Source organism: Eublepharis macularius, chromosome 2 (assembly GCF_028583425.1).
Source record: "Eublepharis macularius isolate TG4126 chromosome 2, MPM_Emac_v1.0, whole genome shotgun sequence".
NCBI lineage: Eukaryota > Metazoa > Chordata > Lepidosauria > Squamata > Eublepharidae > Eublepharis > Eublepharis macularius.
Window position 1 is genome coordinate 207,011,202 of NC_072791.1, and position 72,089 is coordinate 207,083,290.

The following is a 72,089-nucleotide window of genomic DNA, read 5'->3' on the forward strand; positions in this document are numbered from 1 at the left end:
TGGAACTGAATTTTTCGAGTGTGAAACAAAAAAATCTGCTTCCAAATGATAGCTAAAGTGCATTGAAAGTGCATTATCCAACGTGTGCGGAATCAGCCTTAGTCTACAGAATCACCATTATCTACATGCTTGTTCACATTCTCAATGAACTCCAAAAAGTTGGTGAGGCATCCCTTCCCTTTGCAGAAGCCATGCTGATTTGCCCTCTGCAGGTTTTGTCTAAGGCAAATTAGTAGAAACTGTAATCAAAGCTAGAATTATTCAGCACATAGAGAAACAGACATTAGGCTAAGTGGCCTGTAGTTTCCAGGTTGCCCTCGACCCCTTTGCAAAAATTGGCGTAATATTTGCTACTCTCTAGTCCTCCAGTACAGTATGGCTGATTTTAGTGATGTTAAATACACTAGTTAGTAGGTCAACAATTTCACATTGAAGCTGTCTATGAATTCTTGGGTGTATGCCATGAGGACCTGGAGATTTACTGGTTTTTAATTTCCCCGGTAGGTCTAGAATTTCATCCCTTATGGCGTCAATTTGACAAAGTTCTTCAGACTCTCTTCCTGAAAATATTTGCCTTGACCTAGGCACGTGCCCTGCATTTTCCATAGTGAATGCAGATGCCAAGAATTCTTTTAGCTACTCTGCTTACTTATTCCTTGGTTCTACAAACGCCCAACTGCCTCTCTGGCTGGTTTCCTGCTCCAAATATATTTAAAGAAATACTTATTGTTTGTCTTGTTGCTTATAGCAATCTACTTCTCAAATTCTCTTTCTGTGTGCCTAATTACTTACCCTTATTTTGCTAGACCCTGTGCTCCTGGGCAGACTTCCCACTCTTAAAAAGAAGCCTTTCCCGCTTTTAGCCTTTCATGGCTTCCTTGACCTGGGTCATTAACTACCACACAGGCATCCTCTTAGAGCGGCAGTGCCTTTTCTAACTTCTGCAATGCATTCTATCTGGGCTTCGGTTGGTGTGGTTTTAAATAGTTTCCAAGCATCCTCTAAGGATTTGACTATCTTATGTTTGTTTCAGCTTCCTTTTAAGTATTTCCTTCATTTTTTAATGTTCCCCATTTGGATTTTAGGAGTAACTTTCTACTGACATGAATGCATTGTGGTAGCTGCTTTTGGTTGACGAAACATATGTAATGAGCTTTTGCCCGTGTCTGAAACTAAGCTTCCACTAGCCAAAAGAAAGATGTATTTTTTTCTCTTGGAAAGCTTTCAGCAATTAGTTTTCAGACCTGTCAAACTGCTAAGTACTTTGAACCACCTGTTTATCAGTACATTTATTTTATATAGGGTTCGATATTGCTTTGCAGCTCCTTATCAAACACACAGACACCTGTCTAGAGTTTATTTTACTTTATTGAAAATACACCCTAGTTTTTTAATGAAGCAAGTAATTAAAATATAAATGGTTATTAATATAAACAGAACACAGAAAGGCAGTAAGAAATAAGTTTGCTAACATTTCCTAATAAATTCTAAGTTTAACATAATCAAAGTTTCTATGAAATGCATAGGTAAAGATAAATTCTCACCTAAATTCTCTCAAGGGATTTCTTCCATCAGACCTCTGACATTCTATCTGAATTTGCATTTTTTAAGTCATCATATGCAAATATCTAAGAGCTTTTCATGTGATAGCACATACAAATGATAATTGGTCTGATGCTTCATTGAATATTCATAGTTTCTATTGTACAGCCTTCCAATTAGTAAAAAATGACGTTCTACTCAAACTTGCAAAACAAAACTATAAATCTCTGAGAAATGTCAGAAAAAGTTAAGTTGAGAGATCGCTATTGGTTGGATCTCTGATAGAGGAACATTAATCTCGATAGAGTCCACTATTTTAATTAACTGTCAAAAGATTAAAGCACACCTGTTAGAATTACCTAACACTTAGAAAAATTACCTAACACTTAGAAAAAAAAAACAGACGGGGCATGCAAAGTTTGAAAGTTCATCTAGAATACAAGTGCATGGCATAGTATTGCTTGGTATTGATTACTGTCATGTGCTTTTATCTATATTGGTGCAACACACCTACATCTCACACTGGATCTTGAGCCCCATTGAGAAGCAAACCCAAGATCATTTATGATGTCTACAAACCTTGAGCACCTTAATCCAATCAATGTAAAGGTAGTTGAAGTCACTTGGTATTACAACATTATCTGCGTTAGTCACCTTCCTTATTTCTTTCTCCGTCTCAAGGCTTTGATCAGGTAGGCAATAGTACAACTTTTACAACCCAACTTTACAACCCCAACTTTTAAGTAACCCTTACTATCTCCACCCATAACAATTCTGTTACAGTTCATTCCCCTACTGATTTTTAGCTTATTTGATTCTCTCCTCATTGATATCCGAAGTAACACCTCCCACAAAACATCTTCCCTGTTCTGTCTACAGAGATTATACCCAGAAATGACCATATCCCACAGGTTTTCCCCATGCCACCATGTTTCGGAGACACCCGCTGCATATAAATTGTCATGCAGCTCCCTCATCTTGGCTTGGAGGCTTCTAGCACGGGCACAGTAGGCATTTAACACCAGGGGTCATTTCATAGAAAAAGAGCTGGAGGAACTCATTAGCATAACTCAATAGCATATGGCACGCCCCTTGACATCACCAGAAGTGTGTCATTGGTATAACTGATTTGCATATGCCACACCCCCTGACATCACCTATCCTGGCTGTTTGGGACCCAATCTTGGCCATTCAGGGCCGAAATTGGGCCCAAAATGGCAAAAAGGGGCTAAAAGGGGCTGAAAAGGGGCCCAAAATGGTCAGGATTGGGATGCTGCTGAGCAGGAGAGTGATCCACCACCTGTCAGAGGCCCGATCTCGGTCGTTTTGGCCCCAATCCAGGCTGAAACAGGCCCAAAATGGCTGAGAATCAGATGGGGGGGTGACCTGATACGTGACCTGTTTGGGGAACTGGCAGAACTGCGTTCCTGCGCGTTCCCCCTCAAAATGAGCCCTGCTTAACACATTTACCTCTCCTCCAACAATTGCCCTGTTGTCTCCACGCATGGTCCCCCTTTGTCATCCTTAGTCCTAAATTCTACCAATAATACCCTGAGCATTTATGCTACGATGATCCCTTTGAATTGTCACCCCTAACTGGAGGCTTCCCAGCTCCTGTTGACTCCCCACCCCACCCCGAGATCAGTTTAAAAGCTGCTCTGCCACCTTTTTGATACTAAGCGCCAGCAGCCTGGTTCCCCTTTGCTTCAACTGAAGGCAGGTTCGGCTTGTCCTAGGAAGTTTCCCCATGCCTAACAAATCCAAAACCTCCTGGCATCATTTTTTGGAATGAAACACTGGCTCGGGACAGGTCTTTATGTAATAAAATTTTTTGGTATAATTTGCATTGTATATAGGGACATTGTATAGTATTTAACAGTCATGGAACTACAAAATAATTATATGCCCTTACTATATATTTTCACAGAATACTAGTACAGCACCACTTCTGTGAAGTGAAGTGAGTCCACCCAAGTAGATATTAACAAGTGGTTTATATTGGGAGCTATAAATGTTAAGTGCCACTATCTTTTATTTTAACTATATATTTTTGACAGCATTCTACAATTGACTTACACCAATATGTTTATTTCTATTTTTAATTTGATGTTCCATATGTAAACTACCTGGCCTAACCCGACAATATTTTATATTTATGAGCCATAATTTGTGTGTGTGTGTATTAACGAATTAGATCACCAAGGAAGGCCCAGAGGGCTGGAATGTGTTTGGTCTTTGTATGTGTGCAATCAGTTTCGTGACTTGGTCAGTTTTGTGACTCCATATAACTGTTACTAGGTTTCAAGGTATTTAGCTTTGCTCTGTGGTTTTTAATAGTTTATCCACTGTGCAATAAATAATTCTATTTCTTTTATATTTTCTTGGCCGCTCAACTTCGTTGGTTCCTGACTTGTTTATCAGGTTGGGTTTTTTCCCCTCTTGTTTTTGTATCACTTTTTCATCCATGCATCGAAACAACTAATCTGTGTCTGTCTAGCTGGCTGTGTGTATGGGTCCGGTAGCAATTATAAGAAAGCTACCTGTTGAGATCCTGGCCTTCAACTTAGTAATCTAAATTGTTCCTCCAGGCCCACAGAATGACATTTCCATATGTCATTGGTATCGGCATGCACCGTAACTGTTGACTTCTTCCCAACACTGTCTGCTAACCTATCTAGAAAGCACATGATATCCACAACCTTCTCACCAGGCAGGCAAGTTACCAGGCAGTCCTCATGCTTGTCATAGACCCCACTCTGTTCCTAATAATCAAATCACTCAGAGCAGGTCCAGTGACGCCTGACACAGGTTGGGCACTAGTCAGCTTCCCTCAAGTTTTGATGGGAAATGTAGGCATCCTGGTCTTGCAGCCTGGCTCTCTGACTGCTGTCCAATGGACTTTTCAACTGTCACTTGTCCAACATTCCGCCAAGCTGCCTACATTTCCCATCAAAACTTGAGAGAAGCTGGCAAGGGTCCAACCTGTGTCAGGCGTCACTTGTGGTCCCGCTCTCAGTAGCAAAAACCCACCTTCCCCCAGCCCGAGAGATTTATCCTCAGTACGTCATCCATGCAAGAGGTCCCATGTGCTCAGGGCCTAGGGAATGGATGGCCCACAACCTGCTTTCTAAAAGAAAACAGTCTTCAGGAACATGTTCATGGAACTCTCAACATAATTTCAGTTGCTGCCCTTGAGAGGTATTGGTACAAGTGTATATGAGAAGTTGCATTAATGTCTAAACATAAACAATAAATTTACAAATTGGATTTGTTTGCAATGTATTGGAATGATAAATTCAATAAGGAACAACTTCATGTGCTTTTCAAATAGTTATGAATAGATTGTTAAGTATTATTAAACGAGCAATCTACAAGTCAAAAGTTTAAGACATGGCTCCAGCTATCTATAAACTATGAAGTCCCAACACTTCACTCCGAGAAAAAGACGCTTTTAAAGCTGAGGACACCATGGTGCCTGGCAGCAGCAATACTGCCTGGCAGTGAAATACGGTAGTTTTTCTTCCAGGCAGCCTTTTGAAGTGTAGATTTCTAGCTAGGAGCTCTTTGCCATTTGCTGCCAGCATGGGGTGGGGTGGGGGTGGGCAACTTCTGTGCTTCCAGGGAAGAATTCTGTTAGTTTAATGCAGCCTGGATTTCTCCTCTATGGCTTGGTCTTGAGCCTCTTCTATCCTGCACTGAATTTCAGGATAAAATTATGAAGGCACTATGGCTCTTTCCTCCCTTACTTTATATATTCTCAGTGCTTTGCCCCAAACTTTTCTAAGGACATATTAGTTACCATCTGTCTGCATACAATAAAAGGGACAATGCAAGCACTTAGCACAGACCTTAGAAAACCAATGTCAAAAAGAGTCCAGAAGCTGGGTTCAGGCAGCCGGCTCAAGGTTGACTCAGCCTTCCATCCTTCCGAGGACTGTAAAATGAGTACCCAGTTTCCTGGGGGTAAAGTGTAGATGACTGGGGAAGGCAATGGCAAACCACCCCGTAACAAAAAGTCTGCCAAGAAAACGTCGTGATGCGATGCCCCCCCCATGGGTAATGACTTGGTGCTTGCAAAGGGGACTTACCTTTACCTTTTATATTAATAAAGGAATGGTGATGCATTTGGGTATTCAGTTCAACTTTAGAATCATGATTATAAGGTTTAGGGTTTGGAATATCAAACATTTCTAAATCAAATGAATGAAACTTGGTATTTCCATAGAGAATAAGTCAAATTGTTTGATATAAATGAATGTATGATTTATTTGGTTTATGATATATAGAAATATTTGAAATTGAAAAATGGGATAAATTGTTTATCTAAGATGGAAACAAAGACTTACAGTTTGGGCATACAATGTTAAAAATAGTTAAGGATGTACTGCTTAGAATAATGGAGAATATATATTTGTTTTAGATAGAGGAAGCTAATAGAAGTAAGGGAAAGGGGACAAAGGGTTGGAAAGCTGTTGGAAGTCAACAAAAAGGGGGGGAAAGGGAGGGGGTTAGAGATGAAAAAATTGGGGAAAATTGAATGTAAATGTAAAAATAATGGATTCTAACCCAATAAAAAATTTTTCAAAAAAAAAAAAAGAAACTTGGTATTTCCATGACATATTTTAAAGAGAAAAAAAATCCTTCGAGATTATGTTCCAGTTACCCATTATATAAATGAATGTGCTGCGGTTCTTGCATTTCTTGTTGTTATCATTTTTATTTACTTCATTTATACTCCATCTTTCTCCCCAACAAGAACCCAAAGTAGCTTACATTGTTCTTCTCTCCTTGTGAACCCCACAACAACCCTGTGAGGTAGGTTAAGCTGAGAGGGTGTGACTGGCCCAATGTCACCCAACAAGCTTCCACGGCAGAGCGGGAATTCAAACCTGGGTCTCCCAAATCATCGTCCAACACTTTAACCACTACAACACAATGAATCCACCAAAAAAAATGGGAGCCCTAGATTATTAATAAAATCATTTTAATGTAGAATGACCTCTCTTCATAGCAGAAAAGATATACGATTGCATTAAAATTGAGCAATACATTACAGTCTCAAAGAGAAATATTTCTGCTTAATTATTATTGCCCCCAAACGCAGCCCTGCAAGCTGACCTCCATATATAGCGAAGGACAAGGCGCATCCATTGGTAAGGTGAAGAGAACGGGCTGGGTCCCATGGAGCCTTTTCACTGATCGATCCATATCCCTCCGCAGGCGCAGCTGCCTCATCTTCGGCAGCAGCCCGAACGCTCCCCGAAATGCTGCTCCTGGGGGGCTCCTACACATGGAAACGTTTCTGGGCAGCAGAAATGCCTTGCGGGGTGAATGTTATGCATACCGTACATATAAAAGTACACCGACGTTTCTCTCTGGCTTTGATGGCAATTTATTGAAACACGCTTTACTTTCCTATATGATCCCAGAATGAAATTCTTTAAGTAACTATGGCTCTCTCATTTTTTCCCCTCTGATTCCTAGGCCAATTAATAGTATCAAAATACTTAGCGATAGATGTGATGGTTATACATCAGGAAGAACTGGAGTAACAAGAGTACATTCTGTGTGGAATTTACTTTTAATTAGTTCCTGAAGTGGCACACGCCTCCTCCATTCATCAGCGATTTTGTCTTATAGATAGTCTTTTCTGCTTTCAAACTACTTTTCCTCCACAGTGCTTTTACCACAGAAGATTTATTTTCCAAGATCATTATAATGAAACTGCAACGTGCATTATTTTCTCTCATGGACTAGGTTCTGGAACATTGGGTAGTTATTATTCCACATTATTATTCCAAATATCATTAAAGTAACAGTCTTACATATCAAGTCTCCCTCACAGAATGTAAAACATTAAAAGAAAACAAAACCTTCTTTTTCATTGCAATAGCATGTAAAACATCAGATTTTTTAAAAAATGGAACTCTGCAATTATACACAGGCCTTGGTTTTGCTAATTTCTTTGCACGACAAATGCAAGATAAAAACACTGCAGCCCAAAATTGAACCGAGAGCAGCAATTGTAAAAGTTTAAATCAAGTATAAGTATAGGTATATTGAAATTATCATTTGAGGGGCAAGATGTGTTCCAACTATTTCAGTTCTGTCGAAGGCAACTGTTTCTGTCTCTTCATGTTCCCAAAGATTACTTTTTATTTGCCAACTTTTACAAGTTCCAGTAAAGATACCTTTGCTACTAGTCATGAGGAAAGTTTTTTAAGTAGTGTGAATACAACCTTAATAGCAATTTCTTTAAACTTTTGAAGCGTATCTCAATCCTGGATAAACAGTACATTTTCAGAAAAGAAGACATTACAGAGTTAAGCAAACAAGTTTCTTCAACCAACAGATACAATTTCCTTGCTGTTTTGTCAGCGAACTCTCCATTTTACATGGATTATGATGAAGCTTGCTTTCTTCCTGGAACAACATGGGCAAAAGACAAGGACGTTCCAGGCTTTGTGTTGTTTTTAATCAAGTTACAGTCAACAATATATGATGCGCCTTCCGTAGTGCTGCTGTCCTTTTCCCTTCATCATCTTGCATACTGATTAATGTAATCTTCAACTTTATTTCGGAAGTCCTCCTAGATGGGGGGGGGGCGGGGGAGGAACCAAGAATTTTAGATTTCTCGAGTTCTAAACATTCCACATTCTATTTTCAAGAGTATAAGTGTGGTGCTTATTTTTTTTAGTGTCAGGACAAAAGATACTATACAAAAATGGTATTACTCAGTCTCTTTGTACATGTATTATAAAAGAAATTGGGGAAAAAAGCAGGGCTCATTTCAAGGAGAAACGTGCAGGAATGCAGTTCTGGCAGTTCTCCAAAGAGGTCACATGTCAGGTGGCCCTGCCCACCTGACTCTCTGCCATTTTGGGCCCGTTTCAGCCTGGATTAGGGCCGAAACGACCCAGATCGGGCCTCTGATGGGTGGTGGATCGTTCACCCACTCAGCAGCGACCCTATCATTACCATTTTGGGCCCCTTTTCGGCCATTTTCAGCCCCCTTTTGCCATTTTGGGCCCAATTTCGGTCCTGAATGGCCAGGATTGGGTTCAAGCAGCCAGGATAGGTGATGTCAGGGGGTGTATGCAAACCAGTTATGCCAATGACACATTTCCGGTGATGTCAAGGGACGTGGCATATGCTAATGAGTTATGCTAATGAGTTCCTCCAGCTCTTTTTCTACGAAATGACCCCTGGAAAAAAGTAATGTCTAGCATTTCAGAAGTGCCTGTTGGCAATACAAAAGTGAAAGGATAGCATTCCTAGATGAAAATAGTAAAATCAAATAATGTAACTTACTTTACAGAAAACTTATTTTACTTGGATAAAATAACATCAGTTGCTTAAAGTTTAATGTCTTGCTACAATTTAGTATTACAAAAACCCTGTTATGATACATGGTTGAGATACTTAGAATTTGACCATCTCATGTTCAAGGTGTTTAAAGCCCTTCACGTACTGGGACCTGCATACCTGCGGGACTGCCTCTCCCATTACATCCCCTGCAGGGCGTTGCGCTCTACAGACAAACAACTCCTGGTGGTCCCCAGCCCGAAGGACATCCGTCTGGCCCTGGCCTGGTGGAACGCTCTCCCGCTGAAGATCCAGGCCCTGCAGGACCTGTTACAGTTTCACAGGGCCTGTAAACCGGAGCTGTTCCGCTGGGCCTTTGACCGAGGACCAGCAGGTGTCCCTTCTCTTCCACCTAAGACCACCACTTTTTCTGGGACTGCCCTTAGCCATGTGCTATGGCCATATGTATACGGACTCCCGACTGTTTATTTAAGTAGCCTATGGATATGGTGCCTGGACTATTTTAATGACTGTTTTAAGATTATTGCTGATTTTATAGTTTTATGATTAATTTATTGTATTTTATGAATGTTATGAGCCTCCCTGAGCCCATTTGTGGGGAGGGCGGGGCATAAATCAAATAAATAAATAAAATGTGACTGTGTTTGCCTGAATTAAATAACGTAAGGTAAAGTTAGTAAAATCAAATGATGAAACTTCTTCCATTTAGGAACACTGCAGAAGAGGCATTTAAAATAGGACCACTCCTACTACTCCTTCCCTGATTCTGGAAACAGCCACCTGGGGCTTTACAAGCCATGGAAGATGCTGATAATGATTTTTCCTGTTGTTAGTTCTTGGTCCTCAGTTAAGAGAGATGGAGAAGTTAGTCTGACTAGCCCTCACCTAGAATATTGTGTTCAGTATTGGGCACTACAATTTCAGAAGGATACAGACAAGCTGGAATGTGTCCAGAGGAGGGCAATGAAGATGGTGAGGGGCCTGGAGACCAAGTCCTATGAGGAAAGGTTGAAAGAGCTGGGTATGTTTAGTCTGAAGAGGAGACAATTGAGAGGTGATATGATAACCATATTCAAGTACTTGTGTGCTGCCTTCAAGTCATAGCTGACTTATGGTGACCCCTGGGGGGGGGTCATGGCAAGAGACTATCAGAGGTGGTTTGCCATTGCCTGCCTCTGCAACCCTAGTCTTTGTTGGAGGTCTCCCATCCAATTATTAACCAAGGCCGACCCTGCTTAGCTTCTGAGATCAGACAAGATCAGGCTCACCTAGGCTATCCAGGTCAGGGTTCAAGTACTTGAAGGGCTGTCATATAGAGGATGGCACGGAGTTGTTTTCTGCTGCCCCAGAAGGTTGGACCAGAACCGATGGGTTGAAATTAAATCAAAAGAGTTTTCGTCTAAACATTAGGAAGAACTTCCTGACAGAGCAGTCCCTCAGTGGAACAGGCTTCCTCAGGAGGTGGTGGGCTCTCCTTCTTTGGAGGTTTTTAAGCAGAGGCTAGATGGCCATCTGGGAGCCAGTTTGGTGTAGTGGTTAAAAGTGTGGGACTCTAATCTGGAGAACCAGGTTTGATTCCCCACTCCTCCACTTGAAACTAACCTATCTAAAATGTAATATACATTTTGACTTGAGAATATCTGGTAGATAAGTATATATTAAAAACGTATCTGTGTGCAGGCTAATTTGTGAAAAGTGTTAATTGTTAAGCATCCTGGTTCAAGCTCCTGGCGACACGTTCAGTTACAAGCGAGGATAGTTTTTCATAGGAAAAAGAAAAAACAGAGAGGAGGGGATTGGGGTTTTTTTTTAGGCTGACCCTCATTCATTTCACACCTTCCTGGAGAACGTAAGGCAGCTTCAAGAACATTACGTGAAACGTTTTGATAACATCTTTTTTATAGTGACACAGAACGTTTCCTAAATCAGCGACAAAGATTAGGGAAAAAATACAGTATTCTTGTTTAGAAATACTTTTGTTGCTTACCTTGTCACGCAAATGATGTTCTGCAGCTTCAATATTCAAAGGATCATCAAAATTCAAGAGATCCTGAAAGCAAAAACACACAGCCCTATGAATTTTTTAATAGAAGTTTTATTTAAAAAGATAATAGAGAAATGACAGTAGAAAGTACATAGAAACTTATATAAAATACAAAGCCCATTTGAGCTACAACAGAAAAGTATATCCAAAATATATAACAGCGCAACTAGCTTATATCATAGTTCTCTTCCCCTCTCCTTGATTGCTTATACCCAAACTTTAATATCGATAATTTTTAATCAGTCATCTCTTCCACATTTTATCTCTGTATTATGATTACCTTAATTTTTCTTAGTTCTGACTTAAGTCGTCAAATCTTTCCATTTTCCTCGGAATTCCACTATTGGCCTGTTGTGCGCATAGGAAGTTAATTTAGCCCCTGATGCATATTCATACAGCTTGTCTATCCAGTCAGGTTAAGAATCTGTTTTTCATTTCGCTGCATATAATACTCTTACAGCTGTCACCATATACTGGAAGAGATCTATTCGGTAGGATATTTAATAGCATATTTTTCAGGTCTGCCCTATGAATTTTTAAATGAAAGGCTGACTACTAGTATTAAACACAAAATTTGACTAAACACAGGACCAGAAAACGGAACGGCCTGGAAGAAGATGACAGCTAGTCCTGTAAGCCCAAAGGGGCGTTGGGTTTATGTTTTTTGAAAAGCAGTCCCTGAAAGCCACATTTGAAATTTACAAAGCCACAATGAAATTTACAAAGCCATTTACAATGTGAAATGGGAGGACAGTCAGAAATCCCACTGGGTAAGTACATAGCCCTAGGTTACACAAAACAGCTAATTGCCAGCCACTAAGTTTAAATAAAATTCTCATGTATAAACCAATATTACATTATCCAGGTCACCTCAAAGAGCCTGATTTTAGTTCAGCTGGCTCACACAAGTATAACAAGGGCTGGATGATCAGCAAAAAAAAGAAAAAAGAAAAGAATACATAAACATTTGGGATTCAGAGAGCTACTGCAGGTACGCCCAAATTCTATCCACGATGGATCTCTGGACCCCACCCCCTTTGAACAGCAGGCCCCTATCACTGCCATGTCCTGCATCCCATCAATATATTTTCTCGCTCATATTTGTTTGAGCCTTAAGGATAAAATCTAAAGGATCTTGAATGGTATAGCAGGATTTGAGTCCAGTGGCACCTTAGAGACCAACAAGGTTTTCAGGGTGTGTGCTTCCAAGAGTCAGAGCTCCCTTCTTCAGACACAAGTAGGAATGGAACAGAAATTCCAGTTTTATCCGTGGGATAAAGAGCAAATGTTCAAAGGAAAAACAGATACAAGAGTAAAATGCAGTTACTTACAGTAAATAAGGAGTTTAGCCCCCATACAACATCCTGAAAAAGAAAACAAGTGAATTCAGCAAACATTATGTTCACCAAGACCAAATAGAGTTAATGCCAAAATGAAATATATAGCAGATAATATCCGTTAATCGCTTGATGTCATAAATTGTAACAGGAAAAAGAAAAACTAAATCCATTATACTATCAATTGATATAGACAAGGCCTTTGACAAACTAGAGCCTAAATACCTAATCTCACTCTCCAGTCACATGGAATTTGAGGAACGTTTTTTGCACACCATCCAAGCCCTCTATTTGTCTCCAGTAGCCCAAAATCGAATAAACAACCTATCTTGGAAAGACTTCCTGCTGTCACGGGGTACCAGACAAGGCTGTCTGCTCTCGCCGTAGCTTTTTGCCCTTTCTACTGAACCCCTAGCCATAGCTATCCGCAAGAACCCCAAAATCCTTGGTATCAAAGTAAAAGATAAGGAGATGAAACCCAGCCCGTTTGCAGATGATGTAGTATTATATTTGTCTAACCCACTACAAACCATTTCGGCTGTTGACACAGAACTTACCCAATTCTCAGCAATTTCAGGTTTTCAACTTAACCGAACAAAAACAGAAATATTTCCTATACATCTTTCCCTAGTGACTACCTTCCAAATCAAGAAAGCCTACGATTTCAAAAGGGTCTCTATATTCTGGTGTTATTTGGGGATCACGATCCCACTTGATTTAAATGATTTGTTTAAACATAATTTCCTGGACTTGTACCATTCAACACTGTCCCTCTTTAAGTACTGGAACAAGCTACAATTTTCCTGGCCAGAGAAAATGAATTTGGTTAAATGATTTATTCTACCTAAATTTATTTTTTTCTTTAGAACTTTACTAATTCTTCTCCCAAACTCTTTTCTTAAGAAAGTTCAACCATCTTTTAATGATTTTGTATGGAACAACAAAAAACCTAGGATTAGTTTTAACACACTGAGTAAGCCTAAGGGAGGACTAGGTTACAGATCTAAAATTATATCGGGATGCATCACTCCTAGCAAGTCTATTAAAAACCCTAAATCCAATGCCAACTTTAGATTGAATAACCATAAATCAGAGTTTTGTTTATTCAAAAACCTTGCCTGTAATACTTTAGAATAATCCAAAGGAAAGACCAAACTCTGTTCTTGATAACACTTCCCTTTTAATTTCACTTCAAATATGGGAGAATTGGTGTACCAAGCTTGCACCCCCCAATATTACCACTTTCTACTTTCATAGGTCAATCATGGTATGAACCAGGGTTGCAGACGCAAGCTTACAAGTTTTGGAGAAAACTCACTGTACAAGGTAATAGATTTAACCAAGAACATTAAGGTTTTAGATAAGTCTATTTTAGAGGCCAAATTAGGTTCCCAGATCCATTAGTATGAATACTTTCAAATAAGAAACTTGAGTTAACACGTTTAAAGATCATTTGTTGAAACCCTTGACTGACTTTGAAAAAGTCTTATTAACAGTCTCCGATAATAAACCACCATCATATGTGCAGGCTTGGCACAGAGGCCTTGGTTTTACACTCTCTGAAGTTCAATGGCAACAGATCTGGCAATCTAAATTGGCTACTTCCAGATCAATCAATATTAAAATCCAGATGTTTAAATTATTAATGAGATAGGCTCAGCCTGCTCCCACTTGGGGGGGGGGCATTTCATGGCCTCCCCAAGTAGGTGCTCTAATCTCTACCACTGACAGCTGGGGGAGGCTTGTCTTGCCAGGGGTGGCATTTTGCATGCAAAATGCTCCCCAACCCTCTGGGGCCCTTCTCCCACCCTTCCTCCCACCCCCCACCAAGGCTCAGATTGCTCCCACTTGGGGGGGGGCATTTCATGGCCTCCCCAAGTAGGTGCTCTTTTCTCTACCACTGACAGCTGGGGGAGGCTTGTCTTGCCAGGGGTGGCATTTTGCATGCAAAATGCCCCTCAGCCCTCAGGGGCCCTTCTCCCACCCCTCACTTAACATCAGAGAATCACCCCAAAATATTGCTGTCAAAAGCACTTTATTTCCTTAACTGCTTTAGGTTACACAGTAGGAAGGCACAACAGGGCATGAAAGCAGTGTACTACATAAAAATAACACAACTCACTTCACATCAGAGAATCACACAAACACAACTGCTGTCAAAAACGGTGAAGTGGGTTGTATTATTTTGTGTAGTACACTTCTATCATGCCCTTTGGTGCACACCCCTGCTGTGTATCCTAAAGCTGTTCAAGAAATAAAGTGTTTTTGACAGGATACGTGTTTTGTGATTCTCTGATGTTAAGTGAGTTGTGTTATTTTTGTGTAAGATACTGCTGCCATGCCCTTTGGTGTGCCCCCCTGCTGTGTAACCTAAAGCTGTTCAAGAAATAAAGTGTTTTTGACAGGAATCGTGTTTTGTGATTCTCTGATGTTAAGTGAGTTGTGTTAATTTTTCTGTGTGGGGGACTGCTGGTGTAATGTGTCATAATGCTTTGCCTACTTGTACTTTGAAAGGGAGAAAATAATTTTTAAAAAACTTTATTTTGTGTTGTTCGTGTTTTATTCTTTGTTGTGCAGTTGGTTCCCATCATAGGGAACAATGGGGCTGGCTGGCCAGCCATCTCTGTAGGTGGTGGGGAAATTTGAGGGAGGGTGTCTGTGGTTCAGGTGCTCTTTCACAGGGACCAGCTGGCACTCAGAAGTGTGCCCACCATTGTGGCACCCCTGGGCTGTGCAGAATTGCCCAGGGAAAGAGAGTTTAGAAGTTCCCAGCATAGGGAACAAAGGGAGAGGGCTGGCCTTTGCCAGCCTGTTCCTGGGGTTATGGGTGTGGGGCAGGTGGGGGTGGATTTGCGTCTGTGAGGGGCTAATGTGGGGATTTGGGTCTGTGTGTGGCAGCTGGGGGGGAATTGGGTTTGTGTGGGGCTGTAAGGGGTGGACTTTAGGGGCTGAGAGGACCTACTTGGGGAGGCCATGAAATGCCCCCCCAAGTGGGAGCAGGATGAGCCTTGGTGGGGGGTGGGAGGAAGGGTGGGAGAAGGGCCCCAGAGGGCTGGGGGGCATTTTGCATGCAAAATGCCACCCCTGGCAAGACAAGCCTCCCCCAGCTGTCAGTGGTAGAGAAAAGAGCACCTACTTGGGGAGGCCATGAAATGCTTCCCCAAGTGGGAGCAGTCTGAGCCTTGGTGGGGGGTGGGAGGAAGGGTGGGAGAAGGGCCCCAGAGGGTTGGGGGGCATTTTGCATGCAAAATGCCACCCCTGGCAAGACAAGCCTCCCCCAGCTGTCAGTGGCAGAGATTAGAGCACCTACTTGGGGAGGCCATGAAATGGCCCCCCCAAGTGGGAGCAGGCTGAGCCTTGGTGGGGGGTGGGAGGAAGGGTGGGAGAAGGGTCCCTGAGGGTAAGGGGGCATTTTGCATGCAAAATGCCACCCCTGGCAAAGGAAGCCTGCTTCTTCATTTTTTCCCCATAGGAAATAATGAAGAAGATGAGCAGCAGCATGCTAACAATATGCTGCTCCTTCGCTTTCTTATGGGAGGATAGGGGGACCTGCTTTGGGGGGCCATAACTTGGCCCCCCAAAGTCCAATCGGTCTGAAACTTGGGGGTTTTTTAGAGAGGGGTTAGAGGAAGGTCCCCACCAATTTTGGGCTGATTCGGTGGGAAAATGCCTCCCCCAGACGTCCGGGAAGACGGAGGCATTTTCCCATTGAAAAGCTGAAAGAAAGCCGAAAGAAGCCGAAACGTTTCGGCTTTTTTCTTTCGGCTAGCCGAAACGTTTCGGCTTTCTCCTAAACGTTTCGGCTAACCCGAAAGAAAGCCGAAACACTTTTGTTTCGGCTTTCTTTCGGCATTCAGAAAGCCGAAACGCACACCCCTACTCACCACCTCTCCCAGACATGTTTATTAAAGGACTAATGCTCAGGGGAGGCACTTCCCGCACAGCAAGGAGAACAGCTACAAGAAAGGCATATTCACAGAAAACTCCCTGTCATCTTCCCAACACCACACTGAGGGAAACAGAAGTCCCATCAAGGGGAAAGATGGGAAAGGCAAAGCTTGCTTTTGGTCAGCAACAATGCTATCAAACAAACTAGGAGACAGATCAAGACTAGTATCTGAAGAAGTGAGCTGTGACTCATGAAAGCTCATACCCTACCATAAATTCCGTTAAGTCTTATCGGTGCTACTTGAGTCTTGCTCTTTTCTACTGCAACAAACGAGGAAGTGGTGATGGAAGGACTAGAAACGCTCCTCAAGCACTTTAGAGCGTCCCTCCAATTACACAGCCAAAGAAAACATCACATGCCTTCTGGATTACTCTAGAGACCCTGGTAGTGAAATCAGCCATATGCATCAGGGCAAGAAAGACTGAAGAGAAAGGCAAGAGCTGAGAGGAAAGGCAGTGTATAAATATTTTAATAAATAAAAAATTTGATAACAAAATGTTGCTGTGGAAAACAGGATTGCAGTTACCTTTCACTGATGGAACTGCACAAGTGCAGGCCAACCAGAGGAAAATTTCTGGAGCTTCGTTAAGCGTAAGAAAATCACCCCCTTCCCCCACCACTTAACGATTTTCCCCACCCTTTCCCCCCTACGATACTGGCGGGTACAGCACCTCTTCCCCTCAGTCCACCTTAGCTACTGCAGGAGCTCAACAATCTGTGACACAGACTTCACAGTAGGGGAAGCAGAAGGGACGTGTGCCTGCACGGAAGATCACTCAATGAATAACATTTACAGGCTGAGAGCCTGTTTGCATCCACAACGGGGAACGAGTGAACCCTCCCCTATTCTACACTCAGTTTCACAGTGTGGCCACTGATTAAGTGTAGCACTTTTCACTTTTTTATCAGGGTTTTATTAGTATCTGGCTTTGAAGGACAAAAACCTCACTACATACTTTAAACGTATGTATGTCTATGACAAGTTCATCACATGTACGTTCCATCCGTGCAGAAACATTTTAAATGCTAAACAGCACAGACTGAAGACAAAAAAGTGTGAGTTGGCCTTAAGGATGAATGGATTGGGCAACATGTGCAGAAAATACAGCCATAGATATATTACAGAAGGTCTAAGATATCAACTGAATGTATAAACAAGAGAATATGTAAAGCAGAGAATTTTACAAAGTTTAAGAACACACTGAAGTAGTAGTAGTAGTAGTAGTAGTAGTAGTAGTAGTAGTAGTAGTAGTAGTAGTAGTAGTAGTTGTAGTAACAACAACAACAGTGTGCTTATAAACTGCCCTTTTGGACAGATTAGTGCCACACTCAGAGCTGTGAAAATGTCGGTGTTATCATCATCCTGGGCAGAGAGGAGTGGCCTACCCAAGGCCATCTGCAGAGTTCATGGCAGTTGTGGGAGTCGAACTAGCAGAGTGCAGATTCGAATCCCAGCCACTTAACCACTATGCTACAGCAGGACTGAAATTAGAATAATTCAGGACACAAGGACCCAGGCTGAATAAGCCATCTTCAGCATTTTAACCTGAACTGCTAAGTGTTCCATGTTACATATTTTGCCATTCTTTTTACTTGCCTGAAAGCTCTGGAATCTGTATATAACCTTTCAATGGGCATGACAAGAGGGGACATCCCCTAAAATTCAATGTTAAATCACAAGATAATCCAGCTTGCTCCTTCTTGGGCTTCTCCTGCATTTTTTTCCAAGAGGGGAGAGGGAGGAAGGAGGGGAGAGTGAGGGCCGATCAGTAGAGGAGCTCTCCTGTCTGCCTGGCTTCTGTGAGTGACGCTGGTCCAGATGCAATGATGTCCATTGCTTCAGTATGGTTTGGCTAGAATTTGCTGTTTTGACTTGATTCTCTGGTTTGATGTTGGTCCCCTTGTTTCACTTTGGTTCTGTTGGGCTTTTTCTGGGATGAGCTTGCCTTTGGGAATATCCCTTGGCCATGGCAGCCTTGCCCCAGTGTGTTGCTGCAGTGGGAGCCAGTTCTAACTTTTTCTCCATAGGAAACAATGGAGTGTCTGGAGGCACCTTGTTCAGGGGCCCATAGAATTGGACCTCAGGGTCCAATCTTCCTGAAACTTGGGGGAGGAGGGAGGAGGCACCCGGCAAATTTGGTGAAGTTTGCTTGAAAACTGACCCTCCCCCAGCCCCCCAAGATAGATTTTCCCAAAGGGAATAATGGCAGAGTTTACCCAGATTTCACTGATCTGTCCAAACCAGATCAGAGAATCTTTCCCAGATTTTAGGAATCCCAGTTTTTGGGGGGGATCCCCAAATCCTGGATTGCCAAGATTTTGGAGAAGGGGGTACAAACTCCTAAGTAAATATGCTTAGCTTATTTTCATATTCCCAAGGCTTGTATAATGGTTAGACTTATGAAGATTCAGTTTTATGGACGCCATTCTTCATTTTGCAACATCATGTTACAGCATGGAGTTAAACTTTCTCTGGTTGTCAGAGAGTAAAATAACTGATTTCAGTGTACAGCCTTATAAGGATTTTTGGTTTGCAGCAATAAAGAAATTTACCTTTATTTTACATTTAAATATCCATCATCATAGTGCTATAATAACAACTATTGGAATCTTTTGTATTTTTGAAATGTCAGAAACAGTTAATCCAAAACTTTTATTTACTGTTTTTTTTAACGAAACAGCCATGATCCAAAGAACTATGAATACTAATTCAAGCCCGATCAATTTCAGTTTCCATTGATCTCAGAATGATTCAAAGGTGCTGAAATTTGGGCTGAATTGTGTCTGACAGATTTAAATTAAACTATTTTCAGACCTTTTTGATTTATCCAACCTACAACAAATGTTTTATATTTATTTTACATAAACATTTTATATTAGTCTACCTGTAAAGTTCTAGTTGGAGCCCAGCCAGTACCATCAATCGAGTGTTCTCTCAATAAACTGAAAAAGACACGCATACACAAATTATATACTATAATTCATACATGAGACCGAATTTAGAAACCCAGCAGATTTTTGAGACTACTCCCCATGACCTATGGCAATGGAAATTTCTCAGACAAATGTTGGAAAAAAAATACCTAGACATGAAACAGGCAAAGAAGTGCAAATACAGGTTAGCATCTTACAACAAAATCAGTAACATTTCATGAACCTAGATAAAGTTCTGAAGAAATAACTAACATCTTTTAAACTTGCTACACAAATCTCTTCCCTCCCCATGAGCCTTTATATTAATGGAAATAAACTATGGGTTTCGTTTTTAAACATGGTACAAAATTAAATTTAGGCTCCCTACATTTACAATACCAGAGGCTTTAATATTTTTATAAATATAATTGTTACTAAATGCATTGATGTATTTTCCCATACTGCTGATTTTAAACTTGAGTACTACAAATATTTTGTTAAAAAAAATCACTGACACGAGGGGGCAACTGAATGGAGAGAGGGCACCCTTGCCAAAGATGCCTACCAGGTGCCACCTTTTGTCACGTTCACCTGAAAGAAGCGCAGAGAGGAAGGACCCAGAGAACACCTGGGAAAGAAGAATCCTTCTCTCCGTTCACAAATCAAACGTAATTCTCCCTTCCTTCCTACTCTGCACAACAGGAGAGAAGGGAAGATCGTAACAGTTTGGTAACTTTCTCCATTTCCATCTTCAAGAAGCACGAAGGGAGAGTAGAACTGACAGCCAGCATGGCTAGGGACACCAGAGTCAACCGGTGGTCCACTTAATACTTCCCAAGGTTTACACTTTAGAAAGACAGCTAATTATTTAGCTATTGCCAGGCCCTAAGAGTAATAAATGGTTGTATATACTGCACTTCATTATAACGTTGGAGAATATATCTTCATTCTGATTATTTCTTGAGCTGCTGCTGTTCAAGAAATAAATAAACACCATCAGCTGTTCAACTGATCAGTTAGGATCACAACAGAAGGCCCTTCAAAAACCTATCGTGTATAAGTATCACAATATCTAATAGTAAATAGTCCCAGTGCCAGCCACAAAAGCAGCAAAAACACACTCAAGGGACTCCTCTCCGGATATATGGGGAAATATGCTTTTGTAAATTAAAGACCACCCCGCCTCCCCCAAAGCCTAGGTTGAGAAGGACCAGATAGGCTCTAGGAGCACAGAAACTTGACAGCAGTTGAGAATCAATAGAAAGGGAAAATGAGGAAGGCAGAGAAATTAGGCTGGTGAAGATCCTGGAAGTTGACAGATTCCTGGAGGGGAAGATGGTGAGGATTTCAAATCACACACACAGACACTCCGGCACCAGTTCCTTGCAGGACCCTCGCATGTGTTTACAAAGGAACTTTTACAAGTGACATCTAGAGATGCAAAAGCCTGGAAAAAAGACTTTGGGTTTTCCCCTCAAGCCCCTCCCCGCTCTAATGGTAAGTGAAAAGCTTTTTAAGACAAGGTCTTTCTCATTTACAATATGTAGCACGAAAAATATATGAGGATCTTTTCCATTTTTCCAATGGGAAAACTGGGAAATTTGGAGGAACACTGAAAAAATAGGAGCTTTTTAAATCCATGTTAGATGAAGATGATTCCAATGTATCCTGCAGACATGTGCAACATTTTCAAGACGTTTTTGTTTAAATGGAAATAATTTTGGCAACAATGTGCTATAATGTTTTCAATGTTAGATAGCAGAGATGGGCACAAATCAAGAAAATGCGACAAACCACAATTCGTGGTTCGTCAATTTTCACGAACCAAGAACCATGAAGTTCAACGAACTTGCCCCAGTTTGCGAACCGGTTCATGGGGTTTAAATGGCGGCACGGAAAGGGGCATTTCACCCCTGCTGGCTTGGATCAGCTACTTGGCGGGGTTCTCTCTGCCAAGCAGCTGATCGGGGGGGGGGGGGGTTAAATGTCCCTTTCCCTGCCGCTTCACAGCGGGCTAAGGGAACGGCAGGGCTGCCAGCTTAAGCCTGCAGCCCAAGTGCCAGGTGCTCCATTTGCCCACTGTAGGAGCAGCCAGGGGATCCCCTGGCCACTCTCACAGCAGGCAAAGGGAACGGCAGGGCTGCCAGTTTAAGCCCACAGCCCCGTCACCGCCCGGCGCTCCATTTGCCCACTGCAGGAGCTAAGGAAACGGCAGGGCTTCCACAGCAGGCAAAGGGAATGCCTTCCGCAGCAGGTGAAGGGAACGGCAGGGCTGCCAGCTTAAGCCTGCAGCCCTGCCATCGGAGCACAGAAAGGGCCCAGGGTTTAAATGCCCCTTTCCATGCCATGGCACAGCAACATGGAAGAAGCATTTAAAACCCTGCTGGCTTTGATCAGCTGCCTGGCAGGGATGTCCTTGGCAAGCAGCTGATCCAGGGGTTTAAATGCCCCTTTCCGTGCCACTGCAAAGCAGCAGGGAAAGGGGCATTTCACCTCCGCCGGCTTGGTTTAACACGAACCAAATGAACCAGCAGAGCAGTTCGTGGAAGTATGTGAAAATGGGGCTTCCACGAACTGCAGGGTCACGAACCATGAACCAGCCCAGTTTGTGACGAACTTTAGTTCGTTTTGTGGTTTGTGATCATCTCTATTAGATCGTTTAACTTGCTATCCAAATATTCTGGTAATCCTACCTCTTGTAACTGCATGAGAATGTTTCAGTCCAAATAATACACCTTTTCTCTACTTAAGAATTTTTCTACTATTTATGGTTACCTATGTCTCAGACAGCAAAAATTCAGGATACATGTAATATAGGGTGGTATGCAGTGCAATGGTTTGCAACTCTTTCTCAAGTATTAGATATACTTGCAATTTTGCTTATAGAAAACAAAAAAAGATATTAATAATTTAAAACTCCATAAATAATCCAAATAGTGCAATTTTATAGCTTAAGTTATAAATGACACATTTTATTTAAATTGTTAAATCAGTAAAAGAAGTTTGATAGGAAAATAAGAACCGCATATATTTCATTTTTCTAAAAAATTGTTTTTCAGTAAAACCCAGAAAAAAACTCAAGATTTATTCTGCGGCTTCAAAACTTCTAGAAACTTTACTTCTCTGGTGGCACCCGCACTATAGCTCACTAGGAGTGCCTTCTTTCGATTACATGCTGCTCATAATCTGAGTCCTTCTGCTGATCTCGCCATGGTGATCCACACTATTGTGACCTCCAGACTGGACTACTGTAACACATGGGGCTACGTTTGAAGACATCTTGGAAAGCTTGATTGGTAGAAAATGTGGCAGCAAAACACTTGTCTGTGGTCAGCCGCTTGGAACAAATAAAAGACCATTATGACCTCGGGTCCTCATATTTACGGAACCTCACCTCCCAGTATTTTCTGATGCACTTTCTCCCTGTGGGGTCCTCTCTGAGAACTGCCCGCCAGGCAAAAGGTTGCTGACTTTTTCTGTGGTAGGACCAATCTTTTGAACGGTTTGCCAGAGTGGGTGCTGTGGGTACTTTCACCTTCTGCACTCAGGAAGGCAATGTAAAATTGTTTTATTTCAAAGGGTATTTGGTGAAAACTGTCTGACAGTGCCTATCCTGTTTTCAACCTGCAGATTTACCGTTACACAGTTTTTCATAGAATCAAAAGAGTTGGAAGGGACCTCCAGGGTCATCTAGTCCAACCCTCTGTACAATGCAGGAAATTCACAACTACCTCCCCCCCACACCCTGTGCTTGCAACTTTCTGATACTTTGTCAGCTGTCACGAGTCCAAGGAGATATGGCAGGATTAATTATTTTAAGTAACTAAATCAAAACAACATTTTATGTATTGGCTTTTAACTAGTGCTTTACTTTTGACGCTTTAAATATCATTACCTTAAGCAGATTTCCCCCGTCTCAGTGATGTTTGGATGCCAGATTTTAGTCAAGCATTTTACTTTGGGAGGCTGCCAGAAAACAAGACAGAGATTACAATACCGTACTGTTTAGAAGGCAAATCCAGTGATCCCAGACTTCATTGTGTTCATTTCCTCTTCATCATCTTGTCTTCTGTACAAAATTTTAATTACTCACACTACTATTCTACCGAGAAAGCAGAAAAGGCACCTCAGTCTGCTTCTAACTCCATTTAAAATAGACATAATCTACTCTGTTAATCTAAATCCATTATACACGCTGCCCAGCTAAGGTTTGTAGTACGCAGTATTATAATTTATACCTCACCGTTCCTGTTGGACCACTAGTTTATAAAACATGACCACGAAGCCAAGCAACAAGATAGTACAAAGAAGTACAATACAGAACAATGGTCCTCCAGCAAACACAGACCAATAGAAATGTATTGCCCATTAGAGCAATACATTTCTATTGGTCTGTGTTTGCTGGAGGACCGTTGTTCTGTATTGTACTTCTTTGTACGATCGTGATGTGTTCTTCAAGATAAAGCCTGTTGAAACAGAATAATCTTGTAAGCCTTGGAACAGGGCAGTGTTGGCACCCTCTAGAATAAGATCGCAATCCTGGGAGTAAACCACACTGAGTAACATGAGATTTATTTCTGAGCAGACCTGCTTAGGACGGTCCCCTAATTCTGCAGAACTGTTCCTCAGCACATGGGCAGAAACCAAAGAAGTTCAAGAATGGAATGAGACAGAAGGGGGGGGATTCTGAGAACCAGAATGGGGGAAAGACTGTCAGTACCAATCCACAAAGGAAACATTCTGGGGAGACATGATGCTTCCAAGAGAAGCCAGCTAAATGCTACATTCAAAGGGTAGCAGCAATTAAGGGTTATCAAGCACGAAAGAGACAGTCCGCAAATAGTCGAGCAAGAAACTTTTGCCTCTTGTTGCTGAAGAAAAATCTCAGTATAGCTAAACTATGAAATACTTCCTATTGGGCGAAGTTCTTGATCACGTGTTGGTAATTCAACAGCAAATTTCCTCGGATGAAACCATTATCCGAGTCGATTTCAATCTGGCTTTGGACCTGAATTTGGGAAACAAATAATCTTGTATAGCCGTGGTCTTGGCATTGTAGTTCCTGACGTTTCGCCAGCAGCTGTCAGGAACTACAACGTCAGGAACTACAATGCCAAGACCACGGCTATCCAGCCCGGAAAATCCACAACAACCATCGTTCTCCAGCCGTGAAAGCCTTCGACAATATATCAAATAATCTTGGTTGCCCTATGCCATGTTTTACTTAGGGGGAATGCAATCTTGTTCATTTTCCTGTACTTCTCTGGGGCTTTCAATACCATGGTACCCTCCCTTATGGTATGTCTTTGTAAACTTGTTTATATTTACCCTATGGCATTGTTTATGGAAATGTCTTTGATATACTGTATAGAAATATACTTGATACTGATTGTACTAAGCTCATACTGTGTAATCCGCCTTGAGTCTCAATGAGAAAGGTGTACTATAAAGGACATAAACAAACAAACAAACAAAATTCTAAAGTGCTCAAGATTAGGCTGTCTTTCAAGAGGTTTCAGAAACATGCGATTGGTTGAAAATCCAGCAGCTAAAAATTTAAATGGAATCTGCAGGACAGAACATGAATTGTACCAATACCAGTTAATTTTCACTTAAAACGATTTACCTGTCTGAACCTCTGACCTCCCTCACCAATCAGCATGAGTAACTGCTAATTCTACTAATTTGTGACGGGGCTCACGCCAACCCTCTTCTACAGCAACTTCTCCCCTTTCCACCTTTTGTTGAGATTGACCCTTAAAAATTGCACAGTGTAATTCACGCCAAGCCTGGACTCCTCTAACACAAGCTTCCCCGTAAGATTAACCAGCACGATTTTCCATCAGGCATCTATCTGACCAAGTGGGCTGGGCCTCATAAAAGCTCGCAGTGAAATAAATGTTAGTTTTTAAGGCGCCACTGAACTTTAGTTTTATAGAGCATAAATGCTCCAATATTACTTTATTTGCATCAGCGGGCTTTTTGTTTCTGGGCTGGTGACCTTTAAAGCTCTAAATGATCTGGGGCTAGATCCCATTCAAACCTGCTTGATCTGCCTGGTTGATCTTTGGAGTCCCAGCTATGTCCCTCCTCCTCCCTTTTCTCTGTGATGTGGAGCTTTACATGACGTTGACTGCAGAAATTATTAACTAGATTTTACCTGCTGATTTGTTTCTTATTGGATTTAGATTTTAATAAGTTACCACTTTGGACATACCATAAAGCATTTTAACACCAAGCTATTAGCTCCAGAAAGATGCAGTAGCAAAACTTTGCTTTCCATGATGCAGTACAGCAGATGAGATTTACTTTGACACACTGTTAATGTTTCCACGCATTACTCATACACATAAAAAGGCAAAATTATTCATAGGGTGTAAACTGCCAGGGAAGAAACTTAAAACCATAACGTCACATTTTACAGAGAATGTGTTTTTATAATGGGCTTTCATTTTTGGAGAAAAACGATCTGTCTTTATCAAAAAAAAGATTAACAGAATCTTCTTTACTCCTCACACACACTAATCATACCCCCCCATCAGCGGAACTACTAAGTATTAGGTAGGGTTCAATTAAAATATCTCTACGTTTATTCCATAATAACATTTCCAAGGCTTTTGGACTGATTCTTTAAAAAAAGCAACAAGCTACATCGGTTCTGTGACCTACTTGCCATTTTAATGCCAAGAACAACAGCGACAGGTCAAATTTAAGGGCTAGCTGGTAGAACTAAAGAGGCTGGTCCTAAGGAGTTTTTAAAATGCAGTCTTCTTTGGATGCAGAAAGTCCTAGATTGAAAACCCAGCATCTCTGGTTTTACATTTGTGTTCCTTAAGAACCCTGGGATGAATGCAACCCAGACGAATAAAATGAATAAATAAAGTGTCCAAAATGTTCAGAGAAGCAGGCAGCTTATTTTCAAGTGCTCTAGATGAGGTCAGTCCTATTAGTCACAGGTACTCATTAAAGATTCTGAAATTACTATGGTCAGTAATAAAATGCCAAGATCTTTTAATAATACATTTTGGAAAACGTTATTTAACCTTTTTGCACTTATTTAAAAATCTGCAGACAAGACGGCATCACTGGAAAATCAGGAGCTTGGCCTAAAAATGGCTGCAGAACCAGGTTCAGAAATTGGAACAATGGAACTTACCCCGAAGGTTTCTTCTGTTTGAGGATGAGGACCACATCCTGACGTTTGGGCTTGCCCTCCCAGGATGCCTGGAGGCAGGAAGCAGGTTGAGTTTTCTGCCTCTGAGGGAGAGCCCCTACTTCAGTTCAGAAACTTCCAAAGCTGCCTTAAAATCAACCATGTGTGCCTTTGGGGCACGATTAATGGAGCTCAAGAAAAACACCACTATTAGAACTATGTAACAACTTGGAACTGCTTGTATGATAGGAAAGCAACGGATAATGTTCAGAAGCAGAAAGAAAAAATGAGGAGCTGTACTCTAACGGGCAGATAGGTTTTTCTATTTTGTATGATGTGCAGGGAATCCAATTGCAGCACACCGCAAGACAAAAATCACAGGTGGGTCCAGAAAATCCTCATCTTCAAACAGAAGGATCCTTCACAGTAAGTGGCAGTGTACCCGTTCTGGTTTCAGGAGAGGAGGACGTTCTTGATATAGGGGATGTTACCAAGCCCATGAAACAAATACAGGAGCAACTGTGACGTCTGCCAAGCCAGATACAGATTGATGTGACAGAACAGAGTGGCCCAGAGTTCTAGCAAACGGATGCTCTGAATGGATACTTGTTGACTCCAAAGTCAGTGGAGTCTGGAGACAGAGGGCTCCCCAGATGAGTAAGGCGGCATCCGTTGTAATATGGAAAATATAAGATACTCAGAATAGTGATCGAACAGCCACCACTTCAGATCTTCCTTCAGATCTTTGCTCACCTCTGTCCTGAGATGTTTCTTGAGGGCTGTGGACCAGACATAGGAGTAATCTCCACAGCTTTCACCGTTCCTGCATTCAGCAAGAGAACTGCAGAAGAAGCGCTTTCCCACAGGGCCTACTTCCTGCCTTCAAAACAGCAACGTATCTATAACGGCCCCCAGATGCAGGATTCTCTAACATGGGGATAGAAGGCTCCTCTGATGGCTGATGAGGAATCTGTGCTGTTCTGTGAAGTTCATGATGGTGTGAATATCTTGTAGCACCTTGGATCTACTGGGGGATGCAGTTAACAGGTCACCTGATATATCCACCTCCTTGGTGTGAAGATACGCCACAGCCAATACCATCAGCGTTGTAAATAAGCTCAGAGCTGAGGCTAGGCCAAATGGCATGTTCTGGAATTGAAAATGCTGGTCCCTGATGGTGAAGCAGAATGAGCATCTGTGAGGAAATAACAGAACATGCAGATATGCTTCTGTGTATTCGATGGTGTCATGAGAGCTTCCGCAATAATCTTCAAGCTTTCCATTTTAAATTTTCTGTATCTCATGAACCTGTTGAGGAACTTGAGATTTGTAATATCTCTCCAGTTCGCATTCTTTTGGGGGATCATGAAGAAAACCAAGTAGATGCCAGAAAACCTTTGAAGAAATGGCCCAACTTCTACTGCTTGAATTTCCAAAAAGTGGTGCCACCATCTTTTTTTTTAAAAAAAAGGAGATGTGAAAAAGCTGTCGCTGGAGATTTGCAGGCGAGGCGGCAAGAGAACTGTAGAAGAGGCGTTTCCCACACAGCCTATTTCCTGCTCCAAAAATCCTGGGGGGGGGGGGGTGTCAAATGTTAAGATGTCCTCCTCTCCTCAGACCAGAAGGAGCAGGTGAATCCCTCGTAAGTTAATTGACGAGAAACAGCTTCCATTAAGATATTATTGGAGTTGACAGTGTAGCATTATTGCAAATTATACAAAGATTGTATCGCCCCAAGTAGTGCTACTTCTCTATTTCTGGGCACACTTCAGAGTACTGGTTCTTACTTTTAAGGCCCTGAACAGTGAATAAATGTTCTTTGTGGGAAATTTTATATATATTTTATTATTCATCTATCTCAAAACTGGCCAATATAGGGATGTGGAATTTTTATAAAAGTTTTACATGTTTGGCATAGTACTCTTGGTACTTTGTGGCTTCCCACAAAAGCCAACGTTAAACAGCTTCCTATGTTGAGCAAAGAGAAAACTGCTTGCCTATTGGTCTGTCACAGTGGCTAAAAAGGGATGATTGGTTGCAACCACACAGGTGTAACGAATGTGGGTGTTTCAAAGCTGGAACACATAGAGGGCAATATTGAGCCATGGATACTGCATGTCAATCATGTGAAGTCTATGGAAACTACAATCCCAGTATACATCTTTGATTGCAGCTGAAAAGTGTTCCTTAAAGTGGACTGCTAACCCAATGAATTTTCTTTAGGGAAGGGCAGAAACGGTTCACTACTTGAAAAGTTAACTGCTGTTGCTTTCATTATTTTTGCTACACATTTTATTTGTATTTAAACGGTTTAGGTAACCTAAGAACAAATGTACAAGTAAAGATGCAGTAAAAATGAAATGCTTGATATCCATAATTACACAGATCCAGAGGAGTTAGCCGTGTTAGTCTGTAGTAGCAAAATCAAAAAGAGTCCAGTAGCACCTTTAAGACTAACCAATTTTATTGTAGCATAAGCTTTCGAGAATCACGTTCTCTTCGTCAGGTGCATGGAGGGCAGAAGGAAACTGGTCAAATATAGAGGAGGGGGGGAGGGGAAGAGGAGAGGGGGGATGTTTCAAAGGAGTTGTTTACATCCCCCCTCTCCTCCTCCCCTCCCCCTCCCCTCCCCTATATTTGACCAGTTTCCTTCTGCCCTCCATGCATCTGACGAAGAGAACGTGATTCTCGAAAGCTTATGCTACAATAAAATTGGTTAGTCTTAAAGGTGCTACTGGACTCTTTTTGACATAATTACACACTATCTCAAAACCTGACTTTATTGTTCTTCTAATCACCCTAAATATTTAAACTGAAATGGCTTGGTTATTGTACAAATCTCCCAAGTCAAGATAAATCTATTTTTTTCACCAGAAGAGCTAAGAAAAATAATCTGAAGAGCCATAGAATATTCTGAGCGGGATCCTTTGTCTCTGTTCCACTAACGATGATCGTGACAAGCAGTAAGCTAAGTGGCAGACAACAACAGGACCGCAGATGAATTTATAGAATGTGAACTTTTGGGTACCTCCATAGTAAAAAAACTTCAAATCAGAAGGACACATGTTTAGGTTTTACATAAGAGTAAATCCAAGAAAAGCTGAAATTTGATTTCAGATTTTATTTATAATTCTTTGTCTGAAAGATGGGCAACCTCAAATGAAAAGATATTACTAAGTATTAAATTTTTAATAGTCCAAAACAGACAGAGCAATGCTTCAATCAGCTCAAAGCAGCTGGGCTGTGACAGAGCTAGGTATTTTGACCTTCACATTTCTTGCATAACCAGGAAGCCATGTGCAATATAAGCAGTTTTACTTGACATGTTCTCCTGTTACTTTCCTCCCCAACTTACTATAATTACCCGATCTCGCATAACTACTGTAGATCTGATGAATTAAACAGCTTTCAAAATTAAATTGTGACTATTAAGTAGTTATCTGCCCTTTTGGAACAGAATTTCTGCAAGGAATGTATAACTAAGGACACTCCACCCCAAAGAGATTCCTGCATTGTGCCAGTGACAGCCCGATTACACCTAGATGTCATAAACCTTTCCTTAACTATATGAACACAATATAAAAATTGACTATTTTCCTCTTTGGCCAACCACATTTAAAAGATGAAGAAAATGAATTTAACATGCATAATACAACTACATAATCTATAATCTAATCAAAATTCTGCTATTGAAGCCAGGTAGAGAAGTAAAATCACAAACAAACGTTAACCAACTTTACTTACCACCATATTATAGGCATCTGGGACTTCAATTTCAAACTGAAATTTTCCACTTTGATAATAACCTTCATCTGTTAAGCAAAGATAGATGCTTAAACAAAAATTGACAATTATTATTATTATTATTATTTTACATTTCTAACTTGCCCTTCCCGCCAGCGGGCTCAGGGTGAGGTACAACAGTTATAAAAATATGATACAAATATTTAAACAATTCATAAAACAACAGTTCATCATAAAATCAACAAAGAGATAATAACTGCCCCAAGATGGGGTCAATTCCAGATTCCTGCCCATCAACATACCACAGGAGGGAAGCGGACAGATAATGTACTGAAACCCATACGTGGGTCAGCAAACGTACGGGCACTACATAGCCCCGTGCTGTACCCATATGTTGGGCAGCTGGCTAGTGGACACTGTATAACCCCACACTTAGTGGGAGGCCGGGGGGGGGGCCTCCGTGAGGATCTCATGCTGTCCTCAGCCATACGCCTGGGGGAACATCTCCGTCTTACAGGCCCGCCGAAATGATAGAAGATAATGCAGAGGTGTATTGGGAAGGTAATATACATCCTTTTTCTAAGCAGAAATGGTCAAACTTTTTGCCTACTAGCAGAAGCCAAACACTGGGACATAGGCAAGTTCAGATTCAAAGCAGATGATGTAGCAACAGACCAAATTTAGGACCTGTCACAGCTATGAAGGCAGGGGGTGGGAGGAGGACAGGAGCTTTCACGTCACCATAGGTATTGTCCACCGATTAGTGACATCATTTTTCTGGACACATTTCTAAGGTTCTAAACAGAATGTGATCCAATTTCGCATGTTTATTTTGACTTTTATATACGACAGAAATTAGAAAATATCCTGTGTTAATTTTAAGCCCCAGTTGCATCAAATACGAGAATGGAAATAATTAAGAAAAAAATAATCAACTTGCTTAAAGTATTATATGAAAACAAATTAAAAGTTAGAAGTGGAAATTATTTTTACTTGAATATCTGTAAAAACTCAGATAACACAGTATGTACTTCCCTTTGATTGTTTAAATTTAAGAAAAAGTTTGAAAACGGTGAAAACTGCTGGCACCCAAAGAACTGTGCATAACATCCTGTGGATGTGGTCATCTGCTCATCTATTTCAATGGACTTTAACTCTCTTCCAGAGAGGTCATTGGGGTGATTCAGTTTCACTGTCACTTTTCATAGCATCACTTGCTTTCCATATTAGACTGGCAATTACAAAATCTCTTCCACCATGTCCGAGGAGCAATATAAATAAGATTTTTAGCTCTGGTCTTGATTTGACCTGCGTAGCCAATCCGGTGAATTCATAATTTGATTTTTTATATGGATTATTATGTGCATTCCTGGATTTACCCCCTCAATCCCAGTTGACAAATCAGTAAAAAAATACATGTACTACCTACTTGCAAATTCTGAAAAATATTTACTACTTTGAAACTGCCACACTTGCCTACTGTTCTATTGACAACGGAATTCCTTCATTATTATTGTTTTTATGAACCTTTAGAAATGGAAAATTTTCTGCCTCATACCTCTGCTGCTGATCTGTTTAAATGATCTTTTACTCCTGATATTTACTCCTGATCTTTTACTCCTGAAGGGCAGGGATGGACAGGGTAGGATAATTAGATGATGGAAGAAAAGAGGCTGACTGAAATCAAAAAGGAATATTGGAATGAAGCAATACGTATGTGCGCTGATTCCTGACAGTACTAGTCTGTAAAACCCTGACATAGCTAATGGCTGTAACAGAGAACTTACTTTAAATTGTGAGCAGTGTGTTAGACAGTGATTTAGACACAGTGTTCCCTCTGAGAATACATAAAGATTCTATTCAGTTTTGTTTCAACGTGTGTTATAGTTATAGCAACAAATTGGCATGCATTTTTAGAAAGCATCTTAACTAATGGAAACTTCCTATTTAAATAATCTTTTTTCTTGCCTGTTTAAATCTACCCAACCTGGTAGTGTTCCCCAAATATGGCTACTCCAAAGGTCTAAGAAGACTGTAAGGAGAGGACCCAGGAAACAGGAGATGTGAGATGAAGTATGGCTGAGTTATAAGTCTGGAAATATTTTATCATTTCTTGGCAAACTGCTGTAGCATAGTGGTTAAATGGCTGGGTTGCAAATCAGCATTCTGTTGGTTCAAATCCCACTACTGCCATGAGCGCAGCAGGTGGCCTTAAGTAAGCCAATTCTCTCAGCCCCAGCTCCTCAGCTGGGGATACTAACACCGAATTTGTTCACTGCTCTGAGTGGGACATTAATCTGTCTAGAAGAGTGATATATAAGTGCAGGTATTATTATATCTGCCTTCAACCTATTTCAATCTGGCTTCCGGCCCAGATGATGGGAGACAACATTGGCAACTCTAGTGAAGGGTCTCAGATTACAATTAGATAGAGGAAATGCCTCTCTGTTGATCCTGCTAGATTTGTCTGCAGCATTTGATGATGTCAATCATGCCATCCTATTGTGCTGCCTTAAGCATCAGGTGGGCAGAGGAGGATTAGCATTAAGCTGGTTGCAATCCTTTTCGAGCAAGTTGATACCAAGTACCAAAGGGAGATTTAGGGCCTGTTTCCCTGGATGTTGACATGTTGGGAGCCTCAAGGTTCTGTTCTCTCCCCATATCTTTGTGAGATTGCTTAGTGAGATTGTCCATAACTTTGGAGGTGGGTGCCGTAACTACGGTGATGACACCCAGATATAGTTATCCATATCTAAGCCTCCAGGTTATGCTATCTAGTTCCCTGGGCGGAGCCTGAATGCTGCGACAAAGTAGCTAATGTCAAACAAGCGGAGGCTGAATCCAGACAAGATGGAGGTGTTGGTCAGGAAGGCTAGTATCCTTGAAAGGATTTTGTTGCTAGCTTTAGGCAGGGTGCCTTCAACATTAATGGATTCAGTGAAGAGCCTAGGAGCCCTCTTAGACCCACCACTGGGGCTGCAGAAGCAACTTGGGTGTTGCTTGGAGTGTCTTATTCCAACTACACGCAACTTGAAAAATCTGCCTTTTTCAGATATAGCTGACCTGGCCATTCTTAGACATGCTACTGTAACCTTGAACATTACAGCATAATGTTCTATGTGGAACTGCCCTTGAAGACAACTTGGAGAGCACAGGAGGGGGAATTTGTCAGGGAACGTCTAACAAGCTGCACAATAGCTCAGCAGTGTTTTTGTCTCCTTCCTGTTTGCAGGCATTATGAAGCTGGACCCTAGCCAGAAGCATAAGCCAAAGTGCTCTTAGCCCATGGGCTTGCAGTCTGTGCTTTTGGATGAACCAGCTATGGGATCAGCCCAAGACATCATTTGTTGTTTTGTTTATTTATTTATACTGTACTTTTTTTTTACTGTTGTAATCTGCTGCAGGTTCCTACAAGGAGAAAAGTAGAATAGAAATGTTTAAACAAAGTACAGCTAGGTCACAATGCAGAAGTGCGCTTGAAAAGGGTCTGACATATTACCACAATATTAGATCAACTGCATTGGTTACCAATTTGCTTCTGGGTCCAAGTCAAGGTCCTGGTTTGACCTGGTACCCATTTAGTTGCAGGATCGTCTCTTCCCAAATGAGCCCAGGCAAATCCTACGGATTTCTCATTAAGATTTGTTTCTGATTCTCCAAGAGAAGTGAAGACAGCCTGACCCTGAGCAAGAATAGTTTTTGTGGCAACCGTATGCCTTTGGAATGGGCTGGCCAGTGATGGCTGTGGCAGGCCAAATATTGGTTTCATACTTTAAAAAATAAAATTAAAAAGCACTAACAATTTTTTTTTACTCTTTTTGTCTACTGGGTAAGAAATGACTAAGGACATCTATATATCACTCAAGATCGTCTCATAGAGCTTTTATTACATGAAAGGAAAAGATACTGGATTATTCTTTTAGTAGTCATTGTATATAGAATTTTATGCTTGGAAACCATTTTGAGCCCTTTAGGAAAAGCAGTATAGAAATAAGTGGAAGTGTAAGAACATATTTTCTGGGAGAAGAAATACACAACCAAGATTGATGATGGCGAGGGAAAAGTGCCAAAAGTTAATCTGTTCGTGAGTACTTTAATTTTTGTTATACTTCACATCTACGTGCTTTTACTTAACTGATCTGATCATATGCATAAGGTTAAATTTGTTTAGACAGACTTGTACAGATGTGTGTAACTTTAATGGGCTTTAAGAGATTTTTTAAAATCCAAACTCTGCACAGGCGCAAATATATTTTAAAATGTATATAAAATCAATTCATTTAGCGGTAACAAATAGCCTGCTAACTAATGCTGCATTCCTGTATACTGCGTTTGCTTAAATATCACTTACTTCAATTGGCTGTACAAATTATAAGTAAAAATTGACTGCAGAATTTGCACATAAAAACTATACAGAATTAGGCCTGCAAAACTATATTAATTGGCACATTAGTGGAATTTAAAAGTAGGAATGCTTTTATTTTCTGGAAGCAAAGGTGCAAGTACACTTAAAACTAAAGGGAGACAGAGACTGATTCCGCACACGTTGGATAATGCACTTCCAATCCTCTTTAGAGATCATTTGGAATTGAATTTTCCGTGCGTGAAACAAAAAATCCACTTCCAAACGATTGCTAAAGTGCATTGAAAGTGCATTATCCAACGTGTGCGGAATCAGCCAGTTGTTGCAAACTTGTATTGTCGAAGGCTTTCACGGCCGGAGAACGATGGTTGTTGGGGGTTTTCCGGGCTGTATTGCCGTGGTCTTGGCATTGTAGTTCCTGACGTTTCGCCAGCAGCTGTGGCTGGCATCTTCAGAGGTGTACACCTCTGAAGATGCCAGCCACAGCTGCTGGCGAAACGTCAGGAACTACAATGCCAAGACCACGGCAATACAGCCCGGAAAACCCCCAACAACCATGTTGCAAACTTCTCCACCCTATGCTAACTGAGCACATATCACACATTCGGAAAAAAAATATCTTCAGTGTTTCCCCAAAGCACTCTGTTTTTCTGGAGCCACTCACAACTCTCTCAATCTCACCCAGATCATTCAATTTTTGTAAGGATAAAATGAAAGAGGAGAGAGGGATGTTGTAAGTCACTTTGGGTCTCCAGTGGGGAGAAAAGTACGATATAAGCAAGTTTAAAAACAAATTACACAAAAATGGTGAACCACAAGGGTGTAAACAACAGTATTTATTTAGAAATATTGTCCCCAAGAGAACCTGCTCAAGGTAGCTTACAAAAAAAATTTTTTTAAGTCAAAAATTCTTGCATTTTTGGCTGCTGCATTTTGGGCAATTTTCAAAGGCAACCCCCACATAAAGCACATAATAGTTTAACTCAGATGTAATTAGAACATGGATCACTGTGGCCAGATCACACTTTTTGAGGACTAAAGGTTGCTGGCATACCAGCCATAGCCATTAAAAGGTCATGGAGGAGACCTGAGCCTCCAACCATAGGCCAGGATCCCGCAGAACCTCCAAGCCACAAACCTCCTTCCTCAGGGGGAGTATAATCCCCTCCAAGACAAGGTAGTCCTTGAGCAGCATTATGACTGACCAACAGCCACTCAGTTTTGCCAGGCCCAAGCTTCAGTTTACTGGCCCTTATCCAGGCAACTGAGCGTCATCTGTATACTGGTGGCACCTCATTTCATGACCTCTCCCAGCAGTTTCAGGTGGATGATAAACAGCATGGGGGACAAGATGGATCCCGGCTGCAGCCCACAGCATAAATACCACCGGTTGGACAGCAGTGCTCCAGCACCACCTTCTGGAGGTTGTGGGTTAAAATAAGAGCAGAACCACTGAGGCACAGCCCCCTACTGTCAACCCAGCCATTACTACCAGAGCAGATACTACAACACCCTTTCACCCATGTTCAGCAGCATCCACTGTGAGCTTTCTTCCACTTATGGCCCCATCTGCCCCGTTGCTTCTTTGTCCTAAGCTCCCACAGTGACACTCCATGCTCCACAGGAGAAGCACATGCTCCAGAGCCACAGGATCAGCTGCATGGGTGACCTCTACAGGCCAACTACAGATGTAACAGGAGCACAAACTATCCTGACTGGAAATTCAAAAGACGAGGCCTGATCGTGAGACTGAAATGCCTAGTGGATGACCTGTGGCAGGAAATGGACAAGGGAGAACGCAACCCTGTTAATTCTCCAGGGCCTCTTGGCGGCTTTTGATACCATTGATCATGGTATCCTTCTGGGCTGCCTTTTGGGGTTGGGACTGGAGGCGCTGTTCTGTGGTGGTTTAGGTCCTACCTCAATAGTAGATTTCAAAGTATAGGCCTGTAGGGTTGCTGCTTCCCTCTTTGCCTCTGGTCTATGGTGTCTGTCACAAGCTCCTTTCTTTCTCAATTAGATTTTGCCTTTAACCCTTCTCTTACACCCTCTGGGTAGATTGCTGCCACCAGGAATTATAATCCAAAATAATTTAAATTTCCCCTTTAATAACGTGCTCAAGCGTCAGGCTCCTTCATGGGACTATGTGGCCCTGAGGAAAGGAATGGGATATAGGAATAACAGATACGCTGGGATGAAAAAAACAAACTTTTATTTTTATAAGTGTATCAGTTTCATACTGTTAATTAAGTTCGATGGCTTCAAAAATAGTTATCAGCTATTAAAGTTTCTCTTCATAGGCTCAGTCACACAGATATACACAAACTTTCTTTCTCAGGCTCACATACAGTTTGCCTGCTTCAGATATCAATTTCTCATTCAAATACACAGAAGACTTTCACTCTCAGGTGCACACACAGTTTGCCTGCTTTAGACAGAATATTCTCTCACAGACACACTCAGTTCAGGCTTCCACACAGCTTGCCTAACAGAACTAGAAAACTATTTGTCAGCAATATGCAGATGACACCGAGGGCCAAGCTACAAGTGACCAATGACACAGGTTGGACACTTGTCAGCTTCCCTCAAGTTTTGATGGGAAATGTAGGCAGCTGGGCGGAATGTTGGACAAGTGACAGTTGAAAAGTCCATTGGACAGCAGTCAGAGAGCCAAGCTGCAAGACCAGGACGCCTACATTTCCCATCAAAACTTGAGGGAAGCAGACTTCCGGTTCGGGATTCATGGAGGTCTGAAGCAGCTCCACTTGCGGAGCTGACCGGACTGCCGTTTTTAAGCGGCCGGCGGGGGAAATATAGCCCGCGGCCGACTGCTCTCAGGCGGAGAGCAGGCAAAGAACGCTCAAGACCCTAGGGTGTGTTTGATCTCGGACGAGGGGGGGCTCTACGCAACGGGTCCCCTCCCGATCCTTGAGGTCCCACCCTGCGACAGGTCGGCTACAATCTCTGCGGCAGTTCTGGGGCCAACCTGGTTGGCATAAGACCTACATACCCAAGCCTCGATTTGGGGAAGAAGTGGAGAGGAGAAATTAAAATCGAAACAGCGACTACAACCCAAGAAAAGTGAATGAGAAGGTAAAGATCACTATCTTCTGATACGGGACAGATTGTTAAAAGTAAAGAAGAATAAAAGTAGATTTTCAAACTGCAACAGGCTAATAACAAGGAGGGGAAGACTCGGCAAGAGTTGTATTAGAAAAGAGACTAAGTTTAAAGAAGTTATTAAAGAAATTGGACTATTGTTTTGAATACTTGCGGTTATGGAGCTGTGAGAAAAAGATACCATCGCGAGACCTACTGTGGGAAGTCGGGAGACAGGAAGTACGTAATAACAATAGAGTTGCTGGAGAGAAGCGGCCCTTGCCGGAGGGCAGGAAGAAGGGAATCGCCATCTTTGAAAGGGGAAGGGTCGCGGCTTCAGCGGAAGAGGAAGCAAGCCATTTTGGATTACAAAAATCATAGAGGAACCATAGAGAAAAGACGCCCGACATTTTGGACTCTTTAAAAATTAGTTTTTGCAAGAAGACCGGGATATTTGACTAAAAAAGACATTAAATTTTACGCCACGGAGTTAAGGAAGAGAGCGGACTCGTGGGAGCGAGCTAAAGCAAGCCCCACGATGTCGAAAAAAGAGTGGCAATCGGCAATAGAAAACCTGGATAAAAAACTTTTAGAAGTGATTAAAGAACTTAAAGACACGAAATTGGAGCTGATTAAAGAGGTTAAACAGACAGTAAAATCGGAGCTGTCAGAAGTGAAGAAAGGTATGGAAACAATACAAAATGAATTACAAGGAACGCAGCAGAGAGTTAAAGCAGTAGAAGGCGCGATGGAGAATTTAGCAGACACGCAACAAACAGAGACGAGACTGATGAGGGGAAGAATGGCGGTTGCGGAAAGTAAGCACATGGAGAAGCAGCTGAGGTTTCGCGGCTTGCCGGAAGTGGAAGGAAAGACAGCGCAAGAACAGATGACTGAGGTGTTAGCTGAATACCTGGGGAAGGAGGAGGAGGAAGTTGTGGCTATCCTAGATGTGGTATATCGTGTAAACTCGAGAATTGCAACCCAGAGGAAATTACCAAGAGACGTGATTGTGCAGTTTACGACTCGAAATATGAAAGAGAAGATTGTGACTAAACAGTTTCAAGATCCATTGGAGATTGATGGCAAGACGATTATTATAATGAAGGAACTACCCAGATCAGTGTTACTAGATCGGAAAAAATATAAAGTGCTAATTCAGATTTTGAAGGACATGAAAATCAGGTACAGATGGGAACTACCAGAAGGTGTGTCCTTCGAATTTGGAGGGGCCAAAAAGCGGATTAGATCTGAGCGGGAGATGGAGAGATTTTTAAGGGACTATGAAAAGGACTTACCAGCAATAAGACCATGAATATGGAGTGTAAAGTCCTATCTTGGAATGTAAATGGACTAAATTCACCGAACAAGAGAAAAAGTATTTTCCACTGGCTATTAAAACAAAAATGTGATATTGTGTGTTTACAAGAGACCCATATTCGAAAGCAGGATGTAAAATATCTAAAATTGGAAAAATTGGGCAATGAATTTGCAGCGGCCTCTAATAAGAAAAAAAGAGGAGTGGTGTTGTATATAAAAGAGGAGCTACAGCCAAAATTTGTAATGAAGGATGTGGAAGCTAGATTTATAGTAGTGGAATGTACGTGGAATTTAAAGAGAGTATTGGTAGTCGGACTTTATGCACCTAATGGGGCAAAAGAAAGCTTCTTTGAGGATTTGAGGAAGCAATTAGATGACCTTTCATATGACCAGATAATTCTTGCTGGAGACTTCAATGGAATGACAAACTTGGAATTAGATAAAAAGACATCAACGGCACAAAAGAAAAGAGGACTATTACCAAAGCTCTTTTTTGAGCTGATACAACAGGAGACTTTAGAAGATGTATGGAGAAGAGAAAATCCAAAAAGCAGACAATTTACTTTTTATTCTGCAAGGCATTCTACACTATCGAGAATTGATATGATCTGGGCCTCAAAGGACTTAGCGTTATGGACTAAGGAGGTAGAAATAATGCCGATGGTAGGCTCAGATCACAATCCAATCATGTGGAAATTAGGGAGAAGGAGAAAAAGGAAAGCATGGAGAATAAATGAGGACTTGTTACAGGAAGGAGAGAATATGGAGATGCTGAGAAGAGAGACAAAGTTCTTCATACAATACAACTTGAACAAAGAAGTACCAACTAATAAAGTTTGGGATACTTACAAGGCGGTAATAAGGGGCATACTAATGGACTTAAATGGTAGAGCCAGGAAAAAGAAAGAAGAGAAGAGACAAGAGATCGAGGAGAAAATAAAAGCCAAAGAAATACAGTTAAAAAAGAGACCAGGGAAAAAGAAACTATATCAGGATATCAAAATACTTCAAGAACAGCTGACAGCAATGAATAATAAAGAATTGGAGTGGAACCTTAAAAGACTCAATCAGAAAATGTTTGAAGGTGTAAATAAACCTGGGAAGTATTTGGCATGGCAATTGAAAAAGAGAAGGGAAAGGAAAATAATAAATAAAATCTGTGAAGATAATAAAACGTATTTGGAACAGACTACCATTAGTAGAGCCTTTTACAAATTTTACGCTAAGTTGTATAACAAGAAAGAGGTAAACAAAGAATCAATAGCGACATATTTGGAGAAAGTGAAACTCCCAGTAATTTCGGAAGCTTGGAGAAATAGACTGAACAATGAAGTAACGGATGAGGAATTAAGCAAGGCAATACAATCTGCAAATCTGGGAAAGGCGCCAGGGCCAGACGGACTTACAGCTAAATTTTATAAGGTAATGGCCAACGAACTGGCACCATTCCTAAAAGAGGTGATCAATGGAGTTTTAAAGGATCAACGGATTCCAGATACCTGGAATGAAGCGAATATATCATTGATCCCCAAAGAGGGCCAAGACTTGACTAATGTGAAAAACTACAGACCTATATCGTTACTTAACAATGACTACAAAATTTTTGCGAAGATACTGGCGGAGAGACTGAAGGGGTGGCTTTCGGAAGTTATTGAGGAGGAACAAGCAGGCTTTTTGCCAGACAGACAAATTAGAGACAATTTAAGGACAGTGATCAATGCTATTGAATATTATGATAAGCGTTGTGATAAAGAGGTTGGTTTCTTCTTTGTTGATGCTGAAAAAGCGTTTGACAATTTAAACTGGGACTTTATGTTTGCCACCATGGAAAAGCTACAAATGGGAGAAAGATTCATTAGAGCAATTAAGGAAATTTACAGAGACCAGAATGCAGCAATTGTGGTGAATGATGAGGTTACTAAGAAATTGATAATAAGCAAAGGAACAAGACAAGGTTGCCCGTTGTCTCCGCTGTTGTTCATTTTGGTATTAGAGATCCTGATGATACAAATACGACAAGATGAAGAAATTAGTGGAATAAAAATAAAGGACTATTCTTATAAGGTCAGAGCATTTGCGGACGATATAATATTAATTGTAGAGGACCCAATGGAGAACATGCCAAAAGAGATAGATAAGATCAAGGAGTTTGGAGATTTGGCAGGTTTTTTTATTAACAAAAAGAAGTCAAAGATATTATGCAAAAACATGACTAAGCAAAAACAACAATTGCTAATGGAAATAACGGATTGTGAAGTAACAAGTAAGGTGAAATACTTGGGAATTGAACTGACTGCAAAGAACATAGACTTATTTAAAAATAACTATGAAAAATTATGGACTCAGATAGAGCGAGATCTGATTAAATGGAATAGATTGAACTTGTCATGGTTGGGAAGGATTGCAGCAGTTAAGATGAATGTGTTACCAAGAGTAATGTTTTTGCTACAGACAATACCAATCATCAGGGACACCAAGCAGTTTGAAAAATGGCAGAGGAAAATATCAGACTTTGTTTGGGCAGGCAAGAAGCCTCGAGTGAAAATGAAAGTCTTACAAGATGCAAAAGAAAGAGGCGGAATGCAACTGCCCAACCTAAGACTTTATCATGATGCAATCTGCCTAGTGTGGCTGAAAGACTGGATGATGCTGAAAAATAAGAAACTATTGGCCCTAGAGGGATATAAAAAGATATTTGGATGGCACGCATACCTATGGCATGACAAAGTAAAAGCGAACTCGATGTTCCTGCACCATTATATACGGAGAAGTCTATATGCAACTTGGAAGAAATACAGAGCCTATCTACAAGAAGGAATCCCCTTGTGGGTGGTTCCATATGAGGTGATAGATCCGAGAGCTGTCGATACTGAGCAACAATGTTTAACTTACAAGGAGATAACCCGAATAGAATCAGCTAAACTTAAAATAAAGACTCAGGAAGAGCTATCACCTAATTACGACTGGTTTCAGTATAGACAGATCAAAGATCTCTATAACTCGGACTCTGTAAAGGGAGGTATACGAACAGAGAATTCGGAACTAGAGCAGACGCTTTTAAAAGATGACAAGAAGGGAATATCTAAGGTATACCAAGTATTGTTGAAATGGTATACTGAAGATGAAACAGTTAAAGTACAAATGGTGAAGTGGGCCATAAATTTTAACAAAGAAATAACAATGGAGGCATGGGAATACTTGTGGAAGACCACAATGAAGATTACGACGTGCACTAGTATCAAAGAGAACATTTACAAAATGATTTACCGTTGGTACATGACACCAAAGAAGATTGCGCTAGGGAATTTGAATGCTTCTAACAAATGCTGGAAATGTAAAAAACATGAGGGTTCCCTCTATCATATGTGGTGGACGTGTGAGGTAGCTAGGCAGTACTGGGGGGAAATAATAAGAGTAATAAGTGAGATTTTACAATTTCAAATTAATAAGAACCCAGAACTCCTGCTACTAAACTTGGGAATGGAGGGCATTCCAGCTCATCACAGGACATTGTTATTTTATATGACAGCAGCAGCTAGACTTTTGTATGCGCAAAAATGGAAAGTACAAGAAGTGCCAACTATTGAAGACTGGATCTACAAATTGCTGTATATGGCAGAAATGGACAAAATGACAAGAAAACTGAGAAACCTTGACCCAGGACAGTCTAACACAGACTGGGAGAAGCTGAAACAATATCTGGTGAAGAAATGGGAGGTGGGAGGAGAACTGTGGCAGTTTGAGAACTATTGAAGTACAATAAAATGCAGAGGGGGGTGACTTTACCGGGGGGGAGAAGAGGTAAACGTGAATCTCTAAGCAGTTATGTTATTAGATTGATATATATAGAATAACAAATAGAATATTGATAGAAAATAACTAACCATAAGGGTTAACTATAAGGACTGACTAACTAATAATATTTTCTTTCTGGTAAGATTTGTATAATGTACCAAACTGAATATGTTTATCTGAAGATATATATGAGTCAAATTGATTGACATCATATGATGACAGTTATATATATAGATTTACTATTGAAGGGGAATAGAAATACCAATGTAATCAAATATAACTAAAACAGAAAGAAGAAGATAGAATGAGTAACACATAGAGTATAAGTCAAATTGCTTGATTTATATGAATGTATGGTTTATATGGTTTATGATCTATAGAAATATTTGAAATTGGAATTATGAAAAATGGGATAAATTGTCTATCCAATATGGAGATAAGGACTCATAGTTAGGGTACAGAGTATTAAAAATAGTTAAAGAAGTATTGCTTAGAATAAAGGGAGAATATACATTTGTTAGATAGAGGAATTTAAAAGGAGTAAGGGAAAAGGGACAAAGGGTTGGAAAACTGTTGGAAGTCAACAAAAAGGGGGGGAAAGGGAGGGGGTTAGAAACTGGAAAATGGGAGAATTGATTGTAATGTGAAAATAATTGATCCTAACCCAATAAAAATTTTTCAAAAAAAAAAAAAAACTTGAGGGAAGCAGATAAGTGTCCAACCTGTGTCATTCGTCACTTGTAGCTTGGCCATCAGGCTATATTATGCTTCCAGCAGATCCCAGGGAAGATGCAGAAACCATGAACTGAATACAGTTTTGAGATGGATGAAAACTAACAAACTAAAACTTAATCTCCCCAAAACAGACGTACTACTCAGGGGAGTTGACCTAGGAACGGGGATATCTCCTGTTCTAGATAGGGGTTACACCCCCCCAAAGGAGCAGGTTCATAACATGGGGGTGCTGCTGGGCACAGGCCTCTGGCTGGATAAACAGGTAGCAGTGGTGGCCAGGAATGCCTTTCATCGGCTTTGACTTTTGGCTGGAAAGGTGACAGAAAAGTGTTTTAAATAACTAAAGTACATAAAAATGCTCTTCAAGTGGTATGTCTCTTACCAAGTAACAGAAAGGGAGACATCCTCACACTCCAAAAGTAATTTCCAGAACAAAATTGTAAATAATTATCCCTCTTGATGAAGAGCATTTCTGGCTTAGGCTCCAGCAAAATAAACCATCCACCAGATCATCAAAGGTTTTGCAGTTTCTTTCTTTCTTTTGTTGTTCTTTGGTGCAGATTAATTTTTGGACTATGCAGCTTTAATGGTCCAACTCTAGTTATAAGCAAGTTTGGCTATAAGCCATCAAAACGCAAGTATATCATTTGACCAATTTAGCCTACATTTCTGTTCAAATGATCTTTAAGTTTCATAAATACTCTGATAAAGTCAATTCTGAAAGCATGCACACTCTGTACTCAGGGTCACACAAGGTTTACATGATAGTTTCAAGGCCTCTTTTTAAAATGTTACCTGGGCTTACAGTTAGACGAAAGTGATGCAGTTTATTCGGGTCAGGAAAGCTCACTTTACATGTACCTGAAAATAAACACAAACATCGGACACAAGCTTGAAGTTTATGCTTGTGGAAAGAATGCTATAGTACTGTCAAAAGTCCCACTTTCAGTCAAATTGACCGTTTCATTTGCGGGTTTCCCTTTCTCCCAATTCTCCTATACAATTCATTATGGTAGTATGTGAGTAATCGATACTACAATAATAATATTATACACTGCTTATATGTTAATGAGTATAAACTTAAAAAGGAAAACACAGGACATGCACTTAGTGCAAACTTTACATTTTTGGATATGAAGGCACCGTTCAGTGACAACGCGCAATTACCCACCAACACCACACTGATAACTACAGGAGAAGTTTAACAATATGCTGAAATCTCCCCCATTAAAATCACCAGGATTTCAAAGGGACCCTTTTCTGGAAATATACTAAATGCAATATTCCTTCAAACCATATAGGACTAGATAGATTTACTTTGCTTGTCCCTTCATGGAAAAAATGCTGGTTCTATGGAAAAATCTAAGCAGCATTTCTCAGCTATATGAAACAACTTGACAAAAATTTGGAAAACCAGTTTTCATTATACTGCACAAAAACTTACTAATTACTATACTTACAAGGTAAATTTACTTCAAGTTCTGCAACTTCTGTTAAAAAAAGAAATAGAGAATATTAATATTGTCTTTGTATTTCATATAAACGTATATGCATTTCATTTAAGAGAAAACAGTGTAATGCCTTCTACAGAGGAGCGTCCTCAAGAACTGAAAATGCAAATGCCTACATGTATTGTTGACTGCAAAGTGATGGGTAATTCTCTCACTCCATAATAAGAAATGGTACATTTTTTCTTTCTTTACTGCTAAATACTGCACTATACTTCTGCCCACTGATCAGCCTTGACATATGATAGAAAACATTCTGCATCTTTGCAAATCCTTAAGTTTTACCACTCCTCTTGAAAAATTATCGCCCAGTCTCTAATCTGCCATTTCTGAGCAAAGTGATTTAGAGAGCAATAGTTGACCAACTCCAGGCCTTCTTAGATAACTCTGACGCTCTGGACCCTTTTCAATCTAGTTTTAGGCTGGGCTATGGGTTGGAGACGGCTCTCGTGGCTTTAGTTGACGACCTCTGTAATTATGCATCTTTGTTGTTCCTCCTGGATCTATCTGCAGACTTTGATCAAGTACACCATGCCATCCTGTTGATGTATTTGGAGGTAGAAGAGGGAATCAGGATGTGCCCTGGACTAATTTAAAGCTTTCCTCATGGAATGGACTCCAAGGGTTGCTGTTGGAAACCACCTATCTTCAGTCTGGGAATTTTGCGAGCTTCCACAGGGCACAATCTTATCCCACATGTTATTCAGCTTCTATATAAAGCCTCTAGGAGAAATCGTTTGTAGCTGTGGAATTAGATGTCATCAATATGCAGATGATACCCAGCTCTATATCTTGCTATCCAAATAATCCCCTGGTGATGCAGCAGAGGTACTGAGGCGCTGCTTGACAGCTGCAGACAAATGGCTGAAAGCAAACAGATTGAAACTGAACCCAGACAAGATGGAAATTAGGCAAATTAGGACACTGAAAAAGCAGAGAACTTGCATCGCTTCCTGAACGCCTGCAGGTTAGTACTAAGTTGGGTGATGCTATGAAGAGGGTTCCACAGAAGTGCAGCCACTTGTGAAAAGGTCCAGCAACACAGCCAGCAATTCTAACCGGGGGAGAAAAGCTCCCTTTCACAGATCTTTTCCTAGTTAATCTTAACAGATAAACTGTGTATGCAAAAGCAGGCCCAAGGCTATTAAAATCAATACTGAAGGCCTATAAATATTGATTTGATCACCGGTCTATACTGTTAAAGTGCTATATTGTTCAAGTGATAGATTTCATACTGCAATGCCCAAATGAACGTTAAAAAGCAGACCTGAAACAGTAATACAGATAACTGGAAGGGGAAAACAGAATGTCTTCTTTGATGTAGCATTTCAGTTCTAAGAAACATAAACAGAAAGCATGTAGGATAACTCTTTCTGGATTGAAAAAAATGCCACCTCCCCTTGCTAATACTAAACAAATGAGTAACAAATGTCCAGTTAAATATTCAGATCATCCTTTTAAATGCAGAGTTCATTGTTAATACACATTTTTATATTTGGTTCTCGTTATCCCTTGATTTCAGTGTCTGTTTATCCGATGCCCCGTTTAAAATAGCGTATAGCTCTTTATCTTTACAGACAGAAAACAAGGTAATACATAGAAACACGCAAGACCCCATTCTCTTTACTCTGAGTATGGGGCTGAGGGGTGGAGCACGTAAAACTAAAAGTTTAAAAAAATCTGCTAGCCACCACGTTCTTTACGTGGTGGCAACCAGGTAATTGTGGTGGATATGGGATTTTTTTTTAACTTGGCATGTTTTTTACTCCAAGCACATGTAATGTTAACATGCCAAGGAAAAGTACAGGCCGACACCCTTTCATCAGCTACAAGCTTTCTAAATACAAGAAGTTTTAAGCAGAGGAGGGAAGGGATGAGAGAAGTATTCAAGGTTTTAGTCACTCAGTATATGCACAGTCAAGACTTTTATGTAAGATCATCTACAGCACTGAAAAATGACAATTCCTGCAAACTTATGCAACGTATTTCAACCTTGCATTGAGAAGCATACCACAAAATCCAAAAGAGAAAATATTTCATAGGGATGAGAGAAGTATTCAAGTATGCATCCCCACATTTGCAATCTGAAATAAAATCATTCAAGAAAGGTTGCATTTGAACGGACTATAAAATGCAGAATTTGGACATCAGTCATTCACAACCAAAGAGTTAACTGAGGAGAGCTATAACAGAGAAAGACATTTAAGTAAGACTTGCTCGTTGTTAATTTTTTTTCTTTAACAGTATATAATCTATAGCTAGTGTATACACAAATATCCTTTAAATAAACTCCAGTTGGCACAGAATACCACAGCTTAGTTACTATCAGGAGTTAGGCAGTATATGCACATTACATTCATTATGCGGTCATACCACTGGTTACCTATCTGGTTTAATTTAAGGTACTGACTACGGCCTTATGGCTGCCTCCCCTCCTATGCTCTGCCATTACAGCTTTGCTCACCTGAACGAGTCCTCCTGCAGGTGCCACCCTGCAAATGGGCAAGATCAACAACTACACGTACAGGTGTATTCTCTGTTGTGGCCCCCACTTTATGAAATGGCCTGCCAGGGGAGGTCAGGAAGGCTCCCACGTTTCTGTCATTTCACCAACTATGTAAAACTGAATTGTTCAGGAATGTATTTTTCTTAAAGTATTAGGGCTATGTTATAATGAAATGGTTTAGAATGCGCTTTGGGAATTGGACTGGGGACTATACTACTGTGTCTAGTATATACTATCTGTTTGTTTTATGTATTATCCTGCTGTCTTTGCATCTTTTTTTTTACTAATGTGATTCTATTTTCTGCATTGGTTAACTCAGCACATTTTGGGTTTGTTTCAGCTTTCTGGAATCCTAGTCCTATTACACTGCTTATCAGGTCTCATTTTATTGAGTTGTCTAACCTACCTTAAGTCTCAGTGAGGAAGGTGGATTATAAGTAACACAAATAAATAAATAAATAACAATGGTGTGAGAAGAGGAGGGATAGCTTCCCTTGCTCAACTGAGGGAGAAGTGTTGACTTCTCTGTGTTAATTTGAACAATACAGTAATTGAATTCGTTGATGATGCAACAATGATATTTTCATTCAAAACAGAATTACCTTTAATGAGCAGTTTATCTCTAACCGACACTCTCCGGGTTGAATCAGAAGCTGAGTTGGACGCTCGGGGCCCCTTGACACCATCATCTCGTTTTAGTTTGCTTGCCAGAGTTAGCATTACTGCTATCTGCAGTCTACAACACAGAGGTCAAAATAAAAGTATTCTAGTTTTCATTCATCTTTTCTTCCAAATGTAACATTCACTGAATGTACAGCTGTAGGCTCACCTCCATGAAGCTCTCTCATGCCAAATGATAAGCTCAGTGCTATCCTAAACCAAATTATGCCCTTCTAAGTCCACTGATTTCAATGGGTTTAGAAAGGGGCAGCTCTGCTTAGGATGTCACGGTTAGACCACCCAAGATCCTTTCATCTAAAGATGTCAGAGACAGAACTTGGGGATCTTATAGGAAAGCATCTCCCCATTATTAATCATTTGTTTCAAATATTTATTTCCCACTCTAATAATGGAATCCTAAGCAGAGTTATATCCTTGTAACACCGATGAATTCATTTCTTAGGATGGCACTAAGCAAAAATCAGCAAATTTATCCCCCAATTTTTTTTAAAAAATTCAGAAACAAAGAAAACAGATTAAAAAACAGCAATTAACCAAGCAACATACACAATCACAAAGAACTGAACAGCAGCAAATAAGAGAGTTAAGATATTATTTCCCATGTCAGAGGGTGGTCAATAAAAATATCACAGAGGCCACTGTGTTGTGTTTCCATAGTCTCTTCAACACAGGCTGCTGGCATCTGTGCTATGGGATGAAGAAACTAGAAAGCACAGCTCATGGCAACAGGAAGTCAAGTGGGCAAGTAATTTGTCCAGTCTTTCAGGTTCCTTTGTCTTTGGAAAACGTGGAGACTGGAGAGAACTTCGCTTATCGAAAATAAAAGTGACTGGTTTGTAGTTGTTTTATTTTTATGCAGCTCAGTTTCAAACATGGGGGTTGTTGGCATGGGCAAGACGTACCACTATTAAGAGAGTTAGTTAAGGTGTTATTTCCAGTGTCAGAGGGAGGTCAATAAAAATATCACAAAGGCCATTGCTTTGTGTTTTCACCGTCTTTTCAACACAGGCTGCTGGCATCTGTACTATGAAGAAATGAGAAAGCACAGAGCATGGCAACAAGAAGTCTCCAATGAAACCTACATGCTAATCCAATACCAAGGCCCCTGCAGTTGCCACTGATTAGTTTTCTTGTTTCAGTTCCAGCTGGTGGTGGCTCACCTTTAAAGCCATTCGTGACCTGGTTCCCACAGATCGGAAGAACAGCCTCTCCCTCTATGTTGCCATGCCACAGGGAATACTTTGCTAGTGGGCCATAAGGTATCTTCCAATTGGTTTTAATAAGGTTACAATGTATCTTATAGCTGTTTTATTTTAGTTTATATTTTATACTTTATTTTCTAGAAATTACAATACAATGTTGGTTGTTGTGGATTTTCCGGGCCGTATAGCCATGGTCTTGGCATTGTAGTTCCTGATGTTTCGCCAGCAGCTGTGGCTGGCATCTTCAGAGGTGTAGCACCAAAAGACAGAGATCTCTCAGTGTCACAGCGTGGAAGATGTTGGCAGGTAATTTATATCTACTCAGGAAGGTGGGTTTGGGCTGAGTCATCCTGTAAGAGTTTCCCAGGGTGTGGAATGCTAATGGAGGGAGGCTTCACTGTATCCCAAGGAGGTTCTTTTGCATATGGATTGGTGCTTGATATGCTAATCTTCTCTGCAGGGCTATTGTAGGGTATACAGTCTTTTGTTAGCCTGGTGTTTTTCAGGACTGGAAACCATGCACTATTCATTCTTAAAGTCTCTTCTTTCCAGTTGAAATTGTGCTTATGCTTATGAATTTCCCTCTGCAATCTGACGAAAATCCACAACAACCAACGTTCTCCGGCCTTGAAAGCCTTCGACAATACATAATACAATGGTTATCTGGAGTATTCCATGGCGCCAGACCCCAATTTTTGAGCCATTTTGCAGTGGATTCAAATAGCTGGCTTGTCTTGGCTGGCCTTATCCAAAAAGAAGCTTTGGATGGGGCATAACCATACAGCACATCTTCAGATTCCAGGGATGCAAAAGCTGGAGCAGCACAAAGCTCATATTTGGCGCAGAACTGTTTAAACAGCATTAATATTTATAGCTGGTTTGGAGAATAAGGAATCGGGAATTACAAACAGAAAACTGGGAACCCACTTGGGCAAGGCAATTTCAGTCTACCTGCAAGATATTTAAAATACATGCCAGTATTATCTAATAGGCATAGGCTCTGATGTCTTGTGTAAATTAAAGAAAGAAATGCACTTAAGCATTGAGCAAAAACTCCCATAACTTCTCTTCTCTGAGAAAAGAGGGAAATTTAGAACACCATTTGGGATCCATCACTGCATTTCCATGGGCAGAGTGTAACTTGTCTTCCCCCTTCCCCTGCAGCCCAAAATGTTGGTTCCTGGGCAGGGACACAATCTCAGGGGGCATTTGGCATTCCAATGGGAAAGGGGTGGCAAGAAAGCTGAAGTCTACAAGCAGAATTTTTTTCTGCCCATGGACACACTCTGATGGATCCAAGCCACTCAAGTGAAAAAAGGGCAGCACAGAGGCACAAACGTGGTCATCTATAAAATCATGCACAGAATGGAGGAAGCATTTTTTTCTCCAGCTAGTGCTTGGGGTCATATAATAGACCGCCTATGGAAACAGCAGATACTGCACACAATGCACAACTAACTAATAGTTAGCTGTGCTGTTTTTTTGGGTGGTGGTGGTGGAGGAAGGGATTAGACTTTACCTCCACAAATTACCGGCTATCAAGGGAGAACTTCCAGGTTCCAAGGTAATATATCTCCAATGTAGTGAACTGTTTTGTTTTTTAATATCATGTCCTAGGTGCAAGTTACCAGGAGGGTTCTTCTAGACACACAATGTTGGGCCTTTAATCTGACCCAGTAGGATTCATTTTATTTATTTATGCTATTTATAGTCCCCCTTTCTCGCCGGGACACAAGGCGGATGACACAGGGTAACTCCATTCTAACATGCTTTCTTTGGGGGGTGGCCGGGTCAAAAACCGAGCAGGAGCCCAGCAGGCACAGCCCCAGCGTGGCTAGTCCAGCCTGGCATTTCCAACACTGGCCAGCCGGGAAAGCTACAGGCAGGGCGACCGGGCCTCAACTCCCCCACCCCATTTCTTTCTAAGGTACACTGCTTCTGAACATGGAGGCTCCACTTGGCCCGAACCACAGGCAGCACTACCCTTTCCCCACCAAAGTCCCTGCCCGCTTGCAAGCGCGGCTGTCCACTGAGGGGGGGGGGCAACTTGGCGGGCTCCCGGCCACCGGCTGCGCCGCTCACCTGGCCACACAGTCAAGCCGCCGCGGCCGCCCAGTTCCGCGCTGGGACCAAGACCAGAAGCATCCCCGGTCGACTCCGGCGAGCGCCTCCTTCCCCCCTCAAAACCGGAAGGGGCCGCGACTTCCGGAAAGCGAAAACACTTTATTGAGCATCAGCACAGCTACCGAGGAAGCAGCTTGCGCAGGCGCACTGCAATATACCTTCAGACCGCCCACAATGGCCGTAGACGCAGGGGAAGGGCGAAAGGCGAGACTTCTGAATGCTCGCGAGAAATCCTATTCGCCGAAGGCAAGTTATTCTCGCCCAGCTGGGCGCCATTTTGCCTGACAGGTTAGAGTTGCCAATATCCAGGTGGTGGTTGGAGATCTCCCGGAATCACAACAGATCTCCAGACCACAGAGATTGTTTCCCCTGGAGAAAATGGCTGCTTTGGAGGGTGGACTCTGTGGCATTATACTTGCTGAGGTCTCTCCCATCCCCAAATCTCTCCCTCTCCAGGCATTTCCCAACCTGGAACTGTCAACTGCGTTCTCTTGGGATCGTTCCTGAGTAGGTTTGCCAGCCTCCAGGTAGTGGCTGGAGATCTGGAATTACAACTAGTCTCCAGGCTGCAGAGATCAGTTCACCTGGAGAAAATGGCTAATTTGGGTGGTGGACTCTATGGAATTATGCCATGCCAAGGTCCTTTTCTTCCACAAACCCAACTTTCTCCAGGTTTCACTCTCCAGATCTCCAGGAATTTCCCAACTTGGAGCTGGCAACCCTATTCCTGAGTTCAGTTTAAGCACAACGGTTAACGTGGGATATGCTGACCGAGACTGGGTCTTTAGTGGTAATAGTTATTTTTTACTTTTTTCCAGGAATTATAAACCATGTCCCAGGACCCACCCTGTTTGGGTGGAAAGGTCTCATATAAATATTTTTAAATAAAACATTTTATTTATTTACATTATTGATAGTCCACTTTTCTCACTGAGGCTCAAGGCAGATTGCACAGTGAGTAAGTACAGTCAAATTCAAAGGCATTTCAATAAACAATGTAATTGGGTATACAAATGCAAATTTGCAAAGATTTAAAACCAGCAGAAATCCAGTACTGAGCTGAAGAAATGGTGCAACGGCGTAAGCAATTCTAGGACTGACATATTGAACAATGTAGAAACTTTCCAGTCGGATCATACTTACAACAGACAGTACCTAGTAATACTGTCCATGGTCTCTGTCTCTTTAGTGATACAGCTCTCTGAAACCACTTCCTTATAGTACAGCACTCCTATCTGAGTAAAACCCCTTTTGAATAATTTTGAAATGGCTTTAACACAGTCTATAGTTCAATAGTAGCTCTGCTATTCCAAAGTGTCATGAATGTCTTCAATTTTTTCCTCTGTCTTCCTTCTTTGTTACATACAAAATCCATTAATTCAATCCTACAAACTACATTCCTAGCTTAGAATAACCAACCCATTAATGATGGTGTCTCTTTTTCCGTTTTCATGCAATTGCAGCTATTAAGATAATTGACATAACCATTTGCAAATAGCTGAACAGCAAATCTTTCAAACAGTCAAATAAAATAATTATCCTAGCAAACAAATAGTGCTTTTAATTTTTACCACAAATAGTGCTTTTATTTTTTTACTACAATAAAATGACAAAAAAGTCCTGTCACCCCACCCACAGGTTTCCCAAGAGCTAAGAAACAAACAGCAGAAAGAACAACAGAAAGAGTAAATAATAAAAGCAGAAACCAGCCAGGACTGGAGAAAAATAGTTCTAGTTTCTTCTTTAGCCTAGTTCCTATTGAGGTAGACAATCTGTGCCAGGACAGTGTCACTTCAAACTGCAGGGGGTGACACATTATTTTTTTATTTTCTATTTTTATTCCGCTCTCCCCACATTTCCGGCAGGCTCAGGGTGGATTACAAAATATATAAAGGTTAAAATATATAAAACTGTTATTATAGTTGTTGTGGGTTTTCCGGGCTGTATTGCCGTGGTCTTGGCATTGTAGTTCCTGACGTTTCGCCAGCAGCTGTGGCTGGCATCTTCAGAGGTGTAGCACCAAAAGACAGAGATCTCTCAGTGTCACGGTGTGGAAAAGATGTAGGTCATTGTATCTACTCAGGAGGGGTGGGGTTGAGCTGAGTCATCCTGTAAGAGTTTCCCAGGGTGTGGAATGCTAATGGAGGAAGGCTTCACTGTATCCTGAGGAGGTTCTTTTGCATATGGATTGGTACTTGATGTGCTAATCTTCTCTGCAGGGCTATTGTCGGGGATAGAATGTTTTGTTAGCCTGGTGTTTTTCAGAACTGGAAACCATGCTCTGTTCATTCTTAAGGTTTCTTCTTTCCTGTTGAAGTTTTGCTTATGCTTGTGAATTTCAATGGCTTCCCTGTGCAGTCTGACAAAGTAGTTGGAAGTGTTGTCCAGTATTTTGGTGTCCTGGAATAAGATACTGTGCCCTGTTTGAGTTAGGCTATGTTCAGCCACTGCTGATTTTTCAGGTTGTCCAAGTCTGCAGTGTCTTTCATGTTCTTTTATTCTTGTCTGGATGCTACGCTTTGTGGTCCCGATGTAAACTTGTCCACAGCTGCAGGGTATACGGTATACTCCTGCAGAGGTGAGGGGGTCTCTACTGTCTTTTGCTGATCGTAGCATCTGTTGTATTTTTCGGGTGGGTCTGAATACTGCTTGAATGTTATGCTTTTTCATAAGCTTTCCCATCTGATCAGTAATTCCTTTGATATATGGCAAAAACACTTTTCCTGTAGGAGACTAGATGCAGAGAAGTTAGCCGTGTTAGTCTGTGGTAGCAAAATCAAAAAGAGTCCAGTAGCACCTTTAAGACTAACCAATTTTATTTTAGCATAAGCTTTCGAGAATCATCTGAAGAAGAGAACTTGATTCTCGAAAGCTTATGCTAAAATAAAATTGGTTAGTCTTAAAGGTGCTACTGGACTCTTTTTGATCCTGTAGGAGACTGTTTTTCCTTGGTTGTTTGGTTCATCCTGGGTTTGATTGCTCTTCGGATTTCATTTCTGGAGTAGCCATTTGCCTGAAGTGCGTGGTTTAGATGAACAGAGGAATACAAAAAGAAGATTAAGGAACTCCTGGACCCCTCCACCTACAAAAAACTAAAACGAGATCCCACTTGCAAAATCACCAGGCTAACAAATGCGCTGATCAAGAATTTCTCACTACATCCCGACACGCACAGAAAATTATGCAAGACTGAAGCACAGCCACCTAGACTATATGGACTCCCCAAAATACATAAGGATTCAGTCCCACTCCGACCCATTGTGAGTGCCATTGGTTCACCGACATATGAATTAGCTAGACATCTGGCAGATCTCCTGCAGGACCACATCGGGAAAACCTCGTCTTACATCAAAGATTCAGCAGATTTCATCAACAAAATCAGTTCTCTGAAACTCAATCCACAAGACATACTTGTCAGTTTTGATGTTGTATCCCTGTTTACCAAGGTTCCAGTAAAAGACACGATTGCACTTATTAATCAGATTTTCCCAGAGGATGTAACAGCCTTATTCCACCATTGTCTGACAACCAGTTACTTCCAATGGGACAACGAATTCTATGAACAGATGGATGGGGTGGCCATGGGCAGCCCACTCAGCCCAGTTATAGCAAACTTCTACATGGAACATTTTGAAAAAACAGCTCTAGAATCAGCACCCCACAAACCGAGTGTATGGTTCCGGTTTGTGGATGATACATTTATCATTTGGAGCCATGGGGAGGAAGAATTGATGGGGTTTTTGAATCATCTCAACAACATCCACCTGAACATACAATTCACAATGGAGAAAGAAATCGAGGGAAAACTCCCATTCCTGGATACCTTGGTCATCCGCAAAGCAAACTTTCAGTTAGGTCACAAGGTCTACAGGAAACCAACTCACACTGATCGGTACTTACACAAAAACTCCAATCACCACCCCCGACAGAAAAGAGGCATAATGAAAACATTAGTGGATCGTGCAAGATGGATATGTGAGCCGCAGTTTCTCAATGAGGAAATTAATCATCTAAACCATGCACTTCAGGCAAATGGCTACTCCAGAAATGAAATCCGAAGAGCAATCAAACCCAGGATGAACCAAACAACCAAGGAAAAACAGTCTCCTACAGGAAAAGTGTTTTTGCCATATATCAAAGGAATTACTGATCAGATGGGAAAGCTTATGAAAAAGCATAACCTTCAAGCAGTATTCAGACCCACCCGAAAAATACAACAGATGCTACGATCAGCAAAAGACAGTAGAGACCCCCTCACCTCTGCAGGAGTATACCGTATACCCTGCAGCTGTGGACAAGTTTACATCGGGACCACAAAGCGTAGCATCCAGACAAGAATAAAAGAACATGAAAGACACTGCAGACTTGGACAACCTGAAAAATCAGCAGTGGCTGAACATAGCCTAACTCAAACAGGGCACAGTATCTTATTCCAGGACACCAAAATACTGGACAACACTTCCAACTACTTTGTCAGACTGCACAGGGAAGCCATTGAAATTAACAAGCATAAGCAAAACTTCAACAGGAAAGAAGAAACCTTAAGAATGAACAGAGCATGGTTTCCAGTTCTGAAAAACACCAGCCTAACAAAACATTCTGTCCCCGACAATAGCCCTGCAGAGAAGATTAGCACATCAAGTACCAATCCATATGCAAAAGAACCTCCTCAGGATACAGTGAAGCCTTCCTCCATTAGCATTCCACACCCTGGGAAACTCTTACAGGATGACTCAGCTCAACCCCACCCCTCCTGAGTAGATACAATGACCTACATCTTTTCCACACCGTGACACTGAGAGATCTCTGTCTTTTGGTGCTACACCTCTGAAGATGCCAGCCACAGCTGCTGGCGAAACGTCAGGAACTACAATGCCAAGACCACGGCAATACAGCCCGGAAAACCCACAACAACCATCGTTCTCCGGCCGTGAAAGCCTTCGACAATACACTGTTATTATAGTTAACAATTCTAAAAACATCCAATTTACACAGTTAAAATACGATTATAAATATCAACATAGTGGCACAGAATTCCACTGATCAAATTTAAAACAACTTCAGAGCACCTCTGCATTAAAGAGTTTTTTAAAATGGGGATATTGGTGGTGGGGAGGGCCCAATCCCTCATCAACCGGCCAAGGGGGCTCCGCCTAACACCGCCCATATGACTGGTGGAACAGGTCCGTCTTGCAGGCCTGGTGAAAGGATAACAAATCTTGCCGGGCCTTAGTCACTTCAGACAGAGCATTCCACCAGGCTGGGGCCAGGGCTAAAAAGGCCCTGGCCCTGGTCGATGCCAGGCTAGCCTCCGTGGGGCCAGGGACCTTTAGCAGATGTTTCTCAATAGAAACATCTGCTAAAGTCCTAGAGTCCTCTGGGGTTCATATGGGGAGAGGCAGTCTCGCAGATACACCAGTCCCGGTCTGGCATATTAGATGCTGCTCCAAACAAAAGTAATTTCCTTGACACAGAAAACTGAAATGCTCTGCACAAGGATGTGGGGGCCAGGTTTGGAGGAGCATTCAACTGGATGTACTTCCAGATATGGTCTGCAAGACTGCAGTCCACAAATAGGTCTACCATCTTATAACGAGACCTTTCTTTGAGCCATATTAGCTTCTGTGAAGCAAGCCATTTTTTTTCTAGTACAAAAGCAGTTCATTTCGTATTGTATGAACACACGATGAACAAATTTGGTTGTTAGCCATTGCTGAACTGATGACTGCATCCCAATGCTTTAAATATGTACCATGAAAAGTTTAGGGAATGTAATGTGTGTTTATCAGTCTTGCGATGCTTATTATTTTAGCAGGGATGGTAGGTGGGCAAATAATTTGACAAGTCTTTCAGGTCCCTTTGTCTTTGGAGAATGTGGAGACTGGAGAGAATTTGGCTTATCAAAAATAAAAGTGACTGCTTTGTAGATGTTTTCTTTTTATGCAGCCCAGTTTCAAACATGGGGGTTGTTGGCATGAGCAAGATGTATCGCTATTCAGGGCTCATTTTGAGGGGGAACGCGCAAGAACGCAGCTCTGGTAGTTCTCCAAAAAGGTCACGTCAGGTGGCCCCGCCCACCTGATTTTTGGCCATTTGGGGCCCATTTTTGCATGGATCGGGGCTGAAACGGCCCAATTCAGGCCCCAAATGGCCAGGATCAGACCCCAAACAGCCAAGATTGGTCCTGAAACGGCCAGGATTGGGCCTCTGATGGGTGGTGAATCACTCTCCCACTCAGCAGCGGCCCAATCCTGACTATTTTGGGCCCCTTTTCGGCCATTTTCAGCCCCTTTTTGCCATTTTGGGCCCAATTTCGGCCCTGAATGGCCAGGATTGCGTCCAAAACAGCAAGGATAGGTGATGTCAGGGGGTGTGGCATATACAAATCAGTTATGCTGACACACTTCTGGTGATGTCAAGGGGTGTGGCATATGCAAATGAATTGTGCTAATAAGTTATGTGAATGAGTTCCTGCAGCTCCTTTTTCTACAAAATGACCCGTCGCTATTACTTGAAGATGTTTCATATGCTAATCTTCAGCAAATGTTTATTCAGTGTATTCAGGTACTGCAGGCCAAGGCGGAAGGTGGAACAAGAGCATCGCTGCCTGTTGGCCAGGACTCTGTGACAGCCCTTCTTGGGTTTCCGTTACCTGGCTTAATTACAGACTGATGGATTAATCTCAAGTTCTGTAATCAGGTGTTGTGTAGATAAACTTCTGACTGTTGTTGTGTGGTGTTGGGAGATACTCAAGATATTTCACAGGCTGCTATACCATGTAGACTTGTTTAACCCCATTTCAATGGACAGGATTTTACATCCAAGCAAGAAAAGGTTAGACTCTAAGGCTATGGTCATATACACACTTTATTGAAATAAGTTTCCTGGAAACTAATTAAGCTCCACTGAAATCCATAGGTGGTCGGCATGCACAGAACAGCAGCCCTAATCATATTTCAGCTGACTTTGTAGACTTTCTATTTCTACTAAATGACAAGAAGAAAACGGATTTATTTGAAATGTGCTGTTGTAAGAGTTTTGCGGATACCATGCATTGCCAAAAGGACAAATAAGTGGATTCTAGATCCAATCAAGCCTGAAGTCTCTCTAGAAGCAAAAATAACTAAACGGAGGCTATTGTACTTTGATCCCATCATGACAAAACTCACTGGAGAAGACAATAATGCGAGGGAAGGTGGAAGGTGGTAGGAAAAGAGGAAGACCCAATTTGAGATGGCTTGACTCAATAAAGGAAGCCACAGACTCTACTTTATGGCTTCTGACCAAGGCTGTTAATGATTGGACATTTGAGAGGTCATTAATTCTTAGGGTTGCCATAAGTTGGAGGTAACTTGCCAGCACAGAACATACATACAAAGTGAAATGGTACAATCTAAAGTGGCTGCCAAGAGTTCTGGACATCAGAGAAGAACCATGGATCTTCTAGAAGGGCAACCTCTCCTGCTCGTTCAATGCACAGCCATGTGCTTTGGAGCCAGAGGACTCTGGAAGGCCTTGCTCTCTGTTTCTCTGGCCCAGAGCAGGTTCGCTGTGCTCTCAAACAAGAGCCTGAGCAAATCCTGGCAAGAGCGAAGGGTCAGCAAAAGAGAGGTTTCCTGTGATTCTTTCTCAACTTGGGGAGATGCAAAGAAGCAACTAGATAACCCAAGAAATAATGTGTCTGGTTTGCATAATTACCAAACAGCTTGCACTATATGCCAATAGGTTAACTCAGTTTGGAAACTTGACTAGGCAACCTTGAAACTCACCCCTCTACACACATCATTAGACTATAGTACAGTATTTCTTTTTTTAAAAAAAACCTACACTAATGAGGACAGGTGTGGGTAGGAACTGTCATGGAAATGGGGTGTACGGAGAACAGAGGGAAGCGGTGGGAGTATACAGTTGCCAACTCCAGGTTGGGAAGTTCCTGCAGATTTGAGGGTGGAGCCTGGGGACCGCAGAGTTTGGAAAGGGACTTCAGCGGGCATGATGCCATAGATCCCACCATCCAAAGATGCCTAGTCTAGAGAGTAGTTGCAATTCTGGGAAATCGACCGTCCCCCGCCTGGAGGTTGGCAACCCAGCCTGCGCCTTGGGTAACCTTGCGGCTGTCCCTCCAGCAGATGGCGAGCGAGGGGAGCGGCTGCCCAGAAGGGCGCGGAACCGCCGGGGGTGCTTCGCGGCGCGCCGGTTCTATGGGGCTGGCCGACTGGTGGTGCTGCTGTCGAGGCGCTTTGGCCGGCGAGAAGGAACCGCTGGTCGGGTGAGGCGCCGCTTCGGAGCCGGCCGCGGGCTTCCGAGGGGGGCTGGGTCAGTTCTCCGGTGCCAGGGAGAGCGCCGAGGCTCTGGGGCGCAGCGCAGGCGAGGCGCACGAAAGGGGAGGCTCAGTGGGAGCGGCTTGGCCTCAGGGGGGCAGAAGGGCGCCGTCCCTTTTGGGAACAGCCGGAGAGAACCCCGGAGGAGCCTCGCTGAGCTGCCCAGGCCAGCCTCCCGCCGAGGCTTCCAGACTCCGGAGGAGGCTGAAATGCAGCTTCGGCACTGGAGGGCCAAAGCTTCTACTCCCCGGGCTCCTCCAGTTGGAATCATGCTGCAGAGTGTAGGGAAACCATGTGGGCTGTAATCATAATGATAATAATCCAGCGGTAGTGGCAAAATAGAAAAAAGTGCAGTAGCACCTTTAAGATTAACCAACTCTACTGTAGCATAAGCTTTCGACAACCACAGTTCTCTTCGTCAGATGCATGGAAGAAGAAAAAGAAGAATAGCTGTTGTGCTTATATATTCCTTTTCTAGATACCACCTGCCATGCTTCACAGAGGCAAATTGGGATCTCTGTGAAGCATAGGAGCATGCCTGCTGTTGGGTGGGATGACATCCCAGGGAGTGCACCTGGTGCACTCTGGATAGGGTAGCCAGCTCCAGTTGGGAAATTCCTGGAGATTTGTGGGGGGTGGAGCCTGGAGAGGGACAGGTTTGGGGAGGGGAGTGCACCTGGTGCACTAGGGTTGCCAGCTCCAGTTGGGAAATTCCTGGAGATTTGAGGAGGTGGAGCCTGGAGAGGGACAGGTTTGGGGAGGGGAGGGACCACAGCAGGGTATAATGCCATAGAGTCCACCCTCAAAAGCCACCATTTTCTCCAGGGGCTCTATGGCCAGGAGATCAGTTGCAATTTCTAGAGATCTCCAGCCACCAAATGAAGGCTGGCAAGCCTAGGCCCCCCTGGGAGGTTTTTTTTTGCCTCCAGGGTCCATTCCCTGAGGTCCTTTCCCCCTTCAGGCCAGGTGAGTAGTGGCGGGGGGGGTAGGAGCTGGGAGTGGGGGATCCCCTGCCCCCAGTAGGGGACCTGGCAGCCCTATCTCCCACCCATTGTAAAAGTACCAGCTCTTAAGCTTGTGTCTTGAAAGTGGTGGACAAGACCACTTGTAATGGGGGGGAAATTGTTTGTATCCATTCATGGGGTGCTTCAGTACAGAAGGTCAAATGGCTGAGAAGGCTAAGTTTCAGCAAGGTATCTGGAAATATTTAAAACTGAGACAAGAAGAATTCCTATTCTGAATTCTAACTCTACATCCTATTAGATTAAGCTCTTACTGATTTTAAGGAGCAAAATAAAATAACAAATGACTGAAGTGGCCAATTTAGGGTTATCACCTGTTCTTCAAAGTTCTTCAGGAGAAAATTAACAGAGCGACAGAAAATACAACTGATCAGTGAAAGGTACAGAGAGACCAAAGACAAAACACATCTCTTATTGGGCAAGTCACCCGATTAAATACTTTCGCTGAGGTAATTTCTAAAATATGAGTGATTTTAGCATTAAATCTACACATGCGTATTATTTACAATTTCATTCGAAAGCTGAGCGGTTCATATGGATTCATTTCCTTTCCATATTTCAGTCATAAAATGTATACTGCATTTGGGGCCATGCAGGCCTCTGATGAAGAGAACAACCTGTGGAGCACCCCTCAGGACATCTCTCACATGGAAGCAGATGATGACCGGATCCTCTATAACTTACTTGTGCTTAGCGATAAACTCGACAAAGGCTCTGAGGTAAGACCCATACAGAGGCGGTGAATAAATGCCTGCTGGCTGATTTTGTGTGCTGTTGGTGTGTGTGATGCTCTCAGCTCATAGCTGACACGGCCACCCTTGGTGGGGTTTTCATGGCAAGAGACTATCAGAGGAGGTTTGCCATTGCCTGCCTCTGCAACCCTGGACTTTTTGGAGGTCTCCCATCCAATTACTAACCAAGGCCGACCCTGGGTAGTTAGTAATGAACAGGTAACCTACAATGACTTCTGGGGGCGCCTTATTTCCTCCTGTATCTTCTCTCCACACTATTTCTTCTTTCCCTCTGCCTGGTGACCCCCATAACCTCTGCCCTTTCCCTACTTCCTTCTCTATTTCCCACTCACCAACCAATGTATCTTCTATCTTCAGCTTGGTTTGTTTACTTTGTCACCTTTCTCCCCAGTGGAGACCCAAAGCAACTGACATTCTCTTCTCTTCTGTTTTATCCTCACAACAACCCTGTGAGGTAGGACAGGCTGAGACAGAGTGACTGACCCAAGGTCACCCAGCAAGCTTTCATAGCAGAGTGCAGGTTTGAAACCTGAGTCTCCTAGATCCTAGCCACTACACCGCACTTGCTATCAACTTTCCTTCCTTCCTTCCTTCCTCTGGCAGCCTCTTATTGGGGTCCAAACCAAGTTGCAGAAGTTGTGCAGTGTTAAATTGCTCAGGTGAGTTGTGTGGTGGCCCCTATTGATCCTGACCATCTTGCACAACTTGTGCAGTAGCTGCCAGTGGGCCCAGGAAAGTTGTGTGGCATCAAGTCATCTGGTAACTACCACCAGATCTGGGTGGTTTGCTTTGCACAAATTGTATGGCAGTGAGACACTTGGGCTGTTGGCGTTCTCGTCATGTGATCCGTGTATTATTTGCAATTTCCTTTGATTTAAGGCTTTTGCATAATTCACAATGTTAAAATATATGCCTGTGAATTAAAATTCAAAATTCGGCCATTTTTCCTTGAAGGTAAAGAGAATGAGGTTAGAAAATATATACATTGTAGGCTAATGCCTGGACAATAGCTGTAAGCTACGCTCATGTGTAACAGTTAATCCCTGTCCACTTATCACTGGATACCTGATGTACGGTAATATATAAATCACATTTTTTGCCTAACACCTGTTTTTCCTTTTTTTTTTTTTAAAAAAAGAATTTTATTAAAGCAAAGAAATTGAAGTAAAGTAAGTGCATAATATAAAAGTTATACAGATTCTAAATTAGACAGTAAATTGAAAGTAAACTGAAAGTTATACAGTCTTATACAACCAATAAACATATAAACAAATATAGGTGTAATAGCTTTGGGAGTAAAACAAGCAATACATTCAAATTTCCTTAAACCTAACTGTGTAACATTTCTCCTTCTCTCTCTCACCTGTTTCTCCCTTTGCATTGTAGATCTTTATGAACAGCAACAGGGTTTTGAACTATTATGCTTGAGAGACGTGCGGGGTTTGACTTTCTTGTTCACAGTGCTTATTCTCCCCTTGAAGTTACTTTAAGCTGCTCAGAGTTGCCTCTTTAAAAAAAAAATTAACGTTGGTATTTGGGAAGCCTAAACGTCTTGTGCTGTGGAAGCTGCCTTACCTGGGCCGTTTCCACACGGCTTACCTTATTCTGCAAAACAGCGAAATCTCGCACGAAATCTCACGAGAAGACGCTGTTATCGTGCGAGAAGACGAGAGAAGTGTCTTCTCGCGAGATTTCGCGCGAGATTTCGCTATTTTGCAGAATAAGGTAAGCCTTGTGGAAACGGCCCAACTGCCTGAAGAGAGAGATTGACTCAATAAAGGAAGCCACGGCCTACAGATTGCAAGACCTGAGCGAAGGCTGTCAGCGATAGGATGTTTTGGAAGTTGTTAATTCACTGTAAATTGGAAGTGACTTGACGGCACATGATGCAGCATGAGTACATCTTCCGCCAAAAAATATGTACATGAGAGGAATAAAATGTTTTGTGAAATGTACTCCCTTTTTGGCTCGCGCACCTGAACAACCCTGCTTATGTGCCAGCAAAGGCTGTTCCAAATTCCTTTGCAGAGTTTGAACTCCTCCATTGCTTTCACTTCCCTGTCTAATGATCTTGATAACGATATTAAGGAGATTTGTATTCAAGATGGCTTAGAAAGGCCTGCGTGAGGAATGCTGAGTAAAGTTGCGTTGCTTAATCATGTTTTTGCACAATTTGTTTAATTGTTGCTGTCCCACTTTTCAGGAATCCCAAAGCAGCTTACAATGAAAACAAAAGCCGTTTTGTTTTTAAAAACCCACAAACGATAAGCAATAAGATCAGCAGAATTATATTTTAAAGCCGATCAAGTCCAGCAGTCTACATAGCAATAATACTAACTTGGCCAAACACATGCTGAAACAGTGACAAGGAGACCAGTTTTCTGAAAGCTGAAAGGATGGTACAAATTGTTGCTGAGAGAGTTCCATAATGTTAATGTCATCACCAAAGAAGCCCTCTTCTGCATCCAACTTTTAGGGGTGGGGGAGCATAGAACAGGAATTCTCCAGGTGACCCAAGTGTACAGGTAGGCTACATTGAAGAAGATGGTCCTTATGGCGTAAAGTGAGCAAACCCAAACATGTGGACACTGGACGGGAGATCACAAAGAGCTGGAGTTAACCATCTAAAGATAAACCTGGCTGATCTTCTGCTTCATTTGTAGAAATGGCAAAGGCTGAACTATAACATCCGTACAGTACGGCAAGTGCGAAAAGAAGTGAGAAACAGATGGAAACACATATTGGAAGACTTGGGTAAGTTTTTTTCTCCACTCACATGGATTTAAAAAAATATATATTTACATGGATAGTAAAGAAAATGTTATAATGGTGGCGCCAGATTATGGCAGGAGGAAACAATGTTTAGTACGAAACCAAAAAAGAAGGATGGTATGAACCTGTATTGCAGTTGGTGGTGTAAAAATGCATAGTATAACAGATGACTGACACGAACGAGAAGCATTAAACATCATACCAAGGCTCCATATAATTGATTTTTTTGTATCCTCCTAAGATGTATGCATCAGTATATTTATTTTCTTCATGTCTCCCAATCGGAGACACAAAGCGGCTTACGTTTTTTCCCCTTTCCTCCATCATATCCTCACAGCAACCCTGTGAGATGCATTAGGCTGAGTGTGTGTGATTGGCCCGAGGTCACCCAGTGAGCTTCCGTGGCAGAGTGGGGATTTGAACCTGGGCCTCCCACGTCCTAGTCCATCATTCTAACCACTACACTGTGAAGGCTGTGTTCCAGTTCATAAGTGGCCATCTGCAATGATCTCTGCTGCCAGGGTGGGTCAGAGGAAAGAATGATTATAATGTTCTCTATGTTGTGTGAGAGATTGTGTATTTTGTAGAGTCACGCCAGTGTATCTGCTATGCTGGTGTAGAATTAGGTAGCCTTTAGGATGCATTGTGGGTAGAGCGTGGCGTAGTCAGCCCCTCCAGCCCTGGATATGCGCTGGCGTAACATTAAGTCCCTGAAAAGCCTGGCATAGTTCAAATCAGTCCTACAGGGGAAAAATAACTGCTCCCACACCTTCCACCCTGCCCCAAAGCACTTCCGTAGTTTAGGATGTCAACTTAAGTCATGAGTCAATCACATCTCAGCTCCCAGAAACCCGGTATAAACCCTAGACAGCCCCAGCCTCCATTAGTTAGATGGCAATATACCTCTCTGGCCCTTGTTATGCACACACACAGCACTGAGCCTTGCACTTTGATGGTGGGAACTTCACCACAGAACTAAAGGAGCCAAGGGAGAGAATAAATGTCGTGATCGTGTTGGACTCATGCTGCTCTGCTCAGAACCCTGACAGGCCCTGGATCCTAGGGCACAGGCGCCAAAGGGGAGATGCTATTCCTCCAGGGACAGTACAAAGAAATGCACAGCTCACAGGTAAGCAAGGTAAGGAGTCCTGCATATGCCTCCCTGTTCCCGCTCTGTGTATTGCACCAGCAATCCATCCCTGACCTTTGCTGCAGTTGCTAGCAGTCGGATTGTATGGCGCTCAGAGGGGAGGTGGGCTGGCAGATCAGCTGCCACTCCAGTACCAAGCCGTGTGATTCTATGCTGATGTCATCTCTTCCCTTGCAGGGGGACAGGGGAAGCACAAGGGCAACCTGTGGTGACTACCGGGCACTCCGATGTGCACTACTGTTGACCAAACACCCACAATGCCTATTTGCCTGGTAGGATCAGAGCAAGCCGGGCAGACAGTGAAGGGACAGTTCCACTGCAACTCCCCTGCAGGCCTGGGTGAGTGTTGGCCAAAGGGTATGCTATGTTCCCCAACTGGAGCAGCCCGCCATATTCACTCCCCCCTAAGTAGAACGTTGTCCAAACACCACATGCAGAATTGTGGTGATGACTCGTTACTGCCCTCCTCTTTCTTTGGTCTCTGTGCCATCTGAGAGGGTGGGGTCCGGGAAAGAATGCATTTGCAGTAGAGAGCCAACCATTTGCCAAACTTACGGCATGACCAGTGGGGACAGTGACAAGTGCGGCTCTCACGTCTTTGCTGTGGGGTTGCCAACTCTGTTGTTCCAGCCCTGCTGCTGGACCAACCCAAGCTGCTTAGGCAGTTGTTTGGCTGGCCCAGTTGTCTTTCTCATGGGCAGGCTGTGATTGGCTGGCCCAGTAGTCCTTCTCATGGGCCTGCTGTGATTAGCTGGTCCACTTGTCCTTCTCATGGGCAGGCTGTGATTGGGTCCATTTGACTCATCCCTCCCTGTGGCCTGACAGTATAGGTGTCTGAGGGCCAAACTACAAGTGATGAATGACACAGGTTGGACACTTGTCAGCTTCCCTCAAGTTTTGATGGGAAATGTAGGCAGCTTGGCAGAATGTTGGACAAGTGACAGTTGAAAAGTCCATTGGACAGCAGTCGGAGAGCCAAGCTGCAAAACAAGGATGCCTACATTTCCCTTCAAAACTTGAGGGAAGCTGACAAGTGTCCAACTTGTGTCATTCGTCACTTGTAGCTTGGCCCTTACTAGATCGAGGCAACTGGCTACCCCATCTACCTGATGAGTTTCCAGTTTTCGTGAAGCATGTGTGGATTGCCGTACAGCTGTCTCTGTGTTCGATTGGCGCGTGGCAGCCCACACTCACTTTCCACACCCCGCTCATTCCTAACCTCAGCTGCCTTCAGCGTGCTGTTCCTCCCAGGAGGGGACTGCAGAGAGATCTATGGGTGGCACAGCTATACTCCTGAAAGAGGAGAGGAAAGGTCTCCAGGTCACGTGCTTTTTTTAATTTGATTTTTATGCCATTTCTCTTCAATTAAGAGCTCGATGCTTGCCTGAGGGGGGGAGAAACCTGGTTGCACTTACCTGTGTCTGATGTTCCTCAAGCGATCACCAGTGCAATCACCCATGGGTACTGTGCGAGCATAGGCCTGCTGTGGGAGAAATTTCTAGAGCTCTTAAGAGTGCCAAGAGGGCTCCCCCTCCCCCTTGCACTGTTTCCCGCTCTTTTCCAGTTGTGAGGGGGGAGGGGTGAACTTTTCCTCAGTTCTTCTCTGCCACCACCAGAGAGTTAAATCTTATGAAAAAACACCCAAATTAGACAGAGAGGAGGGAGGGATGTGTGACTGCACAGGGGACCATTAGATGAACATCAGTTACAGACAAGTGCAAACCTATTCCCATTGTTGTAGTCACTGCCATCCCACATGGGAGAACGGCGAGCTAAACTAACCCTTCCTGTAGGATGGAAGGTGTGAAGTTTTCGATGGAATAATGACAGTAATACAAGTTTCTGTTTCCTTTGCAGAATCAACAGTGGTTGCATAGCATGTGGCAAAGACAGAAGACGAGGACCTATCGGCTGCTCTACATACGGTGTTGATAGGAAGCCCAGCGTGAAAAGCTGCTGGCGTAGCCCGAGACCTGGTGGAGTGTGCCTGCACCTGAAATGAACAAGCAACCTGGGACTCTTGTTTGGTAACAGAAACAATCCCATGAGATTGCAGTTGTGTTGAAACTTCTGATGAAGGAAGCTTAAACTCTCAGAAGTTTATACCCTGAAAATCTTGTTGGTCTGTGAGGTGCCAATGGACTTGAACCTTCCCGTTCTACTGCAGACCAACATGGCTACCCACCTGAAACGAATGAAACTTTAAAACCCTTCTTAGGGACAGCATACATAATAAAGATGTTAACATACTTCCTGAATTCTTTTGTTCTGTCCAGGTAGAAAAGAAAGACCCTACACATATCTAGGGAATGAAGGGAAATGCTCTTTCTCAACTTGAGGATTAAGGGGGAAAGTAATATCTTGGCCAAAGAGAAATTTAGCAACTACTTTAGAGTGATGCTTTTCTTAAGGTAGCATTGTCCTTCCACATGACCATCCCTGCAACGGAGAACTTACAACAGCTCATACCGGGGAGGGGAAGTGGGCGCACCACCTGACTCCTGCTCCTTTGTCATTTCTTCCACTTGCACAGGTTGGAAGTGCATTATCCAACGTGTGCGGAATCACTCATTGACAGCGTGTGCTTTGGCATCTCTTGTTTCGGCTGCTTCATGCACTATCATTTGCGATGGAACTGTGAGTTCTTTAACGGTGGCGGATTTAGCGGAGGATGGGGGCGATTCCTTATGAGAAGACTGATATCCTTTGTAAAGGTTTACATTTGCATTAATAAGAAGGGCCTCATGGTTGAAGAAATTAGGCTCCTCCATCCATGGACCCCTCAGCATTGGGAAAGGTCAGTCGTAAGCGTGTGGCACGGGTGAATCAAAGGAAAACAAGGATCAGGCTTGTAGTCCAAACTGCTAGTCGCTGGAGACATGCTGCCATGCAGAGGTCTCAGAGATGAAACTGGAGTTGTGCAGGAAACTTCTGAAATGTCTGAGGATGAATGAATTTATTTGCAGTCAGAGACCATAACAATGACAATGCATCCTTGTCAATCAATAAAATAATTAAATCCAGCATAAAAATGTAAAGGACATAAAAAAATACATTTAGCATTTAAAATCTTATCTTAAAATGTATATAGTTCTCTGGGAACCGCAGGAATTCTAATATTTAAAACATTGACGTTAAAATAGTTAAAATCATAAAAAGAGCAGGACAGACTAAGTATGGCTATGCTTTTTATTATGGAATTTAAGCAAATAGAGACAGAATTTGGCTATTTGCCTGGAGATAGTTGGATTTTCATCAGTTAGGGGTTTCTCCAGGCAGGCCTTACTTGCCTCTGAAATTGGTGTGTCTAAGAGTGGGGAAATAAACTTGTCCCTATAGACTTGATGGAGAGGACAGCGAAAGAACATATGAATAAGTGATTCCACTTTGCCAATGGAACAACGGCAGCGCCTCTTCTCGTATGGGATCTTTCTAGATTTCCCTTCAATGACCATTGAAGGGATAACGTCACATCGGACCAGGGTGAAAGCTCTTCTATAAGATGGGACATCCAAATGAGTGAGATTTCTGGCCATACCCATAACATACCTAGATTCTCTAGGGGCCATAAAATGAGGAGATTGAGCTAAATCTTGTTGGCGGACTGTCTCTCACCCTTTGTTTAACAATACTTTTTGCCTGGTCTGAGGTAGGATCCATTGCAGGTGCATCAAAACCAAGCACTTCTCCATTGGAGACCGAAATAAGTGCCCTCACCACAGATGCAGTTTGAAGACCAGGACAGGGAGTCCTTGGAACTGGGATTAAGGCCTCGATATCAACGACTCATGAAATCTTACATTGGGAAAGTTAGTACTTGGATTTGGAAGCCTGACTGCGTTTTGGATCCCCGTTTTTTTAATTTCTGCTTTGCCTTTTTAGTAGGAGGCTTTAAGCGGCTGCTTTGGCCTGTGCCCAAGGGCAGAGCCTTAAGCATCAGCTCCAGAGAAGAGTGTGGAACCCAGGTTGGATCTGTTGGAACCAAAGATGACTTGACTGTTCTGTATGGAGAGGAGGACTGGGTAGATGATACATGGACTTTCTCAGGAGCTGGGCCTGCTAGGGCCTTCTCTCATAGTGCAGCCTTCAGTCAGGATGCCTTGTCATGCCTGGCCTTGGGAATGAACTGGCGACGTACTGGGTATTTAGAAACATCCTGGTGTTCACTCTAGAGGAAGACACCCATATGGCAAATGAGAGGCATAGGTTTGGTTTCCAGGATACTGGCCAGAAGGTAGAGCTTACATTTCGCCCAGCAACAAGCCAAATAGCAGCAAAATGGGAGGAAAAAGTAAGATGAGAACCCACACCTCCTGGTTTGGGGGCATCCCCCTAACCACTCAACCAACTGAGCGCACAGGCATTACACATCCTCCAGAAGCCCTACCATGGATACCAGCCATAAAGAAGAAGACTAGGGGGGACTGGAGAAGAAAGCATGGTGTGCTGTAAAGGCACAGGTCCCCCCAGTTCGATTCCCATACAGGGAGACTCCTGAGGGGTCCAGCAGGACTTCCAAGCACAGCTGAAGTTTTGCCTCATCAAAAACCTTTCTGGGGGATGGATTCTTCTGCTGGTTGGCAACCAGGTATGAGGTACATCATTTCGGCCAGTGAGCCTTCACACATTTTGCCTTCATTCAGAGGACTCATTACCCCTGCCCACCTCCATTTATTCCAGCAACCTTTGTGGTTACCACACAGTCGCACATGGGTACTGCGCCTGCACAGGTTTGCTGCCGGAGAAATGTCTAGACCTCAAAAACGATGAATGCTTCCTCACTCCAAGGTTTCCCGCTTTTTTCTGGCATGAGGGGGAGCGCCTTCCCTCAGCTCTCTTTCTGCCATCGGTGGGAGTAGGTGCTTCTGCTAGGCTCTTTGTTTTCTTTCATTTCTGCTTATTGGATCTTTTCTCAGATAAAGCAGAGCCATAAGGATGGTTCTGGTAAAAAAAAAAAAAAGCTCTTTCCTTTGGGTTTGCTACCAGACTCTTTGAATTAATTGGATTAGGCCTTGGGCAATTTTGTTTCTTATGAGTCAAATGGTCCTGTTTAAGAAACGTGCCAGTTGTGAAGGCAAACGTGCCTCAAAATGACTCCCTCCTCGACATCCTTCTCTTCTTGGCTTTGTCGCAGCCACACACTTCTCTCCCTTCTCTTCATGTTACAGCCATGGATGCAGGACTTGTCTTGCCATCCATGTCCATCCTTAAATTAGATAGGTAGATAGGATCGCTGTCTTCTCCTTTCCTATCAGAGTATGGCATTCTTACAATAAAGAACCTTTCTTTCCTTTCTAAATATAAGCAAGTGTATGGTTTATTTTCTCTCCTGCACTCACACCGCCTATGATCATGCTTTCACTGCAAATGATATTTCTCTGCTAAAGGCCAAACTATGGAATCCTATATGTTTCTGGGGCCAACATACAATTTATTTATCGGAGAGTGTGTTCTCTTATTGGTGCCCCAGTATCTGCATTCCCCTTGCCTGGCAAAAGGTTGGTGCTTCTATATCCTGCCTTGCCTGGGATCTGAACTCTTGGCAAGAGAGGTCTTGGGTGGCCCATTGTTGTGGTCTGTGAGTGATCTACAGAAGTATGAGAATGCTGTGGCCGAAGTGGCCATGTATCTTCCCCTGGGTGTATGTCTGATAGAACAGAATTCGGCTGTAGTCTGGGACTTGAACCCACATATGCAAACTTCCTGAAGTATGTTAACGCTTGGATTTCTGCCACTTGCACCACTGGCCTCCTTGGGGATGTAGGCTCCCTTTCTCCCTGCCTTTTGGCATTGTGTCTATGGGTGGCAACTGCATCAGGGTAGACAGTGGCTGGCTGTGTCTGTGTGTTCTGACCACAAGATGCTGACAAGCAACACCAGGCAGTGCCATGCTGTCATCAGCCTCTTAAGATCAGGCCATAAGTATGTAGAAGCAGCAAAGTGGTCAGAATTAGAAGAACTCTGGAGGAACAAGTGGTTGGAAACGTTTGGGGAGGGTGGTAAAGGTTTTTTGTGTGTGGTGGTACTAGTACTGGCACTTTTGGGGAGGCTCTTCCAAGTCCCGTGGGAGGAATTGATGGAAACCAGTGCAACCTTATATATGAGTTCTGGCACTTCTTTTTTTAGCAAAACATTGGTGGAAATGCTTTCCCTGAGGATCAAACTAGATGAGATGAGTGTCCCCAAGTTTGCCTCCATTTTGTGGAATGAGTTCCCGTTAGGTTAACTTTTTAAAACCGATTGTGGGAGCCTGATTCCAGTCAGAACTACTGTGGCATAGGGAGAAAAGGGTCTCCTGCTTTCCCTCACGCTGCTTTTCTAACATGAAACAGCCTGGGGGCTGTTTTTGCTGTCATACCCCCCCCCCCCGCAGCACTGTTCTAGGTCAGCATAAAGGCATGGGGGGGCGTAGGATCCTCTCTTCCCTCCACACCTCAGTAGTCCTGACCAAAATTGGGTCCTTGTGGCACTGTTAAAAGGAGTTCCCCAGTGGAAACTCATTCTACAAAATGGTGGCGTCGTGTTCCTGAGGTGTCTAGCTGAGTGTTTAATTTCAAAATTCATTTGGTTCTATTTTCTGTTGTATGTTAACCAGTGAGATCCAAGGAGGGGAAGAACATACTTTCTCAATAGTGTGTTAGCCGTTTTACTCTTCGCTCCCCATTATTTGAACCTGTGCTCCCTTGCTCAGTCCCAGCCAGTAGACCTTGGCCGATTCCAGACGGGCACAA

General features: G+C 42.4%; 2 protein-coding genes across 3 annotated transcripts in view; one reads left to right on the top strand and one right to left on the bottom strand.

Moving 5' to 3' along the window:
• Window positions 1–6,509: 6,509 nt before the first annotated feature.
• Window positions 6,510–51,468, bottom strand: UBE2F (ubiquitin conjugating enzyme E2 F (putative)). Its single transcript, XM_054972157.1, has 10 exons — window positions 51,300–51,468; window positions 47,937–48,070; window positions 44,781–44,810; window positions 44,116–44,181; window positions 30,009–30,076; window positions 23,007–23,077; window positions 19,084–19,141; window positions 12,244–12,276; window positions 10,856–10,918; window positions 6,510–8,131 (listed from the first exon to the last, which is right to left on the bottom strand). The coding sequence occupies exons 2-10, from the start codon at window positions 48,052–48,054 to the stop codon at window positions 8,081–8,083; spliced, it is 558 nt and encodes a 185-aa protein (XP_054828132.1). The 5' UTR covers window positions 48,055–48,070; window positions 51,300–51,468; the 3' UTR covers window positions 6,510–8,080.
• Window positions 51,469–59,510: 8,042 nt separating this feature from the next.
• The window catches only part of MREG (melanoregulin), a 15,873-nt gene continuing 3,294 nt past the window's right edge, over window positions 59,511–72,089 (top strand). The window contains exons 1-4 of one of the 2 annotated variants that reach the window (XM_054971897.1): window positions 59,511–59,610; window positions 61,247–61,403; window positions 64,100–64,190; window positions 65,182–65,522. In XM_054971897.1, coding sequence (XP_054827872.1) covers window positions 59,543–59,610; window positions 61,247–61,403; window positions 64,100–64,190; window positions 65,182–65,411 — 546 coding nt within the window. In that variant the 5' untranslated portion in view covers window positions 59,511–59,542 and the 3' untranslated portion in view covers window positions 65,412–65,522. Of the gene's footprint in view, window positions 59,611–61,246; window positions 61,404–64,099; window positions 64,191–65,181; window positions 65,523–72,089 lie in introns of those variants that run through there. The other variant, XM_054971896.1, reaches the window with a different exon arrangement.

Bases quoted from the DNA above. Each gene is read 5' to 3' on its own strand.
- UBE2F (XM_054972157.1), bottom strand. From the start codon at position 48,054: ATGCTAACTCTGGCAAGCAAACTAAAACGAGATGATGGTGTCAAGGGG. The intron at 12,277-19,083 runs GTAGACTAATAT...TTTCTTTTTCAG, and splicing joins CTCCAACTAGAACTTTACAG to GATGTTGTATGGGGGCTAAA. The intron at 8,132-10,855 runs GTAAGCAACAAA...CCCCCCATCTAG, and splicing joins AACATCATTTGCGTGACAAG to GAGGACTTCCGAAATAAAGT.